Raw genomic sequence first — 71,609 nt, 5'->3', positions numbered from 1 at the left:
ACAACCAGAGAAAAGAAACCAAGTAAATAAACACTCAAAACACACTCCAAACAACGATGGCACCACCTCAAAAACACCCACGGGACAGCGCTGCTGCCCATGTGCAGCGATGCAGCACAGATGCATCTTCAACCCGACTTTTGGAGATTATCTCCGAAAAATTTGGGGAGCAGGCACAACTCATACGGGAGACCGAACAGCGGATTCTGGGTGAGCTCCAAGATCACGTCTCCAAACTGAACGAGGAGCTCCAGCACCTGGTCAAGCGTGTGGAGCTGGTTGAGACGGAGGCACCCGAGAATGGCTATCTAAAGGCTCAAATATTGGCACTGGAAGCGCGTTTTGATCAGAAGCTGGAGGTGCAGGCAATGGATGGGGTCCCAGCTGACGTTCGAGTGCAAGGAGTCCCGTTTGTTGACGGCGAAAATTTAAAAACTATCTTTCATACAAACTGTTTTTCACTTAATCTTACGCCTACGCAAAAAATAATGTCATATTAATGCTCAAAGTCTAACCAAGAATATGGATGAATTCAGGTACCTTTTTATACCCGTACTCAAAAAAGAGTTAAGGGGTATATTAGATTTTTGGTAAAAGTGGATGTGTGCAACGCAGAGAAGGAAACGTTTCCGACCCCATAAAGTATATATATTCTTGATCAGCCTCAATAGCCGAGTCGATATAGCCATGTCCGTCTGTCCGTCCGTCCGTCCGTCTGTCCGTCTTGATGAGCGCCTAGATCTCAGAGACTATAAGAGCTAGAGAAAACAAATTTGGTTTTCAGACTCATATGATATCACACTGCTACAAGTGTATTTCAAAATTTCGCCCCGCCCCCTTCCGCCACCATAAAAGACGAAGACGGCAGGCACATTTTTAAAAATACGATAAAACTGAAAGCGCAGTATCGTAGAGAATGCCCATATCTACCACATTGCCGAATCTGAATCAGATCGGATCATAATTTATAGCCAGAATGAAGAAATTAATTTTCAGTTAAATTTCTGTGCCAGTATTCTCAACACATGACTTAATATTTCTGACGTATGATGTTTACTTCGAAAACTCTGCTGAAAAAATATATTAGAGGGATTTTAAAAATATGGACTATGTTTCGTTAAGTGCTGAATGTGACCAACTGGACTGGAATAGAATCCTTGCTACAACCTCAGTGGAAGAACAAGTTTCATTACTTCATAAGAACATACTGTACCTTTAGGCCGTCTTTAAAGCCCTGGTTTCTGACAATATAAAATTGTTAATAAATGCTCGAAATGTTGCTTATGAGCGATGGAAACGATACGCCATGTTTAAGGAAGCGAGACACAAAGTGCAGAATAACATTAAGATAGCTAAAACTAACTATTACATGAAATCATTTCAATTAGCCAAAACTGGCAGGAACTAAAATCACTCGGTATCGGAAAACAGATGTCGAAATCACCACAGGTGGATATCGAACTTGATGATTTGAACAGAAAATTTGTGCAATCTACCGTACCTACTGTAATAAATAACGTATACCTTGACTGTGATATTTACTGTGATAATAGATTTAGCTTTGAATGTGTGTCCCAATGTGATGTAAAGTCGATTCTTAAAATTAAAATGCAACAGGACCAGATAATATAAATCCAAAATTTCTTAAACCACTGCTACCAAAGATAATACTATATATAACACATGTCTTTAATAGTGCAATAATGAGCTCGTCATTTCCTAAGGATTGGAAAGCAGCCAAAATAATCCCAATACCGAAGTCAAATACTGACTTTAGACCGATTGCCATTTTGCCTTTTCTTTCAAAAGTTCTTGAACGATTGTTCTCAACTCAACTTAGTAACTATATGGCAAGTAATAAACTGCTTAATGAAAAACAATCGGGGTTTAGGCAAAACAGGAGTTGTACTTGTGCAGTCACTTAAAGTCACTGAAGACATCCGTAAAAAAAGGATGAATGACAGGTGGTATTCTTGACATTATTAGACTATAGCAAAGCATTCGATACAGTCAATCACGAGGTTCTGTGTACAAAACTTCAAAGACTATATGGACTGAACAGCACCGCAACAGAACTAATTCGTTCATACTTGACATATCGATTTACAATTGTAAATTTTAAATCAATGGCAATTTGGGTACTCGTCATCTCTGTCCCCTACGAGAGGAGTTCCGCAGTATCTATCCTTGGCCCATTATTGTTTGCCGTTTATGTAAATGACCTTCCCAATGTACTGTCTACGTGTGAAGTCCATTTATATGCTGATGACGTCCAAATGTATGTATGCCGTCCCGTAAATAACATAAATGAGTGTGCAATAATAACCAATAGGGAACTAACAAACATAAACAATTCGGTAATCAATAACGGACTAGGAATAAACCCAACTAAATCTAAATGCCTAGTAATCTCAAAGAAGAAAGTTGAATTTACTAACCTACGCAAAATAAAAACGAGAAGGAACGTGTGAGTCACTTCGGGGTACGCGACTCTACTTATACCCGTACTCGGTCAGTATATTTACGAAGCTGTAAAACTTTTTAGTGTCCTGTGAAAGTCGTATCCTGCATCGAGATAGGTAGTTTTTATAGCATTGAGCGTTAAGAACGGAGAAATTTGACCCAGCTATTACATAGCGAGAAAGAGAAGAGTGAGAACTAACTTCTCGAAATTTTTTATAAAGTCTTAATTTTAAGTTTTTTAGACTGGATAACTCTTTGGTAAACAAAGGAGGCTTTCCAGATCTAACCGGACAAGAAAGTGGGACACAAGAATCCAAAAATGTGTCAAGTACATTGTAAACGAGAAGAAACGTGCGAGTCGCTTCTGGGGACGCGACTCTACTTATACCCGTACTCAGTCAGTATATACATTTTTGAGATTATAATTTTTAAAAATTTTAGAATTACAAAAAAAAAATGTTACATTTTACATTATTTTGCTACATCTGCTATCTACATATACATATATTATATATAGTCTACATCTATCATGAAGATTGTACATGTACCATTTAGATTCTACAACCCTCCGCTAGGGGTTGCTCGCGCACTGAACGCGGCAGAGTGTGCGAGCGAGAAGGAAAATGAGTTGCATGGTCGTTGGCAGGAGGGGGCAGGGGAAGCGACTGAAAATTAATTTCTTCATGTTGGCTATAATTATGATCCGATCTAATTCAGATTCGGCAGTCTGGTAGATATGGGCATTCTCTACGATAATGCGTTTTTAGTTTTATCGTATTTTTAAAAAATGTGCCTGCCACAGATTTTCGTCCTTTTGGCGGCGGAAGGGGGCGGGGCGAAATTTTTAAATACACTTGTAGCAGTGTGATATCACATGAGTCTGGAAACCAAATTTGGTTTCCCTAGCTCTAATAGTCTCTGAGATCCAGGCACTCAGCAAGACGGACAGACAGACAGACAGACAGACGGAAAGACAGACATGGCTATATCGACTCGGGTATTGATGCTGATCAAGAATATATGTACTTTATGGGGTCGGAAACGTTTCCTTCTCTGCGTTACACACATCCACTTTTACCACAAATCTAATATACAACTTAACTCTTTTTTGAGTACGGGTATAAAAATTTGTGTGCCTTTCATAACGTCAGTGCAAAAATGTTCATAGCCATTTTGACTTTGAAGCCCTTATCGTTTAGTCCATCTATTATCTCATTGATTGGGACTGTTGGTTCGATTCCTTTGATAACCACTTGTAATCCTTTTCTACTTTTAAGTTGGTAGGTGTAGTAAGTAAGTAAGTGTAGTGTAATTCATCATTCATTGACTTGTATTTTTGTTTCATTTATGTTACCCCTTTTTATGGACGTGACATAGAATGTGTTTGCGCCAATTTTATCAGTTATTTTTTTGACCAGTTCAGCACAATTTGCCTGTCGAACATAAATAGGTGGCGGTCTTAATTTGTTGGCCTTGGGTGCTTTGGCGATCTCATCTTCATTTGGAACACTTAGTATCGCAAATCTATTATGTGGCACAGTATTCTCGGTTATTTTAGTTATTTTAGCTGCATTGTTGTTCTTCGCAGTTTTTGGGCTCAATTTTCTTTTGATTTGCACATAGCAATCGAGCCCAGTATGAATTAACGATCCGTTAGCGTTTTTCGAACTTATTGGTATCGGGCGCTGAGCAATTGCAGTGGTTGTTGTCGTTGTTGTGGTCGAAGAGAAAGTTTTGAGCAAGGGCATTGTACTAGTTGTTGTCGATTTTAGCAAATCGTTGGTTAGGCAGTACGAGTGGGGGGATGGGCACTGAGCACTCCATGACCCACTTTGCAATGCAGTGGAGAGAGAGCGTGCTCTCTCCTCGTTCACTTGCAGTGATGCAGTTTTTGTTGGTACTGCTGCCTTTGGCGAGTGTATAGAGAAGTACGCGTTGTTTTTTGCTTGCGAGAGCCGACGCTCGTCTTGTTGTTGTTGCGGGCTTGGCTCATTATACCCGTACTCAAAAAAGAGTTAAGGGGTATATTAGATTTGTGGTAAAAGTGGATGTGTGTAACGCAGAGAAGGAAACGTTTCCGACCCCATAAAGTATATATATTCTTGATCAGCATCAATAGCCGAGTCGATAGAGCCATGTCTGTCTGTCCGTCTGTCCGTCTTGTTTGACGCCTGGATCTCAGAGACTATAAGAGCTAGGGCAACCAAATTTGGTTTCCAGACTCATGTGATATCACACTGCTACAAGTGTATTTCAAAATTTCGCCCCGCCCCCTTCCGCCACCACAAAAGACGAAAATCTGTGGCAGCCACAATTTTAAAAGTACGATTAAACTAAAAACGCAGTATAGTAGAGAATGCCCATATCTACCAGACTGCCGAATCTGAATCAGATCGGATCATAATTATAGCCAGAATGACGAAATTAATTTTCAGTTGCTTCCCCTGCCCCCCCCCCCCACCCCACCCACAACCACATGAAAACGACAACGCAACTCATTTTCCTTCTCGCTCGCACACTCTGCCGCGTTCAGTGCGCGAGCAACCCCTAGTGGAGGAGATGTAGAATCTAAATGGAACACGTACAATCTACATGTTAGATGTAGAATAGACATTGTATATGTAGATGTAGATAGCAGATGTAGCAAAAAAATGTAAAATGTAAAATTTTTTTTTTTCCAAAATTCTACAAAATCATAAGCTGTATATACTGACTGAGTACGGGTATAAGTAGAGTCGTGTCCCCAGAAACGACTCACACGTTCCTTCTCGTTTTGGCTTTGGTTACAGTGCTTGTGCTCTTTACTGAGCTGGTGCTCTTAAACGTTGACATTTGTTTTTTTCTATTATTTCTATTAATCTTTATTACACGATTGGATGGTATTCATGGGCAGCACGATCACTAGTACCCATGACTACCCCGAGCGCTTTTTCGCGAATTAATTTGCGATTAATTTCGATTATTTGATTTTCGCGGCGGAGAGATACAAAAATACGTCTGAAGTCGTTGACTGTTGACGTGACAACTATAACTGTAAAATTGTAAAAAATCATAAGCTCAAAAATGTGTATACTGACTGAGGACGGGTATAAGTGGAGTCGCGTCGCCAGAAGCGACTCACCCGTATGTCCGTCTGTCCGTCCGTCCGTCCGTCCGTCTGTCCGTCTTGATGAGCGCCTAGATCTCAGAGACTATAAGAGCTAGAGAAACCAAATTTGGTTTTCAGACTCATGTGATATCACACTGCTACAAGTGTATTTCAAAATTTCGCCCCACCCCCTTCTGCCACCATAAAAGACGAAGACGGCAGGCACATTTTTAAAAATACGATAAAACTGAAAGCGCAGTATCGTAGAGAATGCCCATATCTACCACATTGCCGAATCTGAATCAGATCGGATCATAATTTATAGCCAGAATGAAGAAATTAATTTTCAGTTAAATTTCTGTGCCAGTATTCTCAACACATGACTTAATATTTCTGACGTATGATGTTTACTTCGAAAACCCTGCTGAAAAAATTTATTAGAGGGATTTTAAAAATATTGACTATGTTTCGTTAAGTGCTGAATGTGACCAACTGGACTGGAATAGAATCCTTGCTACAACCTCAGTGGAAGAACAAGTTTCATTACTTCATAATAACATACTGTACCTTTAGGTCGTCTTTAAAGCCCTGGTTTCTGACAATATAAAATTGTTAATAAATGCTCGAAATGTTGCTTATGAGCGATGGAAACGATACGCTATGTTTAAGGAAGCGAGACACAAAGTGCAGAATAACATTAAGATAGCTAAAACTAACTATTACATGAAATCATTTCAATTAGCCAAAACTGGCAGGAACTAAAATCACTCGGTATCGGAAAACAGATGTCGAAATCACCACAGGTGGATATCGAACTTGATGATTTGAACAGAAAATTTGTGCAATCTACCGTACCTACTGTAATAAATAACGTATACCTTGACTGTGATATTTACTGTGATAATAGATTTAGCTTTGAATGTGTGTCCCAATGTGATGTAAAGTCGATTCTTAAAATTAAAATTAAAATGCAACAGAACCAGATAATATAAATCCAAAATTTCTTAAACCACTGCTACCAAAGATAATACTATATATAACACATGTCTTTAATAGTGCAATAATGAGCTCGTCATTTCCTAAGGATTGGAAAGCAGCCAAAATAATCCCAATACCGAAGTCAAATACTGACTTTAGACCGATTGCCATTTTGCCTTTTCTTTCAAAAGTTCTTGAACGATTGTTCTCAACTCAACTTAGTAACTATATGGCAAGTAATAAACTGCTTAATGAAAAACAATCGGGGTTTAGGCAAAACAGGAGTTGTACTTGTGCAGTCACTTAAAGTCACTGAAGACATCCGTAAAAAAAGGATGAATGACAGGTGGTATTCTTGACATTATTAGACTATAGCAAAGCATTCGATACAGTCAATCACGAGGTTCTGTGTACAAAACTTCAAAGACTATATGGACTGAACAGCACCGCAACAGAACTAATTCGTTCATACTTGACATATCGATTTACAATTGTAAATTTTAAATCAATGACAATTTGGGTACTCGTCATCTCTGTCCCCTACGAGAGGAGTTCCGCAGTATCTATCCTTGGCCCATTATTGTTTGCTGTTTATGTAAATGACCTTCCCAATGTACTGTCTACGTGTGAAGTCCATTTATATGCTGATGACGTCCAAATGTATGTATGCCGTCCCGTAAATAACATAAATGAGTGTGCAATAATAACCAATAGGGAACTAACAAACATAAACAATTCGGTAATCAATAACGGACTAGGAATAAACCCAACTAAATCTAAATGCCTAGTAATCTCAAAGAAGAAAGTTGAATTTACTAACCTACGCAAAATAAAAACGAGAAGGAACGTGTGAGTCACTTCGGGGTACGCGACTCTACTTATACCCGTACTCGGTCAGTATATTTACGAAGCTGTAAAACTTTTTAGTGTCCTGTGAAAGTCGTATCCTGCATCGAGATAGGTAGTTTTTATAGCATTGAGCGTTAAGAACGGAGAAATTTGACCCAGCTATTACATAGCGAGAAAGAGAAGAGTGAGAACTAACTTCTCGAAATTTTTTATAAAGTCTTAATTTTAAGTTTTTTAGACTGGATAACTCTTTGGTAAACAAAGGAGGCACAAGAATCCAAAAATGTGTCAAGTACATTGTAAACGAGAAGAAACGTGCGAGTCGCTTCTGGGGACGCGACTCTACTTATACCCGTACTCAGTCAGTATATACATTTTTGAGATTATAATTTTAGAATTACAAAAAAAAATTTTACATTTTACATTATTTTGCTACATCTGCTATCTACATCTACATATATTATATATAGTCTACATCTATCATGAAGATTGTACATGTACCATTTAGATTCTACAACCCTCCGCTAGGGGTTGCTCGCGCACTGAACGCGGCAGAGTGTGCGAGCGAGGAAAATGAGTTGCATGGTCGTTGGAAGGAGTGGGCAGGGGAAGCGACTGAAAATTAATTTCTTCATGTTGGCTATAATTATGATCCGATCTAATTCAGATTCGGCAGTCTGGTAGATATGGGCATTCTCTACGATAATTCGTTTTTAGTTTTATCGTATTTTTAAAAATGTGCCTGCCACAGATTTTCGTCCTTTGTGGCGGCGGAAGGGGGCGGGGCGAAATTTTGAAATACACTTGTAGCAGTGTGATATCACATGAGTCTGGAAACCAAATTTGGTTTCCCTAGCTCCAATAGTCTCAGAGATCCAGGCGCTCAACAAGACGGACAGACAGACAGACAGACAGACGGAAAGACAGACATGGCTATATCGACTCGGGTATTGATGCTGATCAAGAATATATATACTTTATGGGGTCGGAAACGTTTCCTTCTCTGCGTTACACACATCCACTTTTACCACAAATCTAATATACCCCTTAACTCTTTTTTGAGTACGGGTATAAAAATTTGTGTGCCTTTCATAACGTCAGTGCAAAAATGTTCATAGCCATTTTGACTTTGAAGCCCTTATCGTTTAGTCCATCTATTATCTCATTGATTGGGACTGTTGGTTCGATTCCTTTGATAACCACTTGTAATCCTTTGCTACTTTTAAGTTGGTAGGTGTAGTAATTCATTTTTCCATTTTCGAGGTATTTCGCAACTGATCGATAGTTTTCTTCGTCATTGACTTGTATTTTTGTTTCATTTATGTTACCCCTTTTTATGGACGTGACATAGAATGTGTTTGCGCCAATTTTATCAGTTATTTTTTTGACCAGTTCAGCACAATTTGCCTGTCGAACATAAATAGGTGGCGGTCTTAATTTGTTGGCCTTGGGTGCTTTGGCGATCTCATCTTCATTTGGAACACTTAGTATCGCAAATCTATTATGTGGCACAGTATTCTCGGTTATTTTAGTTATTTTAGCTGCATTGTTGTTCTTCGCAGTTTTTGGGCTCAATTTTCTTTTGATTTGCACATAGCAATCGAGCCCAGTATGAATTAACGATCCGTTAGCGTTTTTCGAACTTATTGGTATCGGGCGCTGAGCAATTGCAGTGGTTGTTGTCGTTGTTGTGGTCGAAGAGAAAGTTTTGAGCAAGGGCATTGTACTAGTTGTTGTCGATATTAGCAAATCGTTGGTTAGGCAGTACGAGTGGGGGGATGGGCACTGAGCACTCCATGACCCACTTTGCAATGCAGTGGAGAGAGAGCGTGCTCTCTCCTCGTTCACTTGCAGTGATGCAGTTTTTGTTGGTACTGCTGCCTTTGGCGAGTGTATAGAGAAGTACGCGTTGTTTTTTGCTTGCGAGAGCCGACGCTCGTCTTGTTGTTGTTGCGGGCTTGGCTCATTATACCCGTACTCAAAAAAGAGTTAAGGGGTATATTAGATTTGTGGTAAAAGTGGATGTGTGTAACGCAGAGAAGGAAACGTTTCCGACCCCATAAAGTATATATATTCTTGATCAGCATCAATAGCCGAGTCGATATAGCCATGTCTGTCTGTCTGTCTGTCTGTCTGTCTCGATGAGCGCCTAGATCTCAGAGACTATAAGAGCTAGGGCAACTAAATTTGGTTTCCAGACTCATGTGATATCTCACTGCTACAAGTGTATTTCAAAATTTCGCCCCGCCCCCTTCCGACCCCACAAAGGACGAAAATCTGTGGCAGGCACATTTTTAAAGATATTTTTTTTTTTTTTTTTTTTTTTATTACGGGATTTTATTTATCGAATCTTCCCTATTAGAGACTTACGACAAGTATACAAATCTTAGCCTAATATATTTATTTAATTATTTACACTTAATTACTTAGAGTACGTCCCTAGCTAAGTATTATTGCTGGGTGGGAAGGTCTCTTCGCCGGAGTCGTGTATGGCTAGTGTGCCAAGTTAAAGACTGCGCAAGTCTATTAGGATGGGCTTGAAGCTTGGCCTGGTACTTTGCTTTCACTTTGGCAATTTCGTCTTTAACTGATCCTACATTTAAGTCTTTATGGATATTTTCATTCCGTATGTACCATGGTGGCCCAGTGATAGTTCTTAGTATCTTCGATTGAGCTCTCTGGATTATTTCTAAACTACTAACGCAAGCATTTCCCCATAGCTCGGAGCCGTATGTCCAGATGGGTTTGAGAACTGCATTGTACAAAAGTACTTTGTACTCCAGTTTTAGTGGTGAACGGGTGTTTATTAGCCAATGTAGATTACTAGCTTTAAATTTAAGTAGATTTCTCTTCGCTTCGATGTGCTTACGCCAAGTAAGCCTTCTATCCAGATGAACACCAAGGTATGTTACTTCGGTGGTTTGTGGAATGTTGATATTGTTCAGACATAATGGAGGGCAAGTTTGTCTGTTTAACGTGAAGGTGACATGCTTGCACTTTTGCTCGTTTACATGTATCCGCCAGTCTGCTAGCCATTTTTCTAAGGCCACGAGATGAGATGATAAGTGATCCGTGGCCCTTCTTGGGCACTTGGAGCGACTTAATATGGCAGTATCATCAGCAAATGTCGAAGTTGTTGTTAGGCTGTTTGTCGGTAGATCTGCTGTGAATATGATATACAGTGTCGGTCCAAGCACGCTGCCTTGCGGTACACCAGCTTCAATTGGATGATATTCAGAGAGGAAATCTTTGCATCGTACTGCGAAACTTCTTTGCTGTAGGTATGACTCCATTATTCCATGGATGTTCTGTGGAAGTAATATTTTGATTTTGTGGATTAAGCCATCTAACCAAACGCGGTCGAAAGCCTGTGCGACATCCAGAAAAACAGCGGAGCAATACTCCCGTCTTTCAAATGCATTTCGTATCTCAGAGGTTATACGGTTTACTTGTTCAATGGTTCCGTGTTTTTCGCGAAATCCAAATTGGTGAGTCGGGATGGCACCGTTGATGTGTAGGTGTTGTTTGATACGATTCAGGAGCAGCTTTTCAAATATCTTTGATAGGCAAGGCAGTAGGCTGATAGGTCTATATGATGATGGCTTGGACTTGTCTTTTCCGGCTTTATGGATCATTGTGATGACTGATTTCCTCCATTCTTGAGGATAATAGCCCCATTTCATCATGCTGTTGAATATCATAGTAAGAAAATACACTGCACAGCTCGGCAATTCTATGATCATTTTAGGAGAGATGAAATCGTGGCCCGGAGCTTTCTTTTGCTTTGAGATTTGGTCTTTAATGACCCTTGTGACTTCTCCTGTTTGGAATATGATAGGCGGAGTAGCTTCGGGATTGTTGGTTGGTGGGAGCACAAAGCTATTCGTTGCTGGGTGCGGTTTGAAGACGTTTTTTAGATGGACGGCAAATGTATTTGCCTTCTCTTTGTTGCTGCGAGCCCACTCTCCTGTTTGTGTACGCAAAGGTGATTCACTCTCGATTGGTGGGCATACGCCTGATTTTGCTTTCCACAGTGGGAATCGTTTGCTAGTTGGGGAGAGTTGCTCCATATAGGATATTTGAGCTCGGTTTTTTTCATCTTCTAGGGCTCTGCGTAGTAGGTGGTTGGCTATTTTTAGCCGCTCTTTCGATGCAGGTGATCTGTGTGCTTGCCACTCTCGGCGAAGCCTTCTTTTATCGCGTAGCAGCACTTCAATGTGCCTAGAAATACGACTGCTGTTGGAATGTTTATTAGATGCTAATATTGGTGTTGAGTGTTTTGCCGCCAGTGACATTGAGGAAACCAATGCTTCGACTGACCTATCAATGTCATCTTTACAATTAATGTTTGGGCAGCTATCAATATGAGAGCTTATGTACTTCCTGTATTTGAGCCAATCTGTTTTGCTAGAAGTTAGAAAGTGTGGGCGTTCCGAATGCTGTGGATGGTCGTAAAGGTGAAGTAGAATGGGCGAGTGATCCGATGATAGATCTGTTAAGTGATCTACATTAATCTGAGCTTGCAGCACCCTTCGTGTAACTGCAAAATCAATCAAGTCGGGTTGCTTGTTTGGATCTGTGGGCCAATATGTGGGCTTGCCCGGAGAGATAAAGTCTAGCTTGTTTCGTGGGGTTATTATAGCGTTATATAGTTGTCTTCCTTTCGGGTTGGTAAGTCTAGATCCCCAATGGGTGTGCTTGGCATTGTAGTCACCAGCTGCTATAAATCGGTAACCTAGTAGGTCGAAGAATGTTACAAATTCTGTTTCGGAAATGCAGAAACGTGGTGGGCAGTATACTGCGGCTAGGTTTAGGTAGCCGCTCTGAATTTCAATATGAATTGCTGTTGCCTGTAGATAAGGTGTAGCAAATGAAGGCAATGGATAATGCCTAATGCGATTCTTGATCAGAACGCCAGTACCTCCATGTGCCTTACCATCGGGATGATTTGTCGCATAGAAGTTATAGCCATTGAGGTGAAAATAGTTTTTATTTGTTAGGTGAGTCTCTGATATGAGCATGGCGTCAATGTCGTGTTGAGCGAGGAACTGTAAGAGCTCGCATTTGTGCTGAGAAATGCCATTTGCATTCCAGAAACATATATTTAGACAGGACATTTAAACAGATTTCTGTTTGATTAGGAGCTCCAGGAGGAGATTTTGGTTGCGCATAAGCTCCTGCATCGTTTGTTGTATTGCTACCATTGTATTTGTTATAGTTACCAGCATTGACTCAATTCCACTAGGCAATTGGGATGGATTAGCAGGGGTATGTTGGGCAGAGATTTCTGGGATCTGATTTGATGCCTGATTCTGCATTATTCCAGCTGTGGTTGGTTGAAGTGTCGGCTTAGAGACTGAGGCGTACGACCCGTTGTTGTAACTTAACGCCTGAGCAAAAGAAACTCCTGGAGTCGTAGTTGATGGTATATATGTTAAGTTTTGTCGGACGACCGGGTTACGAGCTGCAGTTATTTGTTGGTTTAGGCGATTTTTCAATTCTTTATAGACAGGACAACCTCTATAGTTGGCAGTATGGTTTCCCCCACAGTTGCTACATTTTTTGGCAGATGGGTCCTCCTTATTTACGGGGCAGGCCTCAGTGAGATGAACATCACCACAGGCAACGCAGACTGCCCGTAGAGTGCAATAGGTTTTCGTGTGTCCATATTCCTGGCAATTTGTGCATTGGACCGGTCCATTTCGTTTGTGTGGTTCCTCAACGGTGATCCTACGGTGCAGTAGGTATTGAAGCTTGTATATTGGGTGAACTTCATTTTTCCTTATATGCATACTTTCAGGTGTCAGTTCTACTTTGAACATTGGCTGAGGAATTTTGTTTCTATTTATTATGTTCATTACCATTTTGACTTCGAAGCCCTTATCGTTAAGTCCATCTATTATCTCATTGATTGGGACTGTTGGTTCGATTCCTTTGATAACCACTTGTAATCCTTTGCTACTTTTAAGTTGGTAGGTGTAGTAATTCATTTTTTCATTTTCGAGATATTTCGCAACTGATCGATAGTTTTGTTCGTCATTGACTTGTATTTTTGTTTCATTTATATTACCCCTTTTTATGTACGTGACATGGAATGTGTTTGCGCCAATTGTATCAGTTATTTTTTTGACCAGTTCAGCACAATTTGCCTGTCGAACATAAATAGGTGGCGGTCTTAATTTTTTGGCCTTGGGTGTTTGGGTGATCTCATCTTCGTTTGGGACACTTAGTATCGCAAATCTATTGTTTGCTAGTGCCTTATGTGGCACAGTGTTCTCGGTTATTTTAGTTATTTTGGATGCATTGTTGTTCTTCACATTTTGTGGGCTCAATTTTCTTTTGATTTGCACATAGCGATCGAGCCCAGTCTGAATTAACGCTCCGTTAGCATTTTTTGAGCTTATTGGTTGGGAGAGTTGGGGCTTGTCGCAGTGGGTCGACAGTATCGGGCGCTGGGCAATTGCAGTGGTTGTTGTTGTGGTTGTTGTCGTTGTTGTGGTCGAAGACACAGTTTTGAGCGAGGCATTGTACTAGTTGTTGTCGATATTAGCAAATCGCTGGTTAGGCAGTACGAGTCGGGGGATGGGCACTGAGCACTCCATGACCCACTTTGCAATGCAGGGGAGAGAGAGCGTGCTCTCTCCTCGTTCACTTGCAATGATGCAGTTTTTGTTGGTACTGCTGCCTTTGGCGAGCGTATAGAGAAGTACGCGTTGCTTTTTGCTTGCGAGAGCCGACGCTCGTCTTGTTGTTGTTGCCGGGCTTGGCTCATTTTGGCTTTGCTTACAGTGCTTGTGTTCCTTACCGAGCTTGTGCTCTTAAACGTTGACACTTGTTCTTTTCTATTATTTCTATTAGTCTTTATTACTCGATTGGATGGTATTCATGGGCAGCACGATCGCTAGTACCCATGCCTACCCCGAGCGCTTTTTTTTCGCGAATTTAATCGCGATTAATTGACTTTATTGAATTTTCACCGCGGAGCGATTAAAAAATACGTCTGTAGTCGTTGACGGTTGATTTTTAAAGATATGATAAAACTAAAAACGCAGTATCGTAGAATGCCCATTTCCAGATTGCCGAATCTGAATCAGATGGGATCATAATTCAGCCAGAAATTAATTTTCAGTTGCTTCCCCCGCCTCCTCCTGCATGAGACCCGCTTCTCATTCCCTTTCTCGCTCGCACACTCTGCCGCGTTCAGTGCGAAAGCGCCCTCTAGCGGAAAATATCTAGAATCTAAATGGTACATTTAGAATATACATGTTAGATGTAAATAAAACATTGTAGATGTAGATAACAGATGTAGCAAAAACATGTAAAATGTAATTTTTGTTTTTAGTTCTAAAATTCTAAAAAAATCATAAGCTCAAAAATGTATATACTGACTGAGTACGGGTATAAGTAGAGTCGCGTCCCCAAAAGCAACTCCCACGTTCCTTCTCGTTTTTTATCTCTGCTGGTTTGGGCTGGTCGATTTTTCGACCACTGGTCATTAACGATATACAAATTTGCAAAAATAAAACATTTTAATTTTCAAATCGTGAGATCATTATACCCGTACTCAAAAAAGAGTTAAGGGGTATATTAGATTTGTGGTAAAAGTGGATGTGTGTAACGCAGAGAAGGAAAATTTTCCGACCCCATAAAGTATATATATTCTTGATCAGCATCAATAGCCGAGTCGATATAGCCATGTCTGTCTGTCCGTCTGTCCGTCCGTCCGTCCGTCCGTCTGTCCGTCTGTCCGTCTCGATGAGCGCCTGGATCTCAGAGACTATAAGAGCTAGCGAAACCAAATTTGGTTTCCAGACTTATGTGATATCACACTGCTACAAGTGTATTTCAGAATTTCGCCCCGCCCCCTTCCGCCCACACAAAGAACGAAAATCTGTGGCAGGCACAATTTTAAAGATACGATAAAACTAAAAACGCAGTATCGTAGAGAACGCCCATATCTACCAGATTGCCAAATCTGAACTAGATCGGATCATAATTATAGCCAGAATGTTCCTTCCCCTGCCCCCTCCTGAACACAATAACGCAACTCATTTTCCTTCTCGCTCGCACACTCTGCCGCGTTCAGTGCGCGAGCAACCCCAAGCGGAGGAGATGTAGAATCTAAATGGTACATGTAGAATATACATGTTAGATGTATAATATAAATAGTATATGTAGATGTAGATAGCAGATGTAGCAAAAAAATGTAAAATTTGTTCTTTTTTTTAAGTTCTAAATAATTATATGCTTAAAAATGTATATGCTGACTGAGTACGGGTATAAGTAGAGTCGCGTCCCCAGAAGCGACTCACACGTTCCTTCTCGTTTTTATGTAAAATTATTTAATATAATATTGTTTTTAACATGAATATAATAAGTGTTTACAAATTTTGAAGTACATTAAAACATTTTGTGTGAACAGCAACCTCGCATTTGGAGCATTGTGGGCTGCCGCTTGTTTAACTCTCGCTTCATGCGAATCTCCAGCATGACCACGCACTCGTCAAACTCATCCCTCAAGGGACTACCGATCTCATCGAGATCAATCTTCTCTTCTCTTGCCTACGGCCGTTTCGATTCTCCGTGCCGCCCCTAGCATGGATTGCACCTTGCGCTTGTAGAATGCAGCTTCCGAATCGACGAACAATGGTGAGGAGGGCAAGATCGAAGGGGTGCTATTAGAAGCCATCGTGTATGTTCAATAGAAAAGCTGGGCTTAGAGTCACTGAGAGTAACCTCGAACAGTTTTACACGAACTGTACAATCGATCGCAGCGTTCAAAACACGCAGTCTTGCAGTTTTACAGATCAGCAGCGAGAGCTAACAGTTTTAAACGCACTGCACTTGTGCATCCGACAACAGCAAAGGCATGCACACTGAGAGCACGAACCCAAAACGAAACAACAGCAAGCAAGCAGACCGCAAAGCAGATGACGCGAGAACCGTTTCTGTTGCTTGTGCACAAACGATGAACCGAAACACCGTGGTTCAAAGCGAACTTATCCAACGAAAATGTTTTTTGTGATAAAATTTAAAGAGTTTATGTTTATATCACGTCGGGGTCACCAAATGTTGAGCTACTGAGCTTCTTCAGTAGCGTTGTTTTGCAAGATTATTTAAGAGACGATGATTGTTCAGTTAATATATTCACAATTTATTTTACTTAAGTTAATATACATGTATTATCCAAAACTATCGAAAGGTGTGCGAATTTAATAACGAGAGTTAACGATGGGTCGAGTGAAGACGCGGGGGCCGGTTCAAGACTGTTGAAGTTGATATGTTTATGTTAGGTTTAGTTTAAAACTCTGTGGCAGGCAGGTCACTGTGCCAGACAGCCAAACGTTTTACTACGGTGATGATCGAATTTGAAGTGTGTTCTGCTTTTTCTGATGAGTCTCCCCCACAGCGGCTGACTAACGCCGAGAAAGAGCAAAGCACCAGCAAGAGAATAAGTACAAGCAAACAAACGGTTATAAAGAGAGACATTAGATTAAGAGATGATCAACTACTCTTTGTGCTGCCATGGGCCGGCGCTTAGCCGAACACTCTTCCTTAGGGCTGTCTTTAAAAAGTTTTTGCCCAACTCACTGGAATACAGTTTTTCATTTGTTGAAATCCATCGAAATTAATTGGATTGACACTCAAAATATTTTAATGGAGAAAAATCAGATAATTAGGATGGAAGGAATAAATTTAAGTCAGTTAAGTCATGTTGTCTGTCTGTTAGAAGTCTTCGAAAACGTTTCAAAAACACTTGAAGCAAGCAAACGTCCAACCATACACTTGATAGTTCCGAACATAAACAAATTAAAGGAAACTTGTCTGTCCGATAGCAACGATTATAACATAATTAAATCATTTAAATCCGCACTTAAAACACAAATTTTATCAACAGTACTTCCAAATTTAACAAAGTACCACAACATATCTCTTTTTCTTTTCCCACCTACGAACAAACTAATACTATTTTCACCAATCGAAAAAACAAAAGTCATTAATGACTATAAACAAATTATGACCTCTTTTTTGATAGACACTGTCTTAGAAGCGTCTTAAAGGCTGCGACAGAAGATGAATTTTCTGAATACATTGAAGTACGCCAAGTAGACAGCTACAAAGATCAAGCAGAACAGGAAATAATAGGATACAGCAACATTAACGTAATATACACACCCGACTTTGACTGTTCAGCGTGGTGGAATTTTCACGAAGATGTTTTCCCCCTGTTGCATAAAACAAGCTTCAAAATATTTTCCATACCAGCGAGTAGTGCGGCTTCTGAAAGAGCTTTTTCAGATGCCAGAAACTTGATCACCGAAAAGCGTTGCCTATTATCTACAAATCCAGAAAATATAAACAAAATTATGTTTCTTCATGCCAACTTAGTTTAAATAAAAACTGTACAAAAACTACCTTGCTCTTCCTTATTTTCTTTGTTATCCTTGATTCTTTTGCTTCCCTTACGTACACAAATATTTCTACTCAAAAGCAGCAAAAAAAAAAAATAGAATGCATTCGAATGAATTCGGAAACTGCCCTCACTCTAACTCATTCAATTCGTGCCTTTTCGTTTCAATGTTGTGTGTATGAGTTTTACGTCAGCGCACTCACTCACTCAAACTCTGTTGACATAGCATTCGAATTCACTCAATTCATTTTGAGCATTGTTAATTCGAATGCCTGTTTTTTATTATTCATGCAGTACTCTATATTATAATGACTATTTATGACTATTTTTGTTTATCCGACAGTTCGTAAGCCTCCGCATTATTCTCGAAAATGTCGAACCCATGTTGCACAGGGATAGAGTATCCATCGAAGTCGCTCAGAATTTTCTCGAAATTACTCGCCGATATTTTCACTTGATTATCCCTGCGTTTATCAACCTCTATTTTAAGGGTTAACAGTTGCATTATTTGTTGCACCCTGGCGTCGATATTTGCCACGCTTCCCTCAGCCATTGCTACCATGTTTTCTTCTGGGATCAACCCGGTTTCGCGATCTTGCTCCGTCTCGTACAAATTTTCATCCAGCAGCAGAAAATTCTCCTTTTCGATTCTTGCATCCACTTCTTTGATAGTTTTCGACGGCGTGCGGCTGGTTCTCGGCATTTTCCTTTTTATTTTACGTTTGTGTGTGTATTGCGAGCGATGCGACCGAGCTGTTCTTCTCTTTCTTCTTGCGAACCGACACAACGAGTACCAACAACAACGACGTCGACCGAACTGTTCTCTTTCGTTCTTCTTTTTCGAATGTCTGTGTTCGTGTCTGTATTACGAACCGACAAAACAGTGAGGACCAACAACGTCGACCAAACTGTTCTCTTTCGTTACTTTTCCACGATCATATCTATATTACGCGCCGACACAAAACAACCCCCGACAACAACAACGTTGACCGAACTGTTCTTCGCTCCCTTTCTGTTCTTTCGTATGTGTGTATGCACGTCGCAACACAAAACAACAACCGACAACAACAACGTTGACCAAACTGCGCATTCAAATGAATGTAGGAAAGTCATAAGCAAGAATATCCCTAATATTAATAATCGAGTAGATGAATATCGAGTTGATCAAGCAAAGAAGAGGAATCGAATAATCGAGAGAGTAGAGTTCTGGTTACGAGAGAAAGAGGTTGTGTGTGCTCAGCTCGGATGAATATTGAGAACAGAATTGAGAAATTGTGAAAACTTAAGTTAAATACCATTACATTTATATATATACGAATACGAATAAAGACGAAACCTTATTTTAAATAATTCAAGCGTAAGCCTAATTTTAAGCAGCACGTTATCACATTGAGAGAGAGTCTTAATCGAAGAGAACCAGTTCATCACCACATGAATGTTTATTGAAGAGATTTATAAGTAATGGATACAGTTTTGTTAATATATGTTTTAAAGCGAATGACAACTGATTTAAAGTACGACTGATATTATCTACGACTGACGAAAACGACGACAACGGAATGGGGAGACGCCTCTGAGCGGCGTCGGCTGACGCTTCTTGAATCTCGTTCTCGCGATCTCCTCTTTGCTCTCTCTGCTCTGAGCTCTCTCGGGGAGGTCTGCGCAGGTGTGCGCGATCCCGCCTTCTTACTTTGCGAAAATTGAAAACACAAATCGTGAAGGGATTTGTGGCATACGGAAGTCGATTCCTTATAAGGAAGGCGAAGGGGGAAAATCCGGCTCGAAGGACCAATGATTAAGCGTAGGGCGTCTCAGGGAGGTTCCACAGTTCAGGTCCCAAGATAAAACAAGGCAAATCCAAGTTCTTAAGTATATGGTTTTATTCGGTATAAGTATATAAATTATGTTTTGATGTGCTGCTGCGGCGGCGGCGTGCGGCGGCAGCAGGAGGTTCTCGCGGGGCGAGGGTGATGGTGGCAGCGACGTCTAGGTGGCTGCCCCTTTGTTGGGAGTGTTTTAGATCCCCTGTGGCGCTGGCCTCTCAGGCTCAGCTGGTGAAATTGATTTTACGACAGAGTCGGAGTTTGAAGGCGAACAACCGTTCTTTTATTCATTCAATTCTAAAAACTAAAACTTAACTCCCAGATCCCCAGCTCGCGAACCATTCATGCAAGAATGGAATTCGCTGACCCCAGCACATCCGCTAGAATCAGGCGACGGCCGTTGGCCAATGGAGTGAGGGACGGCCCACAACAGCGTCAGTGCTGTGTCAGCTTTCTGAACTGAGCGCTTCAAGATGTTTATGTGTGGGGTGGCGCAAGATGATGAAGTTAAGGTGGTGCGATAACTTGTAATATGTGTTAACTACTCCCCCCTTGGGTGATCCCTGTCCTCGGGGATGCCGATCTCCCTGATGACATTCTGGAGCCTGATTGTGGAGTTTCTCCGACTCCAGTAATGGTGTAGAAGCATCAAGCCACAAAGCGCAAAACTGATGATTATGCCATCGTCCACCAGTGTGACGGGCTCCAGTTGGCTCGGTTGCGTGCGGCATGAGGCTGCGCCTCCGGCGTGTATCTCGCGGGCACAAGTGCTGTGTGCGGCCTGCTTGCAGAATGTCGCGAAGTTGGTGACGACGCATTCGGTTACCGCCAGGATCCCCTCTTCGCATTCTGCTACAACGTTGTCTTGTAGTTGTAGCACGGTGTTGTTGCGCGCCACGGAAAAATTAGGATTTTCTTACATCTACTTTTAATCCTAGGATACTCAACTAAGACATAGATAACAATATTGGATTGAAAAATTATAATTCTAGATACATCCATAAGACTAACTATGGGTACCTCCGTGAGCTGTTCGTTAAAGATAGACTTTAGGTCGTTATGATTGAATATGATAGGGCTTATTATGTTTGACTTGGCAAATGTGATAGTCAGCATCAAGTTCTGGATTTCTGAGATAAGCATTCTATTTCTTGCTAGTAATGTTTCATATAGGTGAGCGGTGTCTACCAGATCACCTTGTTTTTCTTTCAATATTTTGTTAACTGTGTCGGTGAGCAAATTAATTTGTCTCTGTGCTTCTGTGTTGATCACTGCCTGTCTATTGTTTGACTCTATAAGTTGAGCTTCTGTTAATTTGATTCTTTCGAGGTCTGATGCATCAGGGGTACCCGCAACAACTTTGAGTGCTGTTCCCAAGAAGTCTAGGCTTCTTGCCATTCTATGGTGAATCATTAGGGCGTACAATATGTTCTTCGCGTGTTCTATCTACTTCTAACAGCTTTCGCATATGCGATTGGGGAAATAACTCGGACATTTTTGCAGAATCGTCTATGATGTTCCCTAACTCGGTCAGATTTGTCGAGTGCCTCACCCAGCTTCTTTGTTCCCACACCAACACATCTCCGTCCCGTACAGGGGTGTAGTTCGCCTGGGAAAAGTCGGTAATCCGCGCATTTGTTGTGGTAAGGAGTACGAGGAGTATCGCGGCCAACCTGTGGGAGTGATAACTAGATTTGTAGTAATTGTTGTTTAGATTATCTCAAATTGTCCTTGTGGACCACCCTCTCTCTAATGAAGACAGATGTTCCCAGATCTGCCTGCACCCGTTCTTCCGTGTACAACGGGGTTAGCTTGTTTCCTAACCTTCTGTTATTCTTTGGGTATACTTTTTCACCTACTTCGAAGACTCTGTTTAATCCTGCCGAGGTGTTCCTTTTGTGCCTTGTCGATTTTGGCTTTAATTGTCAACTTAAGATCTTTGTTGTTGGTATGAACTGCTTCAACCGGCCTCTCGTCTATGACCGAATGCAACGTTTTGTTGTATTCTACCGTGGCACGCATGATTAGTTCGATTGTATCGTCGATTTTTTTGTCGATCTTCATGCATCTTGCACTCTCTGCCAAGGTACTGTGAAACCTCTCTACCTGCCCGTTGGAGCTACTATGAAGAGGAGGTGCGTTAACTACATCAACTCCGTATTGGCTTTTTAACAGAGACGTAATTGTCTCGGAACTGAAGGCGGCTTCGTGGTCGCAATATATGGTCTTGGTATTCGGGTAGAAGCTCATCAATTGCAAGATGGGGGCACGTACTTCTACTATTGCCCTGGAAGCTAGGGGCTGCACAATGGCAAATTTTGAGAATTTGTCAATGCAGGTCAAGAAGAGTTTTTTGTCTATAGAGAAAATGTCGATGTGCAGCATTTCTCCTACATACGACGGAATTGGGGTCACTCCTAGCTCTTGTTTTTTAGGGTGTCTATTATACTTTGCTTTGGTGCATACTTTACAGTTTATGACCACTTCATTGGCGAGCTTCGTCATCTTTGGGAAATAGTAGTCCCGGAGGATCTGCTTAACGTTTTCCTGCGCAGCCCTATGGGCACGATTGTGTTCTGTTGTGGTTATTTCCACTTGCTCGCTTGCATCTGTGATGTCGTTCACGAAATTTTTGCAATGCCAAAAGTTGGTTGCCGGAAACCTCAGCACTAGGTCGTGTTGGAGGGAGGCTAAAGTCGGAAGGTCGCAGTGAATTGCATTCACGATGTTCGGATTGACCACCTCTTTTACTGATTCGATCAGGGAGTCTCTGTTATTAAAATGGATTATGCGGCGGGTTTTTCCGCCGAAGATAATGAAATTCCGCCGTAGCGGCTGGCTTGCTTCTTCCAGAATTATCTGGTTTCTGAAACAATTTAGAGGCTTATCAGTGGTCTCCACTGTGTAGGTCAGTGAGAGCTCGCTGTGCATAGTGGCCGCGTCTGACTGTGGTTCGTCCTGTAAGTTATTAATGTTTTGTCCGGACAAGGCGTCGGCGACATAGTTTTCCTTCCCTGGTTTATAGAAAATTTTAGCGTTGTGTTCCTCTATAAAGGCTTTCCACCGTTTAATTTTCGCGTTTGTGTTTTTTTCAGACACGGCGAAGGTCAGGGGCTGGTGATCGGTGAAAATTCGTATCTCCTTAGTACCGTATAAGTAATTTTGTAGTTTCCCTATGGCCCAAACGATGGCTAGTAGTTCCCTCTCATTTGTGGCGTAGTTCAGCTCGCAATCTTTAAGTGCGCGACACCATTGTTATTGGTCTGCCATTTTGGGAAAGCACCGCTCCGATGCCGCTTGCTGAGGCATCGGTGGTTAGGTCGAAAGGCAGTTTAAAGTCTGGGTACGTTAGTACGACATCCTCTGATGCCAGTATGTTTCGCAGGCGGTCGAAAGCGTCGCGTTGCGTTTCATCGAACTGAACCGAAACTTTCTTTGACATGTGCTTGCTGACTGTGCCATTTTCTCCTTTGAGTATGGCAGTTAGGGGTCTTGCTATTGCCGCGAAGTCTTTGACAAAGCTCCTATAGCAGCTTGCTAACCCGAGGAATGACCTGAGTCTGAACAGCGCTTTTGGTTCAGCGTATTCCTTTATTGCCCTCACCTTCTCTGGGTTGTCTTGGCTCCGCCCCTGGTCACTATGAAGCCTAAGAATTCAACACTTTCTCTGAAGAACTTTGTCTTTTCCGGGGCCACCCTCATGTTAGCTTCGCACAGGCATTTCAGTACCGTGTCGATGTGTCTGACATGGTCTTTTTCGTTTTCGGAACAAATTATTACGTCGTCTACATAGACGTAACATGTTTTCCCAATCTGTTCGCGTAGAACGTCGTCGATTGCGCTTTGAAAAATGCTTCCCGCATTTTTAAGTCCGAAGGGCAAACGACAGAATTCGTATTTTCCTCCGCTTATTGAAAACGAAGTTTTTTCCCGGTCTTTTTCCGCCATATATATTTGGTGGTACCCTGATTTCAGATCTAGGGTGGTAAAAAACCTTGCCTTTCCCAAATTTGCTAAAATCATGGGTATGCTAGGTATAGGGTATCGGTCGGCGATAGTTCGCTCGTTCAGTTTCCTGAAGTCGATTACCAGCCGTTTTTTCCTGTTGCCGTTGGAGTCGGTCTTTTTCTTGTCTACGACCCAAATCGGACTGTTATACGGTGACCTAGATGGCCTGATTATTCCGTCTTTCAGTAGTTCTTTGACTTCTTTGTTCACGAAGTCTGCTGCTCCCATGGGGTAGGGATATAATTTAGAGTAGACTGGTTCGTTACTCTCTATTCGAATGGTGGCGATAACTGAGGTGTTAAAGGGAAGCGCCTCGCTAGAGGTCGAAAAAACTCTTATTCTCTTCAGTATGATTTTCTTTAATTCGGCTTTTACCGCATTTGGGACCGTTAGGTCGTCGACTTGGGTGAAATTTACACTGTCGCATTCGTGGAACTGAAGCTGTTCCGTTACGTTTCCGTACTTGATTGTTTTGTCGCGCAGGTTTAATGCCGCTCCCGCTCGCGTTAGCGAATCGGAACCTATAATGGCATCAAACTATTTAGCGTGTTCAAAAAAAAAAAATGGGGCTTTTAGCCCGAAAATGCACATTATGCACTTATCTCTTACTTCACTGGAGCCATGTATTGAGCTCACTGTGAAAGGGGAGTCGGCAGCAGTTACGTTCTTTAGCTCCTTTATGGGCTTCACGTAATTTTTTGCCGCTCCGGTGTCGATTAGAATTTTTAGTGTTTTGCCCGCCAATTGTCGCTCGACAAACGGCAATTTCTTCGTCGATCTCGGCGACCGAGCCCTCGGCTGTATTCGAGTACTCTTGTTCTTCCTGGTTATAGGCCTGCTGCACTATGTTATTTACCCGTTGGCGTCTCTGCCCAGATTGACGCTGGGACGAATTCTGCCTTTTGTAATTATTATTACTTTGAGGCTTTCCCCAGCTTGTGTCCTGCCTAAATTTGAATAATGAAGGGTCTACCTCCATAGGCTGCACTTTATTCTGGTCAATAATTTCGGTATCCCCGCGCTTTGGCCAGAGGTTGTCCTCTTGCGGCTTGCCTTGGTCTTGCTTAGGAATGAAGTGTGGATTTTTATCCTCACCTTTCCATTGCTTGCCTTGAAATTTATTGTTGCGTTTGTTGCCCTCGTAAACAATAGATTTGTCCTCTATCGCTTTTGCGTAGGATGCCGCGAATGCACTTCTTTCAATGCTAGCTAGCGCTAGCGCGGACGGGAGGTCTTTGGGCTGTGCTGGCAGCACCAGTGATTTAAGCGGCCGTTTAAGCCCTGCAATAAATGCGTGGAGGGCGTCGTCCCTAACCTCCTTATTCAGGATGGTTGCCGTGTCCGCATTATGTGACATGACTATTTTGTTCGTGACGAGCGTGAGTTTCCTCTCGACTTCGTCATAGTATGCCATAAGGTCGGCATCACCTTGTCGAACCATTTCCAGATTCTGACGTAGTACGCGTAGGGACGTTTTGTCCGCGTATGTGCAATCTAGCCCTGCCAGAATTGCATCAAAATTTAACACGGTATTGTGGGACGTGAGTAGCGCTCGCGCGGTACCGCAAATTTTGTTTTTCAAAATGGCCACAGCCTCGTAGTGTGCCTGGCTACCTACATAAATTTTAAAGACTTCGTACGCATCTACGGTAGATTGCCTCCACGACACATATTCCTCGTGGTTTCCGCTAAAGGTCGGCACCGATTTCACAATGTCTAACTTAACTTCGCACTTTATGTTAGGGTCGATGGTCACTCTTTTAAAGGTTTCTACTTGAGGGGTTTCTATAGTTAGGGCATTCACTTGATTCCTCATCCATTGGATTTCACTGCTGAAATCCTGTGTTAAACGCCGTTCTTGTTCGGCGAGGGCGTTGGCGATCGCGGCATCTACCAATGCTTTTATCATTCCTGCATCCATTTCTGACCGATTATGTTTCGGCTGTGGGGGACGATACCCTAGGTCTAAGCTTTCGTCACTATCGTACTATACTTTTTGTTCCCTATAATTCCAACTCATGGGCAATTACTGATAAATTCAAACCACACAGCAAGATATCAAATGAACAAACTCGGGCGATCATTTATTTATCCACACAGACGCACTCATTCAGTTTCAAAACGAAAATTTATTGTATTGCGTGACGTTCACACTTGCACTGTCAGATAGTTATATTTATTATATTTATATTTTTTTCTTTTTATATATGAAAAAAAATCTTTTAAATTTTTTATTTTTATTTCTCTCTTTTGCTTTTTTCAAAATCTATTATCTTTTGCGAACAGTCACTTACATGGTTTTATCTTTTGGGGACGTGGATTCTCTTAGGATATTTCCAATCCCGTTGGGCGCTAATTATGTTTTGATGTGCTGCTGCGGCGGCGGCGTGCGGCGGCAGCAGGAAGTTCTCGCGGGGCGAGGGTGGTGGTGGCAGCGACGTCTAGGTGGCTGCCCCTTTGTTGGGAGTGTTTTAGATCCCCTGTGGCGCTGGCCTCTCAGGCTCAGCTGGTGAAATTGATTTTACGACAGAGTCGGAGTTTGAAGGCGAACAACCGTTCGTTTATTCATTCAATTCTAAAAACTAAAACTTAACTCCCAGATCCCCAGCTCGCGAACCATTCATGCAAGAATGGAATTCGCTGACCCCAGCACATCCGCCAGAATCAGGCGACGGCCGTTGGCCAATGGAGTGAGGGACGGCCCACAACAGCGTCAGTGCTGTGTCAGCTTTCTGAACTGAGCGCTTCAAGATGTTTATGTGTGGGGTGGCGCAAGATGATGAAGTTAAGGTGGTGCAATAACTTGTAATATGTGTTAACTTATATATAGTCGCGTGCAAAAGAAGCCGGCCGTTTTGCTTGTGGGTGTAAAGCGAAGTCAACATCATGTAAAGTCAGCTGCCGGCGGCAGCGAGAGCGCGTCACCGGGGGGAAAAATGCTCCTAAGCGTGAGAGCGAGAGCGAGCGAAACAGCTTGCGTAGCTGGAATGTGGTGTGGCTAGAATGCCCACAGAGCTGTTGCCCCGCCAGCGCCGTCCCCACTCTGAACACCAATTTAATTTAATAACGAGAAGGAACGTGCGAGTCGCTTCTGGGGACGCGACTCTACTTATACCCGTACTCAGTCAGTATATAGATTTTTGAGCATATGATTTTTTAGAATTTTATATTTAAAAAAAAAATTTTGAATTTTACATTTTTTTGCTACATAAGATATCTACATCTACAATGTATATTATACATCTAACATGTAGATTGTACATGTTCCATTTAGATTCTACATCTCCTCCGCTAGGGGTTGCTCGCTCACTGAGCGCGGCAGAGTGTGCGAGCGAGAAAGAGATAGGTAGCGGGTCTATGGCTAGAGGGGGCGGATGAACCAACAGAAAATTACTCAAAAAGAGTTAAGAGGTATATTAGATTTGTGGTAAAAGTGGATATGTGTAACGCAGAGAAGGAAACTTTTCCGACCCATAAAGTATATATATTCTTGATTCGCACCGCCCCCACAAAGAACTAAAATCTGTGGCAGGCACATTTTCAAAGAATCTAAGTGATGCATGTGGAATCTACATGTTAGATGTAGAATATACATTGTAGATGTAGATAACAGGCGCTCATCGAGACGGACAGACGGAAATGGCTTTATCGACTCGGCTATTGATGCTGATTAAGAATATGTATGCTTTATGGGGTCGGAAACGTTTCCTTCTCTGCGTTACACACATCCACTTTTACCACAAATCTAGTATACCTGTTTGGCTATTAAGAGTTTTTAATAGCCGTTGAAACTTAATTATTATTAAGAAAAAATCTAGAGTTCAATGGGTAATGTTGTACAGTTTATTTCGTATTGTTAAGGTAAAGTAGGCGTCAGTATGACCGATATAATAAAGTGATGCGATGGATACGAAGGTTATGAAGATCAATACCAGACTAAAAACAGGTCAGACAGACCCAATTGCCCTTGCCCTATGCAAGCATCTTAGAAGAGAGCGAGAGAAAGCGATAGAAATAGAGCATAAGTGCAGCTTGGGCTGCTGCTAAGCTGAGAACGCACGTTAGCTAGAGCGCGAGAAAAGTGCAGGAACGAAGAAGACGGCCGCTGCCGTGCGCAAGCATATGCGGAGACAATGGTTATTTACAGTGGGCAGTTCAAATAATAAACAGTGAAGATGATCTTACGACTAAAGATTTTACGACTAAATACCGGGCTGAGAAACCCGACAATACCCCTCAACTCTTTTTGAGTACGGGTGATCAGTCGCATTTTTATGCATTAATTAATATTACATAATATACACTTATCGAAAAAGTCAGGTCGACCCATGTAACGGGAGACATAATAACAAACGACAAAGCATTGTAGCTGAGTCAACAATAACCGCTTCTGCAGCCATTTCTGCCAACGATGCGATCGCTCTTCAGAGGGAAAAAACACTGGTGCAATTGCTGACTATCACTATTGACCAATAACACAATATCATATTAAATCCAAATTAATTCAATATTAATTCCAATTCCCTTTTACCATATTCTTACTAGACTCAGCACTTTCTGTACCTTTTGTTACCTATAAATAGAAATTAAGTTTGTTGAATAAAATCAGTATCAGAAACAGTACCATCAGCCTGTTCACTCATTCTCTACAACTGCAATCAACAGAGGCTGTCGCCGTGTCTTCAGACCGTCATTTGCTCGACGTAGGAAACCCTCTCCGCAGTCCAACTGGTTCAAGTTCTAGTTGCGACGACAAATTTGTAAACGGTTTATGTACCGTATGCATACCAAATCACACACACACACAAACACACATTAACATTTGGTGACCCCGACGCAGGAAAACCTGCAGATCACACTTACGAAGTCACCAGGACTTTTCAACACAAACTGGCAACAAGCCACATACTTACGGTAGAATCTCCTACCAATAAGTAGAACAAATTGGCAGATCTGTCACTTTCAGATCATCAGCCAACAAGATCAACGATTAATAATATCAAGATCACAAGTGCGTTTCACCAGCACAAAACCTCCATCCAGTACGTCGTCTGTGCTTATACTTTGACCAACATCGGTTGCGAATAGGAGCGTATCCAGCTGCAAAGCGAATAAAATACTCCCAACGGGTCAAAGTATAAGTAAGAGGCGAAATGGATTCCCACAAGGAGGAACACGCTGCCGCCACAGAGGCATTAAATGAGCAGCAAGAAATTTTAGATGAAATTTCGAAATAGTTAGGAACTTCAAAAAAGACTCCAGAAAGGAAGCAGAATATAACGTACTTCCAAACAAAAAAGGCGGCTCTCGAGGATGCATGGAATAGATTTAACGAAATCGACACCAAGATATCAAAGGCATATAAGACCGACCACTACGTTAAATTTCGTGAGGACTTGAGTAAAACACTAAAAACGTACGTTGCGATTTTTACTGAAAGCATGGACAAGCTAAATCAGGCATCAAGTGCTCATGTGGGTCAAAATGTCGAACCACAATCGAATGACCGGAGCCAGCATCCAACGGAGGCTTACAGAAAATTGCCTTCACTATGTCGCCGACAAAAGGCCATAGTAGAGTCCATAAAACGCATTCTGAGACAATTCTCAGAGGCGGGAGGACGTACATCAAGTGATTTGATAAAATCACTATGGACTCAAGCACAAAAAGTCCATTTTACTATCCACGAGGAATACGATAACCCAGAAGAAGGAGGATACAACATGGAAGCCTACCTGACCCTGGAAAAAGAGATTCAAAGTGCATTGGTAAAACCAGCCACATCAAACAATAATGACGTGCAGCTTCCACGCATCAACATTCCCAAGTTTGATGAGGACATACTAAAATGGTCCCAGTTCTATGACCTGTTTTCATGTATGATACATGAAACAAACATGCCCACAGTTCGGAAGATGTGGTATCTAAAAACAACCGTAACTGGAGAGGCAGAAAGATTGATCCGACATATCGATCTAAAGGAAGAAAATTATTTGAGCGCCTGGGAAATTCTGATTGATACATACAACAATCCCAGCGACGTCGCTAGCACGGTATTGAACCGCTTCATAAATTATAACACAGTTAATGACGACTTCAAGTCATTAAAAGAGTTGTACGTTACAACTATCGAATCCATGGCATCACTAAAGGGATTGGGCATCAATATATCAACCTGGGATCCTATTTTGATTGCCGTCATCAAAAATAAGCTGGATGTCGCTAACAGAGCTTTTTACGAGCAATCATTGGGTAGCTCAAAGGAAATACAGGTCTTGGACACAATGCTTCAGTTCCTAGAACAAAGAGTTCGAGTTCTAGGAACGGGCAAAAAGACACAAATGTCAAGGAAAGAGCCAAAAGGCACAACATGTGCAACAGTAAACACTGGAAATTCGAAGACGCCTCTTTGCTCATTCTGCAAGAAGGCAAGCCATTGGCTCTACGGATGCGTCGAGTTTCGCTCCAAATCACCATCAGAACAACTAAATTGGGTACAAAAGCAGAAATTGTGTGTAAACTGTTTTAAAACAAGCCACAAAACAAATGCATGCCCAGGTCGGACATGTTTCAAGTGCGACAAAAAACACAATACACTGCTGCACTTGGACATACCATCGGGCGTAAGTACAGAACCAAAAGCACCGACGGTTGGCGCAGCAAGTAACAATAATTACAACCTGTTAGCTACAGCAAAAGTAGCAGTAGAAGCAAACAATGGACAGAGAGCCAATTTCAGAGCCTTGCTGGATTCAGGATCACAGATCAACCTGATCTCTGAACGAATGGCATCAATGTTGTCAGTAAAACTTAATGATACAACATTACGCATCGAAGGAATTGGAGGTCAGTCCAAGACCAGCAGAGCACGAGTAAATGTGCTAATAAAATCCCTTCACGGCGGATTTACGCAAAGAATTGAAGCATTCGTACTACCTCAGATAATTGCTGATCAACAAGCACTCGATGAAATGAACTTGAACATACCAAACAATTGCCCATTGGCAGATCCGGATTTCTATAAACCGGGAAAGGTCGACATGCTCATCGGAGCAGAACACTATTATTCGCTACTACTCCCAGATCAAAAACAGCCAAATTCAGTATGCACACAACTCCGCATCCATTAGTGCAATTGGACTCAACGAGCTAATGGAAAAATTCTGGACTCTGGACAACTTAGAGACGAAAAAAAAACCACGCACGCCAATCGAAGCACATTGCGAAGCTCACTTTATAGAGAACTTACAAACAGCATCGGATGGCAGGTTGATAGTAAAACTCCCATTTTCCGAACACTCTTCAGCCCTGGGGGGTCTTTGGAAACTGCAACGAAAAGATTCCTGGCATTAGAGCGACGTATTTCACCAGACACCTGGAAAGGCTATGTGGAATTCATGAATGAATATGAGGGACTTGGACACATGAAGATGGTCCCAGCAACTCAAGTGCCGGAGAGACACTACTTCATACCACACCACTGTGTACTCAATCCTGAGAGCACCAGCACAAAGTTACGGGTCGTGTTTGATGCATCATGTAAATCAACAAGAGGAAAGTCTCTAAACGACATTCTGCATGCCGGACCCACAGTTCAGAGTGAACTTATGTCCATTCTACTACCTTTTCGTATACATAAGTACGTATTCACAGCGGACATCGAGAAAATGTACCGACAAGTGTGGATAAATCCCGAGGATCAATTTCATCAGATGATAGTCTGGAGAAACAATCCATCTGAAGATATCAGGTACTATCGCTTAAAAACAGTCACATATGGGACCACATCTGCTCCATTTCTGGCAACGAAATGTCTGGATCATTTGGCAACTCGGAGCCAAAACAGATTACCTATTGGATCTGCTGCATTGAAGAACGATTTCTATGTGGACGACTGTCTTACTGGCGCGGATACCATTCAGGAAGCGATACAAGTTCAACAAGAACTTAATAAAATATTGCTACCGTTCGGCCTTAAACTTCGCAAATGGTGCTCCAACAACGACCAGCTCTTGCAAGGAATCCCTAAAGAGGACGTTGTCAACGACGTCAAACTAGGTGAAACATTAGAGCAATACAGCGTGAAAACGCTGGGTCTCATTTGGATGCCAAAACAAGACCAACTGCGAGGACGAACCACAAAAAGCCAAGCAACACGCATCATCAAAAAGGTCGTGTGCTCAGAATTGGCCCAAATCTTTGACCCACTGGGTCTCTTTGCCCCAGTGATAGTCAAGGCAAAAATATTTATGCAACAGCTGTGGGAGATTAAACTCGATTGGGACGATGAACTACCATTACAACTCCAAAACGAATGGATGGAGTACCGGGAGGACCTACAATCATTAAACTCAATGGAGATTCCCCGGCACGTATATGATGGAATACCTTTGTAGATGCATCGGAACGAGCCTATGGCGCGGCAGTGTACGTACGAGCCACCTACAAAAACAATCAGGTCTCTGTACGACTATTATGCTCAAAGTCTCGAGTAGCACCCACCGCCAAACAATCCCTACCACGTCTAGAACTGTGCGCTGCAGTTTTAGGTGCCGAACTCACCAATCGAGTTAGAAGGGATCTCCATATGAATCTTGACACAGAATCAGGAAGCTTCTGGACTGATTCCACCGTTGTACTGTCCTGGATTAACGCATCGGCGTCCACATAATGCACCTTCATGGCAAATCGAATCGCCAAAATCCAGGCATTGACTAACCAATTACAATGGCGTCATGTTTCATCAGCCAACAACGCAGCAGATGTCTTTTCAAGTGGAATCCTAGCAAGCAAGTTAAGGGATCGTAGCCTATGGCTATACGGACCATTATTCTTGCACGGATCAGAAGATAAATGGACAGAACTAACCATCATTGAGCCCAGAAGTCTCGAGAGAAAGGCTAAGCATGTCAGCTTGCCAATCGCATCTAGCTCTCTTGGAGAAGGGCTATACACATGCAGACACAGCAACTCGTTTAATAAACTACAACGTATTGTAGCGTAAAAAACTAATAGAGCGCCTACAACGACACTTTGCGCAGGAGAACTAAGGCGTGCTCGCACTATGATCCTACGAACGATACAACAAGTTGAGTTCACAGCGGATTTAAAACCGTTAAAGCCCTATAAAGTAGATAAAAAGAGTTCGATCTTTTCGTTATCTCCCATACTAGGAGATGATGAACTCATCCGAGTTGGCAGAAGACTAGAAGAAGCTCTAATTCCGTTCAACGCAAAACATCCAATCCTGCTACCGTACAACGACCCAATAGTCAAAATGATTATGCGAGAACTGCATGAGAAATATCTGCATTGCGGTGCCCAAGCATTAAGGGCAATTGCAAGACAACAATATTGGATCATCAACGACAAGGCGATGGCTAGAAGCATCATACATAGCTGTATTAGATGCACCAGAGGCAGACCAAAGCTGATGCACCAGATCATGGGCAATCTTCCAGCACAGAGTCACGCAAGCACGCCCATTCCTTAATGCAGGCGTTGACTACTGTGGACCAATTATGATCCACCATAAAATCCGAGGAAAACGGCCAGATAAGGTATACATTGCCGTATTCTGTTGCTTCTCCACAAAGATGCATTCTTGGCAGCACTCCGGCGATTCCTTAGCAGACGCGGGAAGTGTCAGACTATTCATTGCGACAACGCAACAAATTTCGTCGGCGCAAATAACAAGCTAAAGGAATTGACAGAAGCAATATTTAGCGAAAAGGCATATGCTCTGACACAATGGATTTTAAATTCATTCCTTCTCGGGCCCCATCGTTTGGCGGCCTCTGGGAAGCTGCGATAAAATCAGCGAAAAGGCTGCTAATTACAACCACAGAAACAGCATCCTTGACGTTTGAGGAGCTGAACACAGTCATAATCGAAATTGAAGCAATTCTCAACTCCCGACCTATAACTCCAATGTCAAATGATCCAACGGATACAAGTGCGCTTACTCCAGGGCATTTCCTGATCGCTGAACCTTTGACCGCAACACCTGACGTCAACACCGATCGTCAAGAAAAACCTCTGGTTAAGCGCTGGGAATTGGTTTCACGCTTAAAACATGCATTTTGGAAACAATGGTCTACGGAATACCTCCACGAATACAAGCTCGGCATAAATGGAACACCACCGCTCCAAACGTGACCGAAGGATTATTAGTTTTGGTGAAGGAAGACAACCTTCCAGTAATGAAGTGGCCAATGGGTCGCATTATCAAAACTTATCCTGGGCAAGACAACCATGTACGAGTGGTTGATGTCAAAACATCGTCCGGTGTATACAAACGCCCCATCAGTCGTCTCGACCCATTATTCTCAGAGGAGGTAGCAACAAAACGCTCCAAAAATGCTATTCAAGACATTGCGGAAACAGAGGAGCCACCAACACAGCGAAAAAGGTTATTGTTTGAGCGTAGAGGCGTCTCAGGGTGTCCACCAAAGAGTCCCAAGATAAAAGGCGATAGAATCCGGGTTCTTCAAATATATATTTCGGGGGTTTGTTCTTTATATGTATAAGTATATGTCGCGAGCAAAAGCCGGCCGTTTTGCGTTGGGTGGAAAAGCGAATTGAAGCTCGATCGGTTGTACTCCAGCTGCCGAGGGCTGTCGGCGGCGAGAGCGGGAGCGTGAGCGTGGGCGGGAGCGCCAGCGTGGTGAATAAGCGCGCGAGAGCGCGTCGCCGGGGGGAAAAATGCTCTTAAGTACGAGGGCGAGAGCGAGGGCGACCGCTTGGGTAGCTGGAACGCTAACAGCGATGTGTGGCTGGAATGCCCACAAGCGGTTGCCCCGCCAGCGCCATCCTCACTCTGAACATTCTCCCCCCCCTTGCAGGAATGCAAAGATTTTTTACGTCTGCATGCACGCACCAGACACGATCCATCCAAACACCGTGCTTTGAGCCACGGGAAGGCCGTCTGCGCGGGCGAGGAACCCCGGTTGAATGACCCTTGGATACAAATCTGCACCCAAGACGAGCGAGATGGTGGTCGGCTTGTGGAACTCCTCGTTGGCCAACTTCAAGTCGCCGAAGCGAGCACGGACGGTGTCGCTCAGTGGACGGATCGGCGTACGGATGCGCAGACGGGGCTCGATCTTGAAGACTGCCTCCACCTTAAAATCTCCTATCTTCGCCCGGATCATGGCGGTGCACACCCGCTCGTCCCCGATGCAGGTAGTGGGCAATTTCAGTTCCCTAGCCACCTCGGCGTCGATGCAGCTGACCGGCGTGCAGGGGTCGATCAGCGCACTCATCATCTTGGTGCCTGCGAGGACCACCATTGCCGTCGGGAGGACGTTGATGCTCCGGTGCTGGAGCAAGGAGTTTGCGGTCGGGATTGGAATTCCGACGACAGGGCGGCTGACCGGAAGACGAGGTCGTGGTTTGGCGCGGGAAGACTTAGGTGAAGTCGACGGAGCCGAGGAAGAACCAGCAGGGCGCCGAGACGGAGGTGACGTCGACGGAGCCGAAGAGGAGCCAGCAGGGCGCCGAGACCCGGGTGAAGTCGACGGAGCCGAAGAGGGTCCAGCAGGGCGCCGAGACCCCCCGGGCAGGTGGAGCAGAGTGTGGTGGTTCCGGGAGCACACCTTACAGAGGTCTCCACTGCGGCAGTCCTTGCCCGAGTGCTCGTGAGCCAGGCAGTTCGAGCAGTATTTGTGCAGAAGGACGGCTCGGAGCCTCTGCTCGACGCTCAACCGGATAAACTTCCGGCAGTTCCTTAGTGGGTGAACTCCGGGGCACACTCGACACTGGAAGGAAGTCTTCCCTCGTGCCCTCGTGCGATCCGACCTGCGGCTGGATCGGGAACGTGATGCGGTCTGCGGGGCCATATCTACTTTCTGGAAAAAACTAGGATGAAAGAAAGGAATCACCGGAGCATTAGTAACAAACTGGCATGGGTTGGCATACGGATACGGATACGGGTACGGATACGGGTACGGATAACTACGTTGGATTTACGCAGAACAAAGGGACGGAGGCTTATGAATCGGAGCCTCCGCGCGAGTAGGTGGACAGGACATCCGATTCCATAGGCAGCAGAACCACCTTCGTGATCGGTCTCTTGATAAGGCCGCGGGCCGTGAGTAGGTCTACCACACGGACCTTATCATCGGCTCCAGGATACGCGTTCTGCACACGGCCGAGACGCCATTCCTGAGCGGGGATGTTCTCCTCCTTGATCACCACGAGGTCTCCAACCTCGAGGTCTCTTGTCGGATGCTGCCATTTGTTGCGCTTGTGCAACTCTCGCAGGTACTCTGTCTTCCAGCGCGAACAGAATTGCTGGTTGAGAGCCTTGAGATGTTGCCAGCGGTTTAGGATGGAGGAGGCGCTCGCTTGTATTTCTGGCTCGGCCACGGATAGTAGCGGACCACCAATCAGGAAATGGCCTGGGCTCAAGGCCAACGGATCAGTTGGGTCCTCAGACATAGGAGAGATTGGTCGCGAGTTAAGGCATGCCTCAATCTTGGAGAGAAAGGTCGCGAACTCCTCTAATGTGTATTTGGAAGTACACATCGACCGTTGGAAAAGAGCCTTGAAGCTCTTCACACCCGCTTCCCATAAGCCCCCCATATGTGGGGCCCCTGGAGGGATGAATCGCCACGTGAGCCCCTGCTGGCTGTACACCGCGGAGGTCCGAGTGCGGAGGGCCTCGAGAAGGTCCACAGCCAGAGAGCGGGATGCGCCGACAAAATTCCTCCCGTTGTCGGAGTGGACTTCGTGGGGACAGCCTCGTCTCGCGACGAACCGGGCGAAGGCGGCTAGGAACGTGTCGGTGGACAAGTCGGACGTAGCCTCCAAATGGATGGCCTTCGTGGTAAAACAAACGAAAACGCACACATACCCCTTGGAGATGCGACAGGCGCGTCCTGTGAAACTTTTCACGTCGAACGGCCCGGCGAAGTCGACTCCGGTGTATGTGAACGGCCGCGAAAATGTAACTCGTGAGGAAGGAAGGTCGCCCATTAATTGGGTTTGGAGTCGCTTGCGTTGGATGACGCAGACCTTACAGGAGTGGATTACTGCCCTCACGACGTGACGTAGTCGAGGGATCCAGTATGTTGCCCGGAGAAGGCGGATGACCAGCTGGTTCCCACCATGTAGGGATACGTGATGGGTGAATCGAACCAGCAGGCGAACCAGGAGGCATGCGGGTGGCAACAGGATTGGATGCCGCTCATTGTAGGTCATGGATGCCGAGGCTCGGACCCGGCCACATGCCCGCATGACTCCGTTTTGGTCCAGGAACGGATTGAGGTTCTGAAGAGAGCTCGTAGTCGGAAGTGGCTGCTTGTTTACAAGACAGCGATGCTCCGCCGTATAATGGGAGCGTTGGGTCGTGATGGTGACAGCTTGGAGAGCTGCAGCGACCTCTTTATTGTCTAGCTCTGTGGATACGTGGACTGGCGTTGCTTGCCCTCTGACGCGCAGGCCGAACCGCCGAACGTAGGCGATCACGCGCAGAGCGCGTCCGAATTCGGAAAATCGGCTGAGAATGTCCGAGGCTGTGTCAGTGGCGTGGTGAACCTTGACGGCTCGTTTCTCCAAGTCGGTCTCAAGGATTGAGCCTCGTGGACAAGGCCACTCCGACTGCGGACCACGCAGCCACGCAGGGCCATGCCACCACATGTCATTGCCGACCAGTTCAGTGGGTCCGAGCCCTCGACTGGCGAGGTCGGCCGGGTTGTCCTCGGATCGGACGTGGCTCCATCGTTCGCGGGGCCAACAGCGAGTGATTTTGGCGACTCGATTCCCTACAAAGGTGGTCCAATCACATGCCGGCCTGTTCAACCAGGCCAACACAATAGTGGAATCGGTCCAAAAGTACACCTGGCTGGCGTCGAGCGGCATTTGAGGAAGGATGGCCACGGAGAGTTCTGTCAGAAGGACAGCTCCGCACAGCTCGAGTCTAGGCAACGAGACTGTTTTCACGGGGGCAACGCGGGTTTTGGCTGTGAGAAGGGTACACACAATGCCCTGCGGACGCTCAACTCGGACGTAGATCGCTGCCCCATAGGCACGTTGAGACGCGTCGCAGAACCCATGAATCTGTACCTTGGCCATCGGACAGACGTGTAACCACCGCGGAATGCGGATCCCTTGGATGGCCGGAAAGCTGTTCAGGAATGTCTCCCAGGCTTGAGACAGATCGTTAGGAAGGACGTCATCCCATCCTAACTCTCTCAACCAAATCTCCTGCATAAATATTTTCGCTTGGACGACGAAGGGGGCAAGCCATCCCGCTGGATCAAAGAGCTGCGCGATCTGGGACAGCACATTGCGCTTCGTGCAGGATTGTCGCTCGTTTAAAGCGGGAGGCGAAAAGAAGAACTCGTCGGCACTGGCTTGCCATCGGATTCCCAACGTCTTAGCGATGCTACTCTCTTCCAGCTCTAGGAAGTCAGCGCGGAGTAAGTGGTCGACTGGAATGTCGCGCAGGACGCCCTTATGGTTAGCTGTCCACTTTCGGAGCGGAAACCCTGCAGAGTCGAGTGCTTCGCGTAGTTCAGCAATGGCGGAAATTGCCTGAGACTGAGAGTGAGCACCAGCGAGCACGTCGTCCACGTACATGTCGCTCTCCAGGATGACGCTTGCCATCGGCAGCTGTGGACGCACCTCTTGTGCGAGTTGCTTGAGGACGCGGAGGGCGAGGTACGGTGCGCAGTTGACTCCGAAAGTGACAGTGGTGAGCTCGTAGTCACACACGTCCCCGTTACGGTCGCGAAACAGTATTCGCTGATAGGGCGTGTGTTGGGAAGCCACTTGGATTTGCCGATACATCTTGTTGATGTCGGCATTGAAAACGTAGCGAAAGACGCGCCACCTCAGGATTTGCATGGTCAAGTCAGACTGAAGGACTGGCCCAGCATGCAACGTGTCGTTGAGGCTTTTCCCGTTGGAAGACGGGCTGGAGGCGTTGAAGACTACGCGCAATTTGGTTGTGGTGCTGTCGGGTTTAAACACGGCGTGATGTGGCAGGTAGAAATGGCCGGAATCATGACTAGGTGTAACCGCTGTCATGTGGCCGAGCTCTAAATACTCCTGAATGACGGAGTCGTACTGCTTCTTGAGCGGCAAGTTCCGCTGCAGCCGCTGCTCGTTTCTAAGGAACTGGGCCTTGGCCGCGCTTCTGGAGTGGCCTAGCTCGACTTTTTCTGGACACTTGAAAGGGAGAGTAACCACGTATCTCCCATCGGGGGTTCGTTTAGTGGTCTGGAGGAAGTTTTCCTCGCACACTGAATCGGACTCGCTCGTCGGTCTCCCCGGAAGGTCCTCCACCTCCCAGAATTTGGTGAGAAGCTTCTCGAGTCGGACATCCGAATTAAACGAGAGCTTCGTGGTGAAGGCGGAAACCGTCCGAGCCGAGTCAGCTGATACCGGACCGGATAGGACCCATCCGAAGATGGTCTCTTGTCCCAGCAGCGAGCCACAAATGGCAGACTGGAAGCCGCTCAGCAGGATAGCAGGAAGGATGTCAGCGCCTAGAAGCACATCAATCTGCGAGCTTCGGTGGAAGGAAGGGTCTGCCAATTGGAGGTTTGGAAGGTTATCCAAGAAGTGCTGCGGTATCGGATATGAAGGAAGGTTGCCTGCTAATTGAGGCAGAACATATGCCGTGGTCTCGATCTTGAGGCCCGGCCTGGAGGCGGCCCCGATCATGAAGTGGCAACGCTTTTGCGCCTTAGCCGCTACGGTTTGGTTTAAACCCGCGACTTGAGCCTGGATAGCTTCGAACGGTGGCTTAATGATGTTAAAGAGGCGTTCAGTGATGAACGTCGCTTCGGAGCCTGAGTCGATCAGAGCGCGGGCACGGAAATTGGTCCCCAGGTGGCAAATATTAATGAGTGCTGTGCCCAGAAGAACGGTACTTGTGCTGGAAGAGAAATAGCTCTGTACGTTGGGCTGAGAATCGGACGCGCTGGGGGTTTGGGCGGATGTCGAAGCCGCCATGTTGGACGGAGGCGCGGAACGATGCAGAAGCGTGTGATGTCTGGCTCCACAAGTGGAACAATTGTGGCTGCTTGAGCAGTCGCGAAGCTGATGGCCTCTTGCGAAGCAATTTAGGCACAGCTGTCTTGTCTTGATGCACTTGGAACGTGCATCAGCGGACATGTTGAGAAAGCGCGGACATAGTCGGATCGGGTGATTCTCCTTGGAACAGAGATCACACGTCCTCTTCTTCGGACTCACTTGGTTCTTGAAAGAAAGAACCTTGTTCGGCACCGAACTGCCGTGCGACCGGAATGGATTGGATCGGCTGCAAGAAGTGGATGGATTCTGGCCGCCTTGGGAGGGTGGCGGATTCGTAGCCACTCGGGAAGTGGAAGGGTCGCTCTCAATAGCTTCGAGCGTCAAATAGCGCTGAGTGAGGAAGGAGTCGATTTCCTTCCAGGGCGGCACTTCCTTCTTGTCCGTCACGGACGCTTCCCATAAGGCGCGGCTTAGCTTCGGCAACTTTGAAGCGCAGATAGTTACCAGCAGACTATCCCAATTGTCCGTGCAAACGTTGGAGACCGCTAGCGCATTTAGGACTCCCTGCATCGTACTTTGAAGTTCCTTCAAAGCCCGACTGCATTCGGAAGTTACGCGGGGCAAGAAGAGGAGAATGTTAATTTGGTTGGTCACCAGAAGCCGATTGTTCTCATATCGGCTGCGGAGAGCCAACCAGGCGGACTCGAAACCGTCATTCGTGAGGGGGGACTTTTCTACAATGGCCTTTGGGTCGCCCCTGGTCTTCTCGGTGAGGTAGTATAACTTCTCTACCGGAGATAACTTTGGATTGTTTATCACGACCGCGGTGAACAGATCCCGGAATGTGGGCCAGCGGACGTAGTCCCCTGAGAAAACCTCAATATTGACGGGAGGCAGTCGACAGCCGCCCTGTTGGACTGGATGTGCGGGAGGAAGGACTGCGGAGGGGGCCAGCTGGGCATTGAGGTCGCTGAGACACTGCTCAAACACCCCATAGCATTCGCCATATGTTTCCCGGATGTCCGCTTGGATTTCTGGATCCTCGTCAGCCATCACCGCGGAACAGGCCTTGTATTCGGCCTCGACGTCCGTCCACATGCTGAGGATTTGGCCTCGGCGGACCTCGGACAGAGAGGCGGATGGGGCGGAAGTGATACGCTCTGCCAGGTGGGAGAGTCGGCCAATGGCGGCTACCAATTTGGTCCGAGCGGCAGAGGTGGCGGATTGAGCCATTGTGGTGAAGTGGCGAGAGCTGACGGGACTAGTGATGCAGCCTTTCGGATCCTGTTTAGTCACCGATGGAACCTTAAGGGTCACCGGAGACGGGAATAGGACCGATTTGGTCCTTGTAGCAGGGCTGCTACTGGCTGCTCTCGGAGTGAGGGATGCCTTGATTGGCTGTGTCGGAGTAGTTCCGGAGGCGGACGAGGTGCGTAGCCGGTTGGACGAGGTCACAGGCAAAAGTTGTTTGCCGTCCTTGTGACCTGTTGGCATAATTTAAAAGGACCCACGCAAGAAAAAATCGGTTTTTTTTGGACGTCCGTGAGGGACTGCAGACTGGTCTGAATAGAGTTGACTCGGAACCGTCAGGAAACACCCGTAACCCAAACACGGACTATCAGACAAAAGGCCTCAAGCTAGCTGGAAGGCAATAATCGGAACGACTCGGATTGTTTGAGGTCACCTGTAGGTGAGAAATCTCAAACAATGAGTGACCCTATATTGAGCCGAGCTGAGGAGAGGAACGGTCACACTGGAGTAGCAATATTTGGAAATATTGACTGTGCGATGCTCCTCCGTTTACCCCTTGACGCAGTCGTGAGCGGAACTGGGTTACTATCGGATGGACGGAATCACTGGAAGCAGGCACGGACACCTCACAGAAACGGAACAACAATAACTTCTTTGTCAAAACAAAAAAAATATTTTTTTTTGTTTGTGAACAAAAAAGACTCGGAGGTTTTTCTTGGACGTAGTCGGAGTATTTAATTATTTAACTAATTTTTTTTTCTATTCGGATGAACACCGGGTTCGGATGCCGATAGTTTTTTTTTTTGGGCCACCTCTCACTCTCGGAACAAAAAAAAATATCAAAACACGCAACACAATTTGCCAATTTGTAATGTAAATTGCCAAATAATTACGGAAAATGCGCCGTGCCTGGGTCGCGAGTAATTAATTTGGACTCTGGAGAATGTGGGAGAAATTGGGACCTTGCGAAAAGTGGCTGGAGGGCACGAATTTCACTTAATCGCGGATTTTCAAATATGGCACTTGCGCGGAGTGGTGGAATGCGGTATTTAATTATTTGGTATTTTTGTTGAATGTGTGTATGTATGTATATAGTTGGGAGCCAACTATGCAAGTAAATGTAATAAATAAATAAATAAAATAAATAATAAATTTAATTAAGAAAACACAGGTAGCTGGATGGATACTTTTATTGCTGCTGTAATGTGTATATGTTGGTATGTGTGTGTGTTCACTGGCACTTGGAGTGTGCCAGTGTATATTGTATTAGGGTAGGGCGCGGATGGAATGCTCTTGGAGACCTGTATATCAATGTAGGTGTGTGGGAATTCACTTGCACTTGGATCGTGCCAATGTATATATTATTGGGGTAGGCCGCGAATGGAACGCACTGAAGAAATATTAGTGTATGTGTGTGTGAATTCACTTGCACTTGGAGCGTGCCATGGTATATTTGATTGGGGTGGGTCGTGCTGGAATGCACCTGTTGAGACACGGATGTAGATGTGTGTGTATGTACGCAAGCCGCTCTTATGGGCTTGAATGTGCGTACATACATATGCGCGGAATGCACTTATTTTGGTTTTAATTTTTTTTTTTTTAATTTGTCCGCAAATCATGGACAGACACAAGTAATCGGAAAAAACTACCGTATCACTGGTAGTTGAAGGGGAATGACGGGAGAACGGCAGGAATCGCCGATAATATGGCGGTGTCGAAAAAAGAAGAGACACGGATAACGGAGATGGCGAGAGTACATATATAAGACTATATATATGTACTTCGGTCGCGGCACTTTGAACTCGCGGAATTTTCTCTGGAGCACAAACCGCTAAATGGAGGCGGTTTATGGTAAAGAAGGCAAGCGTACTTATCTTGTGATTCCCTGGTGCGGTGAAGGCGATGCCGTGCTCGAAGGCTGGAGAAGCTTTTGGGGAAGCAGTAGGATCCGGCTCGAAGGACCAATGTTTGAGCGTAGAGGCGTCTCAGGGTGTCCACCAAAGAGTCCCAAGATAAAAGGCGATAGAATCCGGGTTCTTCAAATATATATTTCGGGGGTTTGTTCTTTATATGTATAAGTATATGTCGCGAGCAAAAGCCGGCCGTTTTGCGTTGGGTGGAAAAACGAATTGAAGCTCGATCGGTTGTACTCCAGCTGCCGAGGGCTGTCGGCAGCGAGAGCGGGAGCGTGAGCGTGAGCGGGAGCGCCAGCGTGGTGAATAAGCGCGCGAGAGCGCGCCGCCGGGGGGAAAAATGCTCTTAAGTACGAGGGCGAGAGCGAGGGCGACCGCTTGGGTAGCTGGAACGCTAACAGCGATGTGTGGCTGGAATGCCCACAAGCGGTTGCCCCGCCAGCGCCATCCTCACTCTGAACAGTTATCATTACCTACTTTAACATCCACATTGTAAGTGTTACTTCTCATGCTGCCATTAGCATTTTCACAATCAATAAATGTGACGCAATTTGCAAACAAGCCTGGAATATTCTATGAGAAACTTGGAACCTCAAGAATGACCACTTCCGAATGGACCATGATTGTATACTACGCTTTGGATCACCGCTGGAAAGAAACACATATGCTGAGAAAATGGCCAAAGTAATCGAAAAGTTACAAACCAACGAAGATTTTCTGCTACATCTCAAAAAAAATAAAACATCAATTGTGGACCCCACAATGAACGTGATCAGGAAGGATCCCAAAAAAGAAAAAGTCAGCCATGGACAACCGCCTAAAGATATTGGAACAACAAGAACCCCCCCCAAGAAAAAGAACATATCACGGCGATCATCTAATTCAGTCATACCTAGGGCTCACAGCATAACTAACTTTGCTGACAACGAGTCTTCAACGTATGCAGTCTGACATATCTGATGTATTAATCGGCATTCACTATCGGACAATAAGCCCAACGCTAGTATCTCCTGAGCAATTAAGAGAGCAACTAGACCAAATCCGGGATCTTTTGCCAGCTGATCAAATGCTGGCTGTCACAACACAAAATGTGATACAATTATACAGGCTCATGCGAGCCGAAGGAACACTGACTGCCACACACGTCATTTTCAAGGTGACACTACCGTTAGTTTCAACAGTTCAGCTCGAAGTTTTCAGTATCATGCCGATTCCGGTCTGGGACTCAACAACTTGGAGATTGTTCAATCTCAAAACGACCATAATCACTGTGAACACTCACCGAGATCAATTCATGGGATTTACTCCAGAAGAATTTTGACGCTGCTTTAAACTACTCAACGCAGAATACATCTGCTTTGATCAACAAACAGTCTTCAATGTCGACAACTCACAGCGAGTTGCAGTTGTTTAACAATAAAACAGTACCTTTATGTGAAGTGACCCACACGAAGGCGGACATGGTGTGGTCCAAAACTCAGAAAGCAAATAAATGGATTTTTGCAACACACTCTACAATGAGACTTCAGGCAGTTTGCAACGGGTCTCCGTCAACCGTACAACTAGAAGGAACTGGCTTGCTCTCACTGTCACCTGGATGCACTGCTCGCAATACAGAAATAAGCATCAGTACCTTCAGCACAACAATCAGTGAAGTCAAATCAACCTACACTCGATTTGGGGACATACGCTTACCAACGACACCCCCTTCGCCAGCAACTGTACAATTGGAGAACCAGACATCAGACTATCTTCAAGAATTGGAAGATTTACGCCTGCAATTAGTGGCAATCAATCAACAAAGGCTGCCACACCATCTCAACACAGTGCAGCATCATCAAATCGCTACTTATGCTGCCCTAGCAATATCAATGCTATTGATTATTGCGTTCATTCTCCGAAAGAAGTATCAATCATGGAACCCAAGGCCGTCAACAATCAACCAAGCAGAGCCACGCGGATCATCACCCCCGATCCCCATTCCACGCCGCTTTTCAGTCGACTTGGGCGATGGTTGAACACCAGTTCAACGGCCGGGAGAATGTTCAGTCGCATATTTATGCATTAATTAATATTACATAATATACACCTATCGAATAAGTCAGGTCGACCCATGTAACGGGAGACATAATAACAAACGACAAAGCATTGTAGCTGAGTCAACAATAACCGCTTCTGCAGCCATTTCTGCCAACGATGCGATCGCTCTTCAGAGGGCAAAAACACTGGTGCAATTGCCCAATAACACAATATCATATTAAATCCAAATTAATTCAATATTAATTCCAATTCCCTTTGACCATATTCTTACTAGACTCAGCACTTTCTGTACCTTTTGTTACTTATAAATAGAAATTAAGTTTGTTGAATAAAATCAGTAACAGAAACAGTACCATCAGCCTGTTCACTCATTCTCTACAACTGCAATCAACAGAGGCTGTCGCCGTGTCTTCAGACCCTCATTTGCTCGACGTAGGAAACCCTCTCCGCAGTCCAACTGGTTCAAGTTCTAGTTGCGACGACAAATTTGTAAACGGTTTATGTACCGTATGCATACCAAATCACACACACACACAAATACACATTAACAACGGGTATAAAAATTTAAAATTGGATCATTACTATCATAGAAACTATATCTATCAGATTGCCGAATCTGGTACAGATCGGATCATTATTATAGCCAGAATAAAGAAATTAATGTTCAGTTGCTTTCGCATTCCACTCATTCTCTTTCTCGCTCGCACACACTCTTCTCCTTTGCGGAGAAGATATAGAATCTACATTGTAGATGTATAATTTGAATTTTAGATCAGGGTTGCCCAGACCCATTGCTCCGCGAGCTCTTTTGTTTTTGTAATTTCTCCCAGCATAGGAAACCAATTCTTGTATCCATAGTATCGAAAGCCCAACACATGCAAACAAATATGTGTGTATGCAATGCGTCCAGCAAAAGCCGGGTTTTGTATCTTCTCTGATTGTTGTTAACCCGACTTTTTTTAGATTTTGTTGTTGTTTTTTCTTCGAGTTTGCACTTTTCCCTTATTGGTTTTGTTTTTTTGTTTGTGAGTATTGGTGAGTGCTTCGCCGTAAGCTGATTTTTGGCACCCCTGTTTTAGATGTTTTATCGACATTGCAGATGTAGATAACAGATGTAGCAAAAAAAGCGACTCATACGTTCCTTCCCGTTGCCATTGCATTTATGTCAAAAACCCCTGTTCGGCTAAGTGCAGACACATGGTAGCCCAAAGAGAAGCATATCGATCATTATACCAAAAAATGTTATTTTAATGAAACAAATTAGCAGTAGTTCGAGAAGACAATTACAACAAGAAGGAACGTGTGATCCGCTTCTGGAGACGAGACTCTACTTATACCCGTACTCAGTCAGTATATACATTTTTGAGCTTATGATTTTTTAGAATTTTAAAATTAAAAAAAATATTTTACATTTTTTTTGCTACATCTCTTATCTACATCTACAATGTATGTTCTACATCTAACTTGTAGATTGTACATGTTCCATTTAGATTCTACATCTCCTCCGCTAGGGGTTGCTCGCGCACTGAACGCAGCAGAGTGTGCGAGCGAGAAAGAGAATGAATAGCGTGTTTCTGGCTTGGGAGGCGGGGAAAGCAACTGAAAAAGAATTTCTTCATTCTGGCTATAATTATGATCTGATCTGATTCAGATTAGGCAATCTGGTAGATATATTCATTCTCTACGATACTGCGTTTTTGGTTTTATCGTATCTTTAAAATTGTGCCTGCCACAGATTTTCGTTTTTTGTTTAGGGCGGAAGGGGGCGGGGCGAAATTTTGAAATACACTTGTAGCAGTGTGATATCACATGAGTCTGGAAACCAAATTTGTGTGCACAGCTTTTAAAGTCTCTGAGACGGACAGACAGACGGACAGACAGACATGGCTATATCGACTCGGCTATTGATGCTGATCAAGAATATATATACTTTATGGGGTCGGAAACGTTTCCTTCTCTGCGTTACACACTTTTACCAAAAATCTAATATACCCCTTAACTCTTTTTGAGTACAGCTGTAAAAATTTAATCTATCGGAAAAAGTCGGTTCTGATCGAAGCGTAAATAAAAAGTTAAATTTTGTCGAGTATTGTAATTTTGCGAAAACTAGGGCAATATAAAGATTGTAATTTTGTTAAATGTACAATAAAGTTTTTTGAACACATACATTTTCAAATAAAAAATTAGATTTACCTTATGACCTAATACCAATATTATTAATCCATAATCCGTATACAATACGCAATGGTGTGACAAGAAGTTTTTACACTCATGTACTTGCGAGCTAGGCACGGACGACATATGCTTGAGGTACAAATATTCCTTAATGAATGCTGCATATTGCTCCTTAACCTTTGGAGATTGGCTCGTAGACATGTTCTACTTCCCAGAACTGACGAACCAACTTATCTAACTGGACAACTGGGGAAGGCGCATGCGTTGATCTTTGCGATGCAACGAATGATGGGGCAATGACGACTGGCGCAATCGATTGCAGCCTCCCGAGAACACCCATCCAACGAGTGTTTTTTGCAGCAATGGCAATCCCGAAGCTAAATGGATTTGGCCAACGCACAGCAATTCAAAAAATAGATCTGTTCCGATGAACAAATCAATTCGCTGTGGTACGAAAATCGATGGATCAGCAAGCTGTATATTCGACGGTACGCTCCAAGATTTAATGTTGAATGAATGGTTAGGCTGCTGGTCTGTTATCCGCGGAGCTACAACGGCCCTCATGGTTGTTGAATACTCCGAGATGCGAGATTTTAGGACAAGATCAACTGAGTAACCTTGTGTGGAAAAGCTGACGTCTCCAATGCCTGAAACTGCAGCCAACGATTTCATTTTGCGAAGTTTTAGCTGCTCCACAAACCGAGAAGTGACGAAATGAACTTGGGAATCAGAATCCAAGAGAGCTCGACGTGGTACAAACGTGCCAGCCAGATCCTTGATGAGCATAACAGCTGTTGCCGGAAGCACATCAGACGAGATACGAGAGGATTGGGGAGCGCTGGGCGAAACTGCGACCATCGAGCTTGGTCCATAGACTGCGTGGATACGGCGATGGCATGTAATGAAGCAGCGTATGGTGCTTTGATTGGCAGGTACGGCAGGGACCTGATCGGCAGTCTCGCATCTGATGGCCCTTATGCAAGCAGTTAATGCAAAGTGACAGTCGCTTATACTCTTTATGCCACGCTCTAGGAGACATCTTCTCAAAGCGCTTGCATTGCGAAATCAAATGATCTTGGGCAAGGCATAGCTCGCAAAAGCCTTAGGCCGCCGATGCAACGAATGATTTTTTAGGGTACGTACTCACGGTCTTTACTGGCTTGCTAACCTGACCAGAATTCCCATGCAGGGCGTGATCAACATTTTCCAGGGTACGACATCTTTTGTCCAGAAAGGCAGACAATTTCTCGCCAGAGATCTTGATTCGACGAGCCTTCCCACTTCGATTGAGTCGCCCTGTCCAACTTCTGCACGACTGCGTGAACGATTACGCAATCGGCGATCTCCTCCTTTGTTGCCAGCGCTTCCAGCGCGCGGAGATGTGCGGTGACGGAGTCCGTAATCGACCGTAGCTGGCCAACCGATGAATCCGCTCGCTCCAGCCCAAATACCTCTTTAATGTGTGCCTGTAGGATGAGACGTTTATTACTAAATCGTTTTTTAAGTATATCTATTACAGTCGTATAGTTGGCCTGGTTTATCTCCAACGAACTAATGGTGTCCAACGCCATGCCGCTCAAACATGATCGCAAATTTTGCAACTTCTCGATACAAGTCAAATCAGCTTCACTATCAATCACAGCAGTGAACATTGAATATAAGCTTGACCACTCGGTGTAGGCTCCGCTGAACTTGGGCAGCTGCAGCTGCGGCAAACGCGATCGATTGGCCATATACATGATGGATTGCGATTCACTGGGATCTATCCGAAAAGTGGAACAATGCGTCTGTTTTGAGTTCTTGCCTAACTCACGCTGCAGAAGGGTTTTCACTTTTAGTAAGGCAGTACCGAACTGCCCAGGCAGACATCCGAGGCGGACGCGATGTTTATATTGTCGTCACTCATTTTTGTTTAATTTTTAGTTTGTTTATGTGATTGTCTAGTTTACGGTAAACTCTCCACGAAACAGAGTTTTTCGAGCCGTCTGCGCAGATCTAACGATGCGAGCGAAAGTGCGGTTAAAGGCAGCGAATGCAGGTAGAAAGCTGCAACTACGAAAGAACGGCGAACACCCGTACGTATTTATGTACGTATGTATGTAACTGAACTGCACCAGCACCGAGGGCGAAAGCGAAGACCGAAAATGCAACGGAGCCAAACAGCGCACACACCATTATGCTGTATATATGAACTCAAGCGGTTCCGATTCCGTTATTTCTGCTGGTAGCACACAATAATGTTAGTACAATATATTAAACTGCTGACTTTCCGAGTATGTTTTATGCACTTCCCACGAAACACGTGTAGCGCTTGTAGTAGGAAAAATAGGTGGGTTGTAGTGGCGCCATCTAGTGCTCAAGTGGGTTAGCGAATATAGGGTCAAGGCGGAAAGTAAATGCGCTAACAGGTTCAAATGTCAACTCTCTCTTATGCCGTGGACCTGTTAGAGGACTTGGCGCCAGAACGCTAGCGTCCATCTCGTCAATTCCCTCTATAAAGTCGATCGAGCCGGTTGTGTAGTGGCCGCAATAAGGGCGAAAATTTGCTCCCCGGTACTGGTTATTAAGTTTCTATTTGTTACTGTGATTGTGCCGAGTTTGAAGAGGGTGAAGGTTGTGTCGACCACCGGAAAACCCAGATAGCGCTGAGTCCGTTTGGGGTAAGTTACCGAGAAGACAGGGGAAAGCAATGGGGAGAAAAGAAGTCAAGAAATCTTTTTCCTTAGTCTTGGCGCTTAACAAAAAACTCCACTAAAAACTGTGTTGAGTTGCGGATGCAACCAGTTGAAGCCGGCAAGCAAGCAGCAGCAGCAGAAAACGAAATTAAAAGTGCATTTATTGGTTGTTGTTGGCTGCAACTAAAACGCGCTCGGCAGAGCGGAGAGGCGAGCGCAGAGATATCCAGTCGAGCTGGATTTAGTGTCGAACAGCCAGGCGTCGTCATATATACCGGCGGGTGCACCGAGGAGTGCATAAATACGTGTGCTGTAGTGTATGATTCCCGTTCCCTAACGTCCCCAACACCTCCCACCATCGGTAGAAGAAGAGGCCAGAACATAACCGCGGGAGCCAAGTTTTGATCGTTTCTGGACAAAAGTTTAAGGCGGCGGAAGAAAGAACAGTTTTTTTCTAGTCTTCTCTTCACCCTAAAGAAGGAAGAGGAGGAAGGCAGGAGTGGAGAAATGAGAAGACAGTAGAATTAAGTGAAGTGTTGAAAGGGAAAAAAAAAATATATAGTTTAATAATTGAGTTAAATTAGGGTTAGGGAGTTTTGTGCAATTCCGTTAGTGCTGGCCCTCGTCTTCACCACCGATCCATGCTAATATGTTTCCCGGCCCAATACTTTGCAATTTTTCTCCACCCACAGCATCCTAGGTGTTCGTCGAGGAAAGCGCTTTCGTCGATGGAGCAACGAGCTGCATAAAAGGTATGAGTGGAAATTTGTTTCATTATTACTCAGGTCCGATCAAAAGCGGCAAACAATGCATAGGTCCGTTAACTGAGTCGAAGGTTTAGCATCGATCGGCGCGGAGAAAAAGAACAGCAATAGAGACGGACGTTTCACTCGGAGTTGAGTGCTTTTTCCTCGTCTGCTTTGTGGGTCTCTTTTTGTTTGCTGGCAGTAGGGTTAAAGCTCAAGCGGAGCGCAAATTTTTGTTTGTATTGATCTTTTTTATTTATGTTTAATCATTTATATTTATTTGCACTTTTATCTTCATTGTTTTATTTACGTTTATTTATATTTACCTGTATTTATATTCTTTTTTTTTTGATATGTCGTTGGGAATCAATAATCATTAGTTCGTAAATAAATTTTATAATGTGCTAGTAGCAAATTTGTATTTGACATCGGCTAATCCCATGCCCTAGAAGAGTTGCCCTAAAGAAGGGGCCATTCGGATGCGGGCCAGGGGGCAGAATGGCCATCGGTAGGGTGGGCATGTTACGCCTCATCAACACCTGAGGTCGTAGTAGGAGAACCAGCAGGTGCAGCGGAGTAGTTCCATTCCCTTTAGTGTTGTTTGTTGGTCGGAAGTAAGTGGGATTCTCTATCCCGGTTTTCGCTTGTCCCTAGCACGCAACTTATTTATGATATTATAGTGAAGAAAGGCCAATCATGGGAGGGGAGCAAGATCACCACCCCCCTAGCCGACGAGCCTGAGCCGGAATATACAGCGTTCTCCTCTCTCTCCCATGCCCAACACCGCGCCTGAGAATAATGAGTTGGAATGCGATTCGTTACATTCATAATTTATTATTTAATAGATAATCATTATAATTAGAAATTGGCGCTCAACGTGGGGCCACATCACCCAGATGTAGCTCACACACCCACTTACTTTAAGACAGCAGTAAAAAGGTATCTTTTAGCTCTGCTCTTTCCTTAGACGCTTCGGAAATGGAGTGGCTCAGATAAATCTATCAGGCGCCCAGCCACGGCAGAGGAAGGAGGACGGTAGACAAAAGATACTCAAAAAACTGTTCTAATCTCCTTTATAGAAATTGTTGAGTCCATAGGGTCGGTCCTTCAGACGCATTGGATTTGCAGATTTCGAGTTGTCCGCAACTCAATTTTTGACCACGGATGAAGGTCGAGCAGGGTATCAACATTCTAAGTTATTGGGCTCAATCAGCTTCTATCTTCCGCATAGGAATTCAATTCATTTCGTTTGCCAACGAAAGCTTTGCCACGGAAGATAGGAGCAAAAGAGGTATGCTCAATTTTCCGATGCAGGGTGCATGGATTAGCGGCATGGATCACAGACGAAAGCCGATCAGTTCGGTCGCTCGCTGTCCACCGCTAATGCAAAGGTTGTTGTTGTTGTTTGGCTATGCGCTATGCAGTTTTTGTTGTTTTTTTGTTCCGTTTTGCGGTTTGCTGGTTCTCAAGCTAATTAGGGTTCTTCTATGTGGTTTCGGGTATGCTTGATGTCAAATTGTTTTATGATCTTGTTTATCTTTGTTTGTTCCGAATTCTTGTGTTTTACATATTCTTTTTATTTGTTTGGTTTTTGTATTCGTTGAGTCTGGCTTTGTATAGCTCTCCACGACAGAGGCGAATGAGTTAATATTTTTTTTTGGTGTTACTTGTGTAGGAGTTCTCTTCGTATTTGAGGTGGCTCGAGTCTTTCTTTGTCGTTTGTTTTTCATATTCAGTCCAAAACAAAGCAGCAAAGCCTCATTTATTAGGAAAGGTAAACAACAGATTAAGTGTAGCGAGTCAAGTAGGTCATAAGCTAGGTAGGAATTAGTTTCTTAAGTTATATATAGTTATTTAATTAAATCATGATGGTCCGATCCGATGACGAGGGGGAGGCAAACGCTGAACAGACACCGCAATGCGCGTTGTGTGAGAAGAGTTTGGGTGAAGGTTCTTTATATAAAACCAAATGTGGGCATGAGTTCCATAAAATATGTCTCACCACCCATGCTCAGACGAAAAATTTTTGCCCTACATGCAAAACAGTGTGTTTTGATAAGGCAGCTACAGCGTCAGACCCGATAGCCAAGAACACCAGGCAGCAGAGTCGTAACAAGTCACCTGCTCGTGGCAGCCAAGTTATTAGCTTGTCGAGGGAGTCAACAGAGTTGGCGGCACTACAGACGGAACTTATAACTAGCACTGTGACCCAAGCTGTGCAAGCCATGCAAAACGATCTGCTCGCTCAATTATCTAGTCAAATGGCCCAGCTCATTCAGACAAATATGGCAGCTTACCTTCGGCCAATGGAGATAGGTTCTCAGAGAGGACGAGCGCCTGAGGATGAGACCCAGCCTCGAGCTGGTTTTGACCGGCCACAATCGGCCAACCATATAGTCTCAGCTAGGGACACTCCAAGGAGCGCGGTCTCCGATCTGCTGCAAAGACCCGATAAGGTGGGCCATATCCTGAATGGCTGGAAGTTGCGATTCAGTGGCAGTCAAGAGGGACTTAGCGTAGATAATTTTATTTATAGAGTAGAGGCACTCACGCACCAAACGCTCGAAAGCAATTTCGCCGTTCTTTGCAGCAACGCTAGCCTGCTATTTGATGGTAAGGCCAGAGAATTTTTCTGGCGATTTCACAAAACCACCCGTGATTTGCGGTGGGATCTTCTCTGCCAAGCTCTGCGAAAGCAATTTAGGGATACAAGAACAGACGTCGACCTTAGGGAGGCCATTCGGGATCGTAAGCATCGGGATCGAGAAAGCTTCGACTCTTTTTACGATGCAATTGTGCTGCTGATGGACAACCTGGAGAATCCTCTGTCGGAACGGGAAACGGTGGAGACCGTAAAGAGAAATCTGCGCCCCGAGATAAGGCATGAATTGCTAAATCTCTCGATTCCTTTGGTAGATCGTCTGAGGGAGATATGTCGTCGCAGGGAGAATTTCCTGGATGATGTAAAGAAAAGTCAGGGATACCAGAAAATTGTGCCTTTCCGTAAGCAAGTGTCAGAACTGGTTGAAGAGGCCCTGCCGGATGACGCAGTTGAGTTTTCAGATGTAGACGGTGAGGAAGAAGTCGGAGCAATGGCGCTAATATGCTGGAATTGCCGCAAGGAAGGGCATCGATACCAGGATTGCGAGTCGAAACGCAGAATTTTGTGTTATGGGTGCGGGGCAGCAAATACCTATAAGCCTTCATGTGTTCGTTGTCAAAAAAACGGGAAGACGAACACACAATCACGGCCACAGTTGTGTGTTCAAAGAAACAAGCCAGTGAACCACGAATCGAGCAGTTAAATGATCCTGTTCCGTCTGATGTGGGAAATGATCCGATTCCATTGGAGAGTCAACCAAGGTTCTGGCCCCAACAAATCGATTGGACTGAGAATCCTAGGATAGGTCACACACTAGCGAGGGTAAAATCCACGTCAAGAAATGCCAACCGAATGAGGGCCTACTGACGGTCGTTTAAGGCCATCAATGCGATTAAGTATAAGAAGAACGATAAACGGCCTTATGCCGAGGTTAGAATATTGGATAGAATAGTATTAGGATTAATGGACACGGGAGCAGCTATGAGCGTGGGAGGGAAATTGTCTGAAGAGGTCATTCGAAGTAAGATCCCATTTAGGAGAGTTGGTTCATCAGCTTGTACGGCAGATGGCACCAAACAGGATGTCCTGGGACGTCTCAAAGTTCCGGTGAGATATAAGGATGTGGCTAAAGAGTTAGAGCTGCATATAATTCCGTCAATCAGCCAAGATCTATACTTGGGAATTGATTTTTGGTCAACCATTGACTTACTTCCGCCCAATATGCAAATCGCAGAATTGACGTCGGACTCGCATGAGCTTACGGAGAGACAAAGGAATAGTTTAAGGGAAGTCATAGCCCAATTTCCTTCTTTCGCTGTCTCGGGCCTGGGAAAGACGAGTCTTCTCTCTCACTCGATAGATGTTGGAGAGGCCAAGCCGGTGAAACAACGGCACTTTCCCGTATCTCCAGCTGTAGAAAAGCTTTTATACGCTGAGATCGATAGGATGCTCAAGATGGGGGTTATTGAGGAGTCGGAGAGCGCTTGGTCTTCGCCAGTTGTTCTGGTGCAGAAGCCGGGTAAGATTCGACTCTGTCTAGACAGTAGACGGGTAAATGCGGTGACTAAAAAGGATGCTTATCCTTTACCACAAATTGATGGAATACTGGGCCGGCTTCCAAAAGCCATGTATATTTCTAGTTTAGACCTGAAAGATGCATATTGGCAAGTCCCTTTAGAGCTCAGCTCGCGCGACAAAACAGCGTTCACAATACCGGGAAAGCCTTTGTATCAATACAAGGTCATGCCTTTTGACCTGACAAATGCGTCACAGATGATGACTCGACTTATGGACCGAGTTATTCCACCGGAGCTGCGGAACGAAGTATTTGTATACCTTGACGACTTTTTGGTGGTGTCAGATAGTTTTGAGACCCATATGAAGGTGTTAAGTGTAGTGGCAGGACATGTTAGAGCCTCTGGGTTAACGCTCAATGTCGAGAAGAGCAAGTTCTGCATGCGCTCAGTTAAATACTTGGGCCACATTGTGGGAAATGGCGTCATCCGTACTGACCCGGAGAAAATTTCGGCAATGAAAGAGTTTCCGCTGCCAAAGTCGCTTAAGTCCCTTCGGAGTTTCCTGGGGATGGTAGGATGGTACCGAAAATTTATAAACAATTTCGCTTCGGTCGCTACTCCACTTACCGACTTACTAAAACCTAGGCAGCGATTCGCAATGACTTCGGAAGGACAGGCAACGTTCGAGAAGCTTAAGGATATGCTATGCTCTGCGCCAGTCTTACGAAGTCCCGATTTCCAGAAGCCTTTCTTTATTCAATGTGATGCCAGCAAAATAGGTGTTGGAGGAGTACTTGTTCAAAAGACACCAGAGGGCGATGAATATCAGCTTGCGTTTGTGTCGAAAAAGTTGAATAAAGCTCAGAGGAACTATTCAGTTACCGAGCAAGAATGCCTAGCAGCCATTGTCTGCATTAAGCGCTTCCGAGTATATGTCGAGGACATGAGTTCAGGGTCATAACCGACCACGCGTCCCTAAAGTGGCTCATGTCGCAGACGGATCTGCATTCTCGTCTGGCTCGTTGGGCGTTGAAGCTGCAGGGTTTCAACTTTAAGATTGAGCATCGAAGTGGAAGATTAAATGTCGTCCCGGATGCACTGTCCAGGGTGAATGAGCAAGAGCTAGCAACAATAGAGGTTAACCAGGGGTTGTTAGTGGATCCTAAGTCGCCAGAATTTCAAACGGTAGAGTATAGTGAGATGGCAAAGCGGGTTGAGTCAAATAACGACAAGCTGCCAGATTTAAGAGTGTGTGAAGGATTGGTGTATCGAAGGTCAGATCATTATACTGGGAATCAGCTGCACGATACTTTTGCTTGGAAGCTTTGGATTCCAAAGGAATTGGTTAGAAAGGTTTTGGAAAACGCTCATGACAGTCCCCTAGCGTCTCATGGAGGCGTGCATAAAACATTAGAAAGGATCCGAAGGTACTACTATTGGCCTGGGCTGGTCCACGATGTCACAGAGTACATTCGGGGGTGTGACGCATGCAAAACGACCCAGGCACCGAACAGAGTGCAACGGCCTCCAATGGGCGTGGCCCCAGAATCGAAAAGATTCTTTCAAAAGTTATATGTGGATTTTCTTGGCCCATACCCCCGATCTCGAAGTGGGAATATAGGGATTTTCATAGTGTTAGACCATTATTCGAAGATTGTCTTTTTGAAAGCGGTAAAAAAATGAACGGCTGAAGTGGTGATTAAATATCTTCAGCAGGAACTGTTCCACACATTTGGCGTTCCGGAAACGATTATTTCTGATAATGGGTCGCAGTTCAAAGCCGAAGCGTTTCAGAAACTACTAAGAGAGTACCAAATAGCTCATACTCTCACGGCCGTGTACTCGCCACAGGCTAATGCATCCGAAAGGGTGAATAGGTCAGTTATCGCAGCTATCGCAGAGCAGATCAAAAGGATTGGGATGAACATCTCAGTAGTATATGTTGTGCATTGAGGTCATCGGTCCATGCGGGAATCGGCACTACCCCGTTTTACATGGTGTTTGGGCAGAATTTTATATCTTCCGGCTCACAATATAAGCTATTGAGAGCGTTAAGCCTATTGGAGGATAGGTCGGCGCAATTCTCAAGAGAGGATTCCCTCGAATTGGTGCGCAAAAAGGCTTGCCAGGTCATGAAAGGACAGTACGAGAAGAACGCACGTCAGTACAACCTAAGGACTAGAGAGGTAGAGTATAAAGAGGGGCAGGAAGTGTACCGAAGAAATTTCAAGCAGAGAAGTTTCACAGCGGGATATAGCGCTAAATTAGGTCCAGCTTATATCAAGTCAAGAATCCGGAGAAAGCTGGGAAATTCCTTGTACGAGCTGGAGGACCTACAAGGGCGATCCGTAGGGCGGTTCCATGCCAAGGACTTGAAGCAATAGTTACAAGCGTCGTGGTGATCCGTCTTGGGAAGTTGGTCCCAAGCCTGATCTTAAGGGGGGGGGGGCTTTTGTAGCGCTTGTAGTAGGAAAAATAGGTGGGTTGTAGTGGCGCCATCTAGTGCTCAAGTGGGTTAGCGAATATAGGGTCAAGGCGGAAAGTAAATGCGCTAACAGGTTCAAATGTCAACTCTCTCTTATGCCGTGGACCTGTTAGAGGACTTGGCGCCAGAACGCTAGCGTCCATCTCGTCAATTCCCTCTATAAAGTCGATCGAGCCGGTTGTTTAGTGGCCGCAATAAGGGCGAAAATTTGCTCCCCGGTACTGGTTATTAAGTTTCTATTTGTTACTGTGATTGTGCCGAGTTTGAAGAGGGTGAAGGTTGTGTCGACCACCGGAAAACCCAGACAGGGGAAAGCAATGGGGAGAAAAGAAGTCAAGAAATCTTTTTCCTTAGTCTTGGCGCTTAACAAAAAACTCCACTAAAAACTGTGTTGAGTTGCGGATGCAACCAGTTAAAGCCGGCAAGCAAGCAGCAGCAGCAGAAAACGAAATTAAAAGCGCATTTATTGGTTGTTGTTGGCTGCAACTAAAACGCGCTCGGCAGAGCGGAGAGGCGAGCGCAGAGATATCCAGTCGAGCTGGATTTAGTGTCGAACAGCCAGGCGTCGGCATATATACCGGCGGGTGCACCGAGGAGTGCATAAATACGTGTGCTGTAGTGTATGATTCCCGTTCCCTAACGTCCCCAACACCTCCCACCATCGGTAGAAGAAGAGGCCAGAACATAACCGCGGGAGCCAAGTTTTGATCGTTTCTGGACAAAAGTTTAAGGCGGCGGAAGAAAGAACAGTTTTTTTCTAGTCTTCTCTTCACCCTAAAGAAGGAAGAGGAGGAAGGCAGGAGTGGAGAAATGAGAAGACAGTAGAATTAAGTGAAGTGTTGAAAGGGAAAAAAAAAATATATAGTTTAATAATTGAGTTAAATTAGGGTTAGGGAGTTTTGTGCAATTCCGTTAGTGCTGGCCCTCGTCTTCACCACCGATCCATGCTAATATGTTTCCCGGCCCAATACTTTGCAATTTTTCTCCACCCACAGCATCCTAGGTGTTCGTCGAGGAAAGCGCTTTCGTCGATGGAGCAACGAGCTGCATAAAAGGTATGAGTGGAAATTTGTTTCATTATTACTCAGGTCCGATCAAAAGCGGCAAACAATGCATAGGTCCGTTAACTGAGTCGAAGGTTTAGCATCGATCGGCGCGGAGAAAAAGAACAGCAATAGAGACGGACGTTTCACTCGGAGTTGAGTGCTTTTTTTCTCGTCTGCTTTGTGGGTCTCTTTTTGTTTGCTGGCAGTAGGGATAAAGCTCAAGCGGAGCGCAAATTTTTTTTTGTATTGATCTTTTTTATTTATGTTTAATCATTTATATTTATTTGCACTTTTATCTTCATTGTTTTATTTACGTTTATTTATATTTACCTGTATTTATATTCTTTTTTTTTTTTGATATGGGAATCAATAATCATTAGTTCGTAAATAAATTTTATAATGTGCTAGTAGCAAATTTGTATTTGACAATACCGCCACTACCGCCATGCCCTAGAAGAGTTGCCCTAAAGAAGGGGCCATTCGGATGCGGGCCAGGGGGCAGAATGGCCATCGGTAGGGTGGGCATGTTACGCCTCATCAACACCTGAGGTCGTAGTAGGAGAACCAGCAGGTGCAGCGGAGTAGTTCCATTCCCTTTAGTGTTGTTTGTTGGTCGGAAGTAAGTGGGATTCTCTATCCCGGTTTTCGCTTGTCCCTAGCACGCAACTTATTTAGGATATTATAGTGAAAAAAGGCCAATCATGGGAGGGGAGCAAGATCACCACCCTCCTAGCCGACGAGCCTGAGCCGGAATATACAGCGTGCTCCTCTCTCTCCCATGCCCAACACCGCGCCTGAGAATAATGAGTTGGAATGCGATTCGTTACACACGATATACACGGATATCTCGGTAGAACCTCCAAATGTTATGAGCTGTCGGGCTTTTCCAACTGCTTGAATAATTTCCAAAAAAAAAATCATAACGCGAAATCGCTTACACTCAACAAATGTTGGCTTTATTCTCGACAAGCGACAAATTCAATCCGTGTGTTTTATGGCGAAGGGTTACTGAACATATATCTACTTCCCAAGGGTCGTCGGACTATATTATTCCGTTCCGTTTGCTCTCACGGCTTGGACTCCCCCGCTCTCAAGAGCAATGCAACTCACTCAGCCCGCTCTACGCTATGCACTCGGGCTTGATCTACGATCAGTGAGCGAACGTTTGATTTACTAAAATGCTTATTTTATTAACTTAACATGTATAATGTTTCATCCAAATAGGATGAGGGTTAACCACCAATTGAACAACCTTTATGGAAATTAAAATTCGAATCTTTTAAGGTGTGTTTTATGGGTGTATTAAATCAAATCGCTGCATAAATTGTGAGCGATTTTGATTCCGCTGAAAAATCGGTGTGTGGCACGGCGGAATGGAATTGAGGTGATTTTCCAGCGGAAGTGATTTCTGTGGCACCCCTTTATATATTTGAATTTAAAACATTGATTCGATTTAGGAGAAGCAGTCACAAATGACCAGGCTTCAGTGTTTTCAAAACAGATATCCATTCCAATAAATTATCCTCGTCAATACCTCATTATCATCATCCATGTCCAGCAACATGATTCGATTTTGTAAGAATATAATTTGAAGCTAAATCACATTCACAACCACTAAAATATTATAAATATTAATTTTCATTTTAAAAGTGAAAAAATTTTCCGCCGCACCAAATTGAATGCATAAGCTATTTTTCATGGATGGTGGACGGTAGATGGTGGATGGTGCCAGTGTGAATCGGGATTCCACATCTTTCAAAAATTCCCACCATTCCCCCGGGATGGGCCCACTGTGCAAAGGGCATTAGAGGAAATACCGCCACTAAAACGCAAAAATGGGGTGATGTCGTCTTCGTCGCATGGAACAACGGATTCACTTAAAGACACCAATCAGGAGAATATAAATATTGCAAGCCTCTTGCACAGGAACAATTGAACGATTTGGTGACGATCCGTTATCTTGCTAAAAGTAAAGCCGAGTTTCACATTTCCGAAAAATTCGGTTAATTGAAAAGCAGATTTTGGTTGTCGTAATAACTATCTCCGCGATTAATTATTTATTCATATTTTTTATTATTTGCTTTATTTATTCATAATTATTCATATTTATTTATAACTAGCAGACCCGCGCGTTTCGCTGCTTACTAATTTAATGTTTAGGAATTCATCGAAATTAAACAATGACAATTTTGATGTTATAACATATTTCATTTATTCCAATGCTTTGTGATAGACAATATTCTTTGTTTTGCCGTCGGTACAATGAATAATTAATGCCGAAGGTTTGCCTACTCGTGAGCACGCTACATATAGTTGACCATGTGAAAATACCGGATGCTCCAAATGTAAACAACAAATTTGCAACGACTGTCGTTCTGATTTATTAATAGTCATAGCAAAAGCAAGACGAATCGGAAATTGTAGTCGTTTGAATTCAAATGGCGTGTCAGTCGGAATCATAGGAATTCTCGGAATTAAAACGTGTTCACCACAAAATTTCTCAGTCAAAATAGTTGCTTCAAGTAAATTAGTCATAACTTTTTTCACAGCAAGTCTTGTACCATTTCAAAGTCATGGTGGGTTATGATTCCGCAGCATAATTATGGTGACTCCAACTTCTAGTTGTAAATAGTATGGCGGCAATCCAGGAAAGTCCAATGAATTTAGAAATTCGACTGGATAATTTACAACATCATCTTGATTGATAGTTCTATCAATCGAACTATACGCAACCATTTCTCCTAGGATGGAATTCAAAATAGATGCGTTGTTCCAGTCATGATTTCTATAATTTTGTACAATATTTGGAAACACACTCTGAATCAAGTATTCCTTCGATGACACAAAAGTGCAAAAATTATTTGGAAGCGTTATGAAGCCAGAATTGTCAACGGGAAGTATGCCATTACCAATGTCTAACAGTTGTCTGGAAAACAAGTCTGCTGAAGCATCGTTTTGCAATTGAGCACGTACATTTGTAGTCAATCTATTATATGATTTCAAACACGCATTAATTTCATCAGCAGCAGTTCCTAGTTTGACTACAGGCAATGCTTGCCTGAAATCACCTCCTAACAATATCAATGCACCACCAAACAAACAAATTATCTCCACGAATATCTTTCAACGTACGTGGGCGCCGTGCGACCACCATCCAATAATGTGGCAGCGCTGCCAGACGAAGCCAAAGCCAATCCGATTCTACCCAGCAAGGTAGGAAAGGGCCCCGATGCAAAAAAAAAATTTGAGCCCAATCTAAAGTCAGATACTTTATAATACAGAGGGTTTTGTGTGAGCTTTATGGATTAATAACTTTGGTATTAGGTCATGAGGTAAATCGAATTATTTATTTGAAAATGTATGTGTTCAAAAAGATTTATTGTACATGTTCGGGCCAGCGGCTACTTAAGCGTCTATCATAATATTAAATGTAGCTGTAACTAGTTGTATAAGAGTATCGAAACCTAAGCTTATGTATGTCCCCAGCGTTCGGCAGTGCTGCTGCGCTCTCCCTGTTAAAGGGCGCTCTGCACCTGCTGCGTCGGCTCTTGCATTGATCGGCCGTCGTGGCCCAAGTAGTTCTATGCTAATCTCTCGCCGCATAGGTTGCATACAATCATTGCATACAACAATCAGAACTCAATCAGAATAGACGTGCAAGTTACACTCTCCGTCAACAAGTGTTTTTTTCGGCGAAACCTGCAAACAACAACACATCAGCTGCTGGTCAATACAGATATAAGGTGCTTACCAACATCAGAGCACTGTCAGCGGATCACCACCGGCTGGCCCGTGGGCTTATTATTGTTTTTAAAAAACTGGTCATCGAGTAACCCGAAAGTAGCTCAAACTTGGCAAAGGAAGGCACGGAAAAAGCGGGAAACGAAATTTTTCACTTAATACTGAGTGGGAAACGTGAGTACGAACGTAAACAACGAAAACAACAGCGCTAGAGGTGACATTACACAGCTGTTAGCGATCGATCTGCCACGCATATTGCAAAAGCTCGCGCTAGAGGGCGCCCACCAATAGTGCACCAACATTCTGTGTAGCCTCGCCTCTGTTAAAGCACATAATCAAAACAATGCAGCCTGTCTCAAAACGTCTGCGTGAAAATACTGGAACAAATCTGAAGGGACCGCGTACATCAGAAACGCCTGCCCCGGAATTGGTTCAGCTTTTGAACCAACGATTTGAGGAGCAAGTCAGTCTCATTTCAACAAAGATGAATGAGGCAGAAGAGCGGCTGTTAAGTTTGCTAACAGGCAAGCTTAATAGTATGGCTGGTGAGATCCAGAATCTCACACAGAGAGTCCAGTTTCTAGAAAGTAGGCTGGGTGAGACTCAAAACCTTACAAAAAAGGTAGAGGATCTGGAAGCCCAGCTTTTGTTAAAACTAGATGCACAGGCTAAGGCCAATGTCGCATGCGACCTAAGGATCCATGGAGTTCCGTACGTCGAAGGTGAAAAGCTGAAACATATCTTCAACAACTTGTGCCTCAGCCTAAATCACACGCCTGCGCCTGCTATTAGGGATATCCATCGTATGAGGCCAAACAAAAATCTTTCCCACTCCATCGTTGATCATCATTGTCAAGCTGGAACGGGTGCGCGACAAAGCGGCATTACTGCGCAACATCGGTATGTACAGGCGGGAAACCAAGCAGCCCCTAACTCTGCAGTTACTCGGCCTAAACTCACCAGCCCCAGTATATGTCAACGAGCAGCTTACCAGGGAAAACTACCAGATTTTTAGAGAAGCTCTGAAAATGAAGAAGCATCGGAAGCTGCAATCCGTGTTTACGCGCAGGGGTATGGTTCACGTCAAAGTGACCCAAGAAAGTGAGATCTGGGAAGTTCTTAAAATTGAGGATCTGAGGGAGATGCAAGCTGCTACTGAGAGCCCTGCAGCTGGAGACGAGAATAGCTCGTTTCGTCAATAATATAACCATAGGCAAATTTTTCATGTTAGCTATAAGTATTACCCATCTAACCACCTTCCTGTATTTTATTTTTAAGTGGGCCCTTAACTGTACTTACTGTAATGAAATTTTTCGTTGTGTTAAAACACACTTGATATGGACGGTTCATTAGAACTAACAAATGTGAATACATCTCAGGTCCTCAGAATTCTGGTGAAGCAAAAATCGGGTCTGCAAATCTGCCATATCAATGCACAAAGCCTGACAAAAAAAATTGACGAATTCAGACATATGTTTATCGACTCTGGTGTGGATGTTATATGTGTGTCCGAGACTTGGTTTGTCCCCGACTTAAGTGACTCGTTAATTGAATGTAGAGGATACAATGTATTTCGTTCTGATCGTGTAGGGCATGCCGGGGGCGTTGCAATTTACATAAATAACAAGATATCCGCAAAAATCCTCTGTAAGCAAGGACCAGATAGTGCCATAGAATACTTATTTCTAACGATCACCATCAATAGAAGAAAGATGCTTCTTGGTTGCATATATCGACCAAATCGAAACATTGACTACTCAGACCTGACATCACTTATTACTGACATTTCCTTGACTTATACAGACGTAATCCTAGCAGGTGACTTTAATTGTGATATTCTTAGAGAATCCTCATTAGCAGATAGCATGTTGAGCCTTGACTTAAATATAGTGAACCACCAGCTCCCCACACACTTTACAAAAACAAGAAACACACTACTAGACCTATTCTTTGTCGACAGTACTGACAAAATTCTACTATATGACCAACTCACAGCACCAGGGTATTCAAAACATGACCTTATTTTCTTGACCTACGATTTTAATCCTGACTACGATAATTATGACACCTTTTACAGAGACTTCAAGAACATTGACCTTGAAAAACTACACACTGACATTAGCATCCTTGACTGGACGTCAATACATTATATGTTGTCTGTAAATTCTCAGCTTGCCCAACTTCAATCAAACATTGACTATCTTTACTGTGAACATGTACCTATTAAGAGAAAGACAGTCAAACGAACAGATAACTCATGGTTCAACCCGGAGATAAAGCTGGGTATCATCAAACGAAATGAGGCTTTTAAAAAATTTAAAAGATATAAGACTGAAAGCCACTTTAATATGTACAAATCATTAAGATCAAACGTAACTAAACTAATATACTCTGCTAAGACCGCCTTCTACTCGTCAAAGTTTAACAACGCTCTGTGTAGCAAGCAGAAATGGCAAGTGATTAAAAGTATAGGAATTGGCAAAAAAACAAGAAACTCACTAGTTGACATGGACGTAAATGAAGTTAACAAAAAATTTTTGCAATTAGTTGTACCGGACCCAACACCAACCCTGAACTTGACATCAGCGCCCTATAATTATACTGTTCCTAGCTTTAGTTTCTGTTGTGTTAGTCCTTGTGATGTTCTAGAATCCATTCATAAGATTAAATCAAATGCTACTGGCCTAGACGATATGAACCCGAAATTTTTGAGAATAATACTCCCTAGAATCATCATGCACGTTACTCACATTTTCAACACAGCCATTACCACATCAACGTTCCCGGAACAGTGGAAGGAGGCTAAAATAATCCCTATCCCAAAAGCAAACTCTGCAGAATATAGGCCAATATCCATACTCCCGACCCTGTCAAAAGCGTTCGAGACCTTGGTAGCTAAACAAATAAATTCATTCCTTACAGAGCACACATTACTAAACAACAATCAATCTGGATTCAGAACAAATAGAAGTTGCACAACTGCAATGATAAAAATTGTAGAGGATATCCGTGAAAGAATAGACGACGGAAATGTAACGTTCCTAACTCTTCTTGACTACACTAAAGCTTTTGACTCAGTTGACCATCGCATCCTCATCGCAAAGCTTCGCGAATCCTACAACTTCTCTGACTCTGCAGTACGGTTGCTATCATCCTATCTGCTAAATAGGAGCCAGGCTGTTGTTGCTGAAGGGAAAATGTCGTCCTTTGCCTATGTTAAGTGTGGTGTCCCACAGGGATCAGTACTTGGCCCGATATTGTTCTCCATTTATATAAATGATTTGCCAATAGTATTGTCCGACTGTAAAGTGCACATGTACGCCGATGACGTCCAATTATATGTTAGTCGACCGTTAAATCGAATAGATGAGTGTATAAATGTTACCAATAGAGAGCTTGAGAAAATTAGTGCGTGGGCAACCAAAAATCGTCTATGCCTCAATCCAACAAAGTCAAAATGCTTGATTATATACAAAAACAAGAAAAAAATAAATGAAACTATATTGAGACGTGTAGAAATATCAAACACTCCCATTAGCTACATAGAGAAGACAACTAATTTAGGCTTTATAATAAATAGTACTCTGTCGTGGGATGATCATGTGAGCAAAGCAGTTGGAAAAACATATGGGATCTTAAGGGCACTTAATATTACCAAGCAATTTATACCAGTTAGCATCCGGATGCAGATAGCAAAAGCATACCTAGTACCTGTACTCACTTATGGGATTGAGGCATTTGGAAACTGTGGCTACGAAAACAGGCAAAAGTTGAGCGTTTGCTTTAATAATATAGCTAGATACATATTTAGATTAAGGCGCAGCGACAGAATCTCTGCATTCTCATATAAAATTTTCGACATGACTCTTTTCAAATGGATTGACTATAAGATGCTTACGTTCCTACATAAAATAATCCTCACCAGACAACCCCAATATCTGTATGAAAAATTAAGATTTACCAATTCCGCAAGAACGAACAATATTATCACCATACGATATAGAACACTAAACTCTGAGAGACATTTCTTTGTGAATGTTATTCGCATATGGAATCATCTTCCACATCACATGAAAACAATACGAAACCTTTCACAATTCAAAACACAGTTAGGTGCCCACCTTACACTAGACTAAGATTTAAAAATCAAATTCAATTTAAAATAAAATAACACGAACATAAGCATAAGAAAACAAATCAATATATGTAACCACTTATTAGTATGTCATATTAAAAGATTAATTTAGATCTAAGTTTAATCCCAAACTAATGTGACACCTAGTGACTAGTGCTCTAATTATAAGCCCCTTGCTTGTAGCACTAGGAAATACAATAAACAAACAATACAATACTGAACCCCGCTTGTGAACATTTATCTGGCTGGGCAAAAGAGCGAGCAATTGGCTTCAGCTAGCCGCCGGTATAAATAAACATTATAACGTTTAAGTCAAAGTCTTTAACTGATTTGGATAAATATAGGTGCCAAAAAAGCTTGGCATCTCAAACATTGGTGACCCCGACGTGATTTAACTACAATTTTTAATCGCGTTTCGTTTAAAAACTATAAAAATCGAATAAGATATTCGTTGCTGTGCCGTTTAACGACCAACAAATACATTTTGTGCAAATAAGAACAGTTAAAGTGCAAGTTCAGTGCGACTGCAGCCGTCTAATATTCTGTTGCTTAATCGCCGATTCTCTCTTGCTCTGCGCCGCTGCAGCCGCGGCCCTTGACTTTCCGTGTCTTCTATTCTCGCTCCCGTTCTTTCGCCGTCGCTTAAGCGGTCTTACATTTTCCCTTGTTTCGTTGTATTACACCGGTTGGCATGGACAAAGAGCCGAATACAGGTGCGGGCGGAAATATTGCGATGGAGGAAAAAAGGCTGAGGCTTTACAAGCGTAAAGTTCAGTCTCTGCATGATCGGCTGCAGCGTCTTGGCCAGTCATTCTCGGGGAATAAAATCGACAATCTAAGTGCGGCTGATATAGATGTGCGCCTCGATATGTTGGCTGAAATGCGTGAGGAGTTCAACAAGTCCCATAATGAGTTGGAATCACTGGATGAAGACGAGATTGGAAGTGAGCTGCGTGAAACGTTCGATACTTTCTTCATTTCTTTGAAAGCCGAGCTGCTGGCGGCTCTCGAACTAGGACATTTGCGCGTAGCTGCTCATTCCACTAGCATGCCAAATAGCTCTGGAGGTCATACCATCATCATGGCTCACAAGCAGCGGCTTCCTGAGGTGAAGCTACCTAGCTTCTCCGGTGGCTATGTGGAATATGCGGATTTTATTGCCATGTTCAATGCGGTCATCGAAGGGGATGCAGATCTCAGTGAAATCTAGAAGTTCCAACATCTTCGCTCATGTCTCTCGGATGCGGCCCTGGATTCGGTTCAATCGTTGGAGCTCTCCAGTGCCAATTATCGTGTGGCTCTGGACATACTTAGCAGACGTTTTAATAATAAACGACTTGTTTTCCAGGCACACATCAAGGAGATTCTTGGGCTCAAGAAGGTAGATTCGCATTCTGCTAAAAGGCTTCGGGAGTTTTCGGACGCAGTTAACTTGCATACGCGCGCCCTGCAGACATTAGGAAGTGCTAAGGAGATATCTGGATGCATGATAATCCACATGCTGCTGCAAAAGCTAGATGAGAAGACCCAAACCAAATGGGAAGAGACTGCGTCATCGGACAGGATACCCACAGCTGGGGAATTCTACGATTTCCTGGAGAAGCGCTGCCAGAAGATGGAGAACGTGCAATACGCTATAGCGACACACGCTGGTAGCGCTCAGGTGGGAAAAAGCCAGTCTACACACCTTAAGAAAACCTTTGTTGCCTCTTACTCTTCCGCCGACCCGTCTGGATGCCCTTTCTGCCATTCAGCGGGCCACGGAATATACTCGTGCAGCATCGGACTCGTGCATGCACAGGTGGCCAGTGTAGAGTTTGCGGAAGGAGGCATCATACCTTGTTGCACTTCGACTCATCTATAGCGCAAAGCTCCCCAGCTGGTTCTCCTCCAGAACGAGCAGTACAACCAGGAGCTATTACGCCGTTTCAGGATTCTGCCAGCAGTGTGCCGTCTCATGCGTTTACCTCTCTTGCTGCCCAAGGTCTCCACTCCGATATTGTGCTGCTGGCCACAGCTGTTGTTTTGGTGAAGAATCGATCTGGCGTTTTGGTTCCTTGTCGCTCTATTCTAGATTCAGGATCTCAGCTTCATCTCGTTACCTCCAGGTTCGCCCAGCAGCTTCAGCTTAGGAGAACTCAATCGTCTGCCCTTGTTTCTGGTCTGGGCGATACTAGCGTGTCCACTGAGGGATCCACCGTCAGCATTTGCATGCAGTCTCGCACTTCGGACTATTCGACCACACTCACTGCTCTCATCGCACCCACAATCACAGATAGCCAACCAAGTCTGGCAGTTAATGTAGCCGATTGGAACATTCCCTCCGACATTCAGCTTGCCGATCCTGCATTCTGTAATCCTCAGCGAGTAGATCTCCTTATTGGCGCGAGCATATTCTATGACCTTCTCTGCGTAGGGCAAATCAAGCTCATAGATGGATTGCCTCTTCTGCAGGTGGATTGTATCTGGATCGTATCTGGTGGTGGACAGAGGGTATCAAGCTCGTCGCTTTTGGCAACCCAAAATTCTCCGGATTCGGAGGATAGAATGAATGCAAGGTTGGATCGAACTCTTCGTATGTTTTGGGAAGTTGTGAATTGTGCGGAGGCTAGCTTGAGTACAAAGGAAGAAGCGGATTGTGAGGCGCATTTCGTAAGCCACGGTTGCCATCAGGGGAGTACTCTGTTCGACTGCCTTTAAAGCATGATGCTGATCACTTGGGAGAGTCCTATACTCAGGCGTATCGACGATTTCTCAGCTTGGAGCGAAAACTGGATCGTAATCCCGCGCTCAAGGAGCGTTACTCAGCTTTTATGAAGGAGTATACTGATTTAAAGCATATGTCCAAAGTCCATCTTGACTCACGTAGCCTCTGCAAGTATTTTCTGCCTCATCACTGCGTTTTAAAGGAGGATAGTACCACGACAAAGCTCCGTGTCGTTTTCGATGGCTCTGCAGCTACATCAACTGGATGCTCCTTAAATGATGTGATGATAACAGGTCCTGTTATTCAGCCAACATTGTTTAACATACTGATCCGGTTCCGCACACATCCCGTCGCTCTCACTGGTGACATTTGTAAAATGTACCGCTGCGTAAAGGTATCCCCGCCCGACAATTTTCTCCAGTGTATCCTATGGCGAGATTCCATCCAGTCCGAGGTTCTGGTCTACACATTAGACACCGTCACATACGGTACGAGGGCTGCATCGTTTTTAGCGGTCCGCGCAATGAACCAGCTGGCCATCGACGAGGGTAATCCCTACCCTCTTGGCTCAGCTGCTCTGCAACAGTAGTTCTATGTTGATGATCTCATCTCATGCGGCAACTCGGTCGCAGAGGTCATGGAAAAGATGCGCCAAACTTCAAGTCTACTGTCTTGCGGTAACTTTAAGCTTAGAAAATGGTGCTCGGGTAACCAGGAGGTGCTTGATGGAATTCCGGAGGACGACGTGGAGAAATTTCTACGGTTTCATGATGGAAGCGACATTACCAAAACTCTTGGTTTAGCTTGGGACCCTGCGTCGGATCAGCTGCTGTTTGCCTTGTCCGCGCTGGACTCGAATTCAAGGCCCTCCAAGCGGTCCGTTTTGTCAACTATTGCGCGTTTCTACGACCCTCTTGGATTGATTAATCCTGTTATTGTCAGGTGCAAGATCTTTCTTCAGCAGCTTTGGAGAGAACATTTGGACTGGGATGAAAGCCTACCGACAGCGCTGCACTCAACTTGGATTGACCTGAGAAACAGTTTGGCAAGCATCTCTCGCATTTCCTTTCCTCGCGTTGTCCATAATTCCAGCACAATTGTAGAGGTTCATGGATTTTGTGATGCCAGCATGGAAGCATATGGTGCTTGCATATATGTCGTGTCCAGGCAAGGGGAGTCGTCGAGCAATGTTTTGTGCTCAAAGTCTCGAGTGGCGCCACTAAAATCATTGTCGATTCCAAAGCTGGAATTGAGTGGAGCCCATTTGCTTGCGAAGGTTAACTTAAAGGAGACGGGAATCTTCTCAGGTCAGTTTTACTGCTGGTCGGATTCGTCTACGGCGTTATCTTGGATTCGGGATGAGCCAGCCAAATTTCAGGTTTTCGTGGCCAATCGAGTGGCAACAATTCAGGAGTTGACGCAAGGCATGGAATGGCGCTATGTTCCCCACATTGTTGAATCCCGCTGATATCCTCTCCAGAGGCTCGCTTCCCAGCTACCTCATCCAGTCAGAGCTGTGGTTTCACGGCCCCTCGTTTTTGTTAGGTTCTAAGGATGAGTGGCCTGTATCTGCCGTTTCTGAAACTCCGACCATTGAGCTTCGCAAGCGTGTATTGCTGATCGCGTCTCCACATGCCGATCTCACGTCCGGATGCAAATTTGCTAATTCTTTCTTTGGCATGCAGCGCACATTCGCCTACATGCATAAATTCGTTCATCGTCTTAGGCATCCTGGACTCACGGTTTCTGACATACAGCAAGGAACGCATCTTCTTGTTCGACACGTTCAGCTGGCAAGTTTGTGGTCGGACAAAGGAGATTAGACGCAATGGGCAAGTCAGCAATTCTAGATCTATCAATTCGCTATCTCCGTTCATCGATCCGTTAGGTTTACTTCGAGTTGGAGGTCGTCTCGGCAACTCATCGCTCCCGTTTAATGCTCAGCACCCGCTTATTTTGCCCAAGGGACATCCCGTAACATCTGCAATGATAAGCTATTATCATCAACGGAACCTCCATGCCGGACCTCGCGCCTTGCTTGCTAAAATTCGATTAGAATATTGGCCTATTGGAGGAATCAAAGCCGTCTCGAAAGCGGTTAGCAAGTGTGTAAGATGCTTCAGAACGAGGCCGCGCATGGTTGAGCACATTATGGGGGACTTGCCTAAGGAGCGTCTGGAAGGATCGCGGGCCTTCGAAGTAACTGGAGGGGACTATTGTGGACCCTTTTTCTACCGATCAGAAATCCGCACGAGGCCTCCGATCAAGTGCTACATAAGCGTGTTTATTTGCTTCACATCTAAGGCCATACACATGGAGCTTGTTAAAGATCTGACCACCGCATCGTTCCTAGGCGCACTGAAACGTTTTACGTCCACTCGAGGAAGGCCAAGTCATATTTGGTCGGAAAATGCTACAAATTTCGTTGGCGCTAAGAATGAGCTTCTGGAGCTGAAGAAGCTTTTCCTGAGCGACTCGCACATGAAGGAAGTCCATGAATCCTGGCATTTCATCCCCCCGCGCTCTCCGCACTTTGGCGAATTGTGGGAAGCGGCCGTGAAGTCCGCAAAGTATCACCTGTACCGCTCAGTTGGGCCATCCATCCTTAGCTTCGACGAGCTCCGCACCTTGATCTGCCAGACGCGGCAATTGTTAATTCTCGCCCTTTGCTCTCGCTTTCAGAAAATCCTGATGACTTGGATGTGTTGACGCCTGCTCATCTGCTTTTGGGAGGCCCGCATCAGTCAATTCTCGAGCCTGACCTAACGAAGCTCAACTACAACCGTCTGGATGGTTGGCAGCGGGTCACTCAACTGCAGCAGACATTCTGGAGGCGTTGGCGCGAAGAGTATCTGACTCTTTTGCAAGAGCGCTCGAAGTGGCGTACGCCTGCGAAAAACCTCTGCGTCAACGATGTCGTCTTGGTGAAGGATGAGAATCTTCCTCCAATGCGTTGGCCACTGGCAAGAGTG

At 44.4% G+C, this 71,609-nt stretch overlaps 5 protein-coding genes across 6 annotated transcripts in view; 3 read left to right on the top strand and 2 right to left on the bottom strand.

The window, feature by feature from the left end:
- Window positions 1-35,611: 35,611 nt before the first annotated feature.
- LOC121404069 lies at window positions 35,612-40,702 on the bottom strand. Its single transcript, XM_041592655.1, has 3 exons — window positions 40,507-40,702; window positions 35,990-39,420; window positions 35,612-35,851 (listed from the first exon to the last, which is right to left on the bottom strand). Exons 1-3 carry the CDS (start codon window positions 40,700-40,702, stop codon window positions 35,612-35,614), a joined length of 3,867 nt encoding a protein of 1,288 aa, XP_041448589.1.
- Window positions 40,703-48,179: 7,477 nt separating this feature from the next.
- Window positions 48,180-48,722, bottom strand: LOC121404068. Its single transcript, XM_041592654.1, has 2 exons — window positions 48,501-48,722; window positions 48,180-48,449 (listed from the first exon to the last, which is right to left on the bottom strand). Exons 1-2 carry the CDS (start codon window positions 48,720-48,722, stop codon window positions 48,180-48,182), a joined length of 492 nt encoding a protein of 163 aa, XP_041448588.1.
- Window positions 48,723-61,904: 13,182 nt separating this feature from the next.
- Window positions 61,905-66,131, top strand: LOC121403754. Of its 2 annotated transcripts, none has more exons than XM_022370599.2 (2): window positions 61,905-62,695; window positions 62,759-66,131. In XM_022370599.2, exon 2 carries the CDS (start codon window positions 63,133-63,135, stop codon window positions 65,929-65,931), a length of 2,799 nt encoding a protein of 932 aa, XP_022226291.1. In that variant the 5' UTR covers window positions 61,905-62,695; window positions 62,759-63,132; the 3' UTR covers window positions 65,932-66,131. Both variants share the same exon structure in this region, with proteins under 2 accessions (XP_022226291.1, XP_041448581.1).
- Window positions 66,132-67,428: 1,297 nt separating this feature from the next.
- On the top strand, window positions 67,429-69,226 carry LOC121404067. The gene is made up of 2 exons (XM_041592653.1): window positions 67,429-67,593; window positions 68,633-69,226. The coding sequence occupies exons 1-2, from the start codon at window positions 67,429-67,431 to the stop codon at window positions 69,224-69,226; spliced, it is 759 nt and encodes a 252-aa protein (XP_041448587.1).
- A 1,562-nt stretch (window positions 69,227-70,788) lies between these two features.
- The window catches only part of LOC121404066, a 1,927-nt gene continuing 1,106 nt past the window's right edge, over window positions 70,789-71,609 (top strand). Inside the window, exons 1-2 of the mRNA XM_041592652.1 lie at window positions 70,789-71,193; window positions 71,247-71,609. The exon at window positions 71,247-71,609 is cut by the window's right edge and continues 78 nt beyond it. Of these exons, the coding sequence (XP_041448586.1) occupies window positions 70,789-71,193; window positions 71,247-71,609 (768 nt within the window). The remainder of the gene's footprint in view (window positions 71,194-71,246) is intronic.

This window comes from Drosophila obscura, unplaced genomic scaffold (assembly GCF_018151105.1).
Source record: "Drosophila obscura isolate BZ-5 IFL unplaced genomic scaffold, ASM1815110v1 contig_183, whole genome shotgun sequence".
Taxonomy (NCBI): Eukaryota; Metazoa; Arthropoda; class Insecta; order Diptera; family Drosophilidae; genus Drosophila; species Drosophila obscura.
Note: the sequence above shows the minus strand (reverse complement) of the source record. Positions and strands in the feature narration are given on the sequence as shown.

What these genes read in the sequence shown, in the direction of transcription:
- LOC121404069 (XM_041592655.1), bottom strand. Translation starts at nt 40,702, where the DNA reads ATGTGGACGGACGTCGAGGCCGAATACAAGGCCTGTTCCGCGGTGATG. An exon ending in TCCAGTCCAACAGGGCGGCT is followed by an intron (nt 39,421 to 40,506) that starts GTCGACTGCCTC and finishes TGATCGACTCAG; the next exon opens with GCTCCGAAGCGACGTTCATC. An exon ending in TTGGTGGTCCGCTACTATCC is followed by an intron (nt 35,852 to 35,989) that starts GTGGCCGAGCCA and finishes AACAAATGGCAG; the next exon opens with CATCCGACAAGAGACCTCGA.
- LOC121404068 (XM_041592654.1), bottom strand. Translation starts at nt 48,722, where the DNA reads ATGTATATGGCCAATCGATCGCGTTTGCCGCAGCTGCAGCTGCCCAAG. An exon ending in ACCAGGCCAACTATACGACT is followed by an intron (nt 48,450 to 48,500) that starts GTAATAGATATA and finishes CTCATCCTACAG; the next exon opens with GCACACATTAAAGAGGTATT.
- LOC121403754 (XM_022370599.2), top strand. Translation starts at nt 63,133, where the DNA reads ATGGACGGTTCATTAGAACTAACAAATGTGAATACATCTCAGGTCCTC.
- LOC121404067 (XM_041592653.1), top strand. Translation starts at nt 67,429, where the DNA reads ATGCTGCTGCAAAAGCTAGATGAGAAGACCCAAACCAAATGGGAAGAG. An exon ending in CACACGCTGGTAGCGCTCAG is followed by an intron (nt 67,594 to 68,632) that starts GTGGGAAAAAGC and finishes CTGCCTTTAAAG; the next exon opens with CATGATGCTGATCACTTGGG.